This window comes from Dasypus novemcinctus, chromosome 18 (assembly GCF_030445035.2).
Source record: "Dasypus novemcinctus isolate mDasNov1 chromosome 18, mDasNov1.1.hap2, whole genome shotgun sequence".
NCBI lineage: Eukaryota > Metazoa > Chordata > Mammalia > Cingulata > Dasypodidae > Dasypus > Dasypus novemcinctus.
The window spans coordinates 13,800,364-13,861,311 of NC_080690.1; the positions used below are offsets into that span (position 1 = coordinate 13,800,364).

Sequence of the window (60,948 nt, forward strand, 5' to 3'; positions counted from 1 at the left end):
CCCCCGCATAGGGGAGCCCCACGTGCAAGGAGTGCGCCCTGTGAGGAGAGCCGCCCAGCGCGAAAGAAAGTGCAGCCTGCCCAGGAATGGCACCGCCCACACTTCCCAAGCTGCTGATGACAACAGAAGCGGGCAAAGAAACAAAACGTAGCAAATAGACACCAAGAACAGACAACCGGGGGAGGGGGAGAATTAAATAAAATAAATAAATCTTTAAAATAAAAATAAAAAATAAATTTGTTTAAAAAATAAAAATAAAAAAATAAAGTCTATTTTCTCTGATATTAATATAGCTACTCCTGCCTTTTTTTGGTTATTGTTTGCTTGTAAGATTGCTTTCCAGCCATTCACTTTCAACCTCCTTGAATCCCTGGGTCTAAGATGTGTTTCTTGTAGACAGCATATAGATGGGTCATATTTCCTTATCCAATCTTCCAGTCTGAATCTTTTGACAGGTGAGTTTAAAACATTGACATTCAGTGTTATACTTTCAAGGAATTATTTGTTAGCAATATTTTGTTTGGACTTGTGTTTGTCATATTTTGTTTGTTTTTTCCTTCTCTTTTTGTCTTTTTTGTTGCTCTTACACTCTCCTCCATCCCTGCCTCTCCTGTTTTTTTCTTTCTTCCTGCAGAGCTCCCTTTAGTATTTCTTGAAGGGCAGGGTTCTTGTTGGCATACTCTTTTAATTTCTGTTTATCTGTAAATATTTTGAACTCTCCATCATTTTTGAATGCTAGTTTAGCTGGGTAGAGTATTCTTGGTTGGAAATGTTTTTCTTTTAGTACCTTGACTATATCATACCACTGCCTTCTTGCCTCCATTGTTTCAGATGAGAAATCAGCACTTAATCTTATGGAGCCTCCCTTGTATGTGATGGTTCTCTTTTCTCTTGCTGCTTTTAGAATTTTCTCTTTGTCTTGTGCATTGGATAAGTTGACAAGTATATGTCTTGGGGTTGGCCTGTTGGGATTTATGGTGCTTGGGTTGTGTTGGGCTTCCTGGACATGTACATCCGTCTCCTTCAGTAGATTTAGGAAGTCTTCAGCCATTATTTCCTCCAACACCCCTTCTATCCCCTTTCCCTTCTCTTCTCCTTCTGGGATGCCTATAATACATATGTTTGTGTGTTTTGCATTGTCATTCAGGTCCCTAAGTCCTAGCTGGATTTTTTCTTTTTATTGATCAGTTCTACTATCTGTTTGATTTCAGATGTACTGTCTTCCATGTCGCTAATTCTCTCCTCTGCCTCTTCTAATCTGCTGCTATTTACTGAGTGTATTTATTATTTCTTGAACTGTGGTGTTCATCCCCATCATATGTTATCTTTTTGCGTATGTCTGCTATTTCCTCTCCAAGTGTTTTCTTCATATTGTTAATCTCTTCCTTTAATTCTTTAAGTTGGTCTCTAATATATGTTTTCAGATCTTTAATTACTTGTCTGATGTTCTGCTCCCCTTCCTGGTTTTTAGTTTGTTCATTGGATTCAGCCATGTTTTCCTGATTATTGGTTTGGTTTGTAGTTTTTGGTTGCTGTCTGGTCATCATTTTATCTTGACTGGTTTAGTCAGTTCTTTAGCTTCTTTGTCTCGTCTTGGAGATTAATTAGTTGTTGTTCTTGCTTAAGTGTTATGTCTTCTCTTTGTCACTTTGTTCTTCTTACTCTATTTTCTTGTTGCTGGCTAAGTTCACTTTGAAGGAAAATATTAGGGCCAGGGAAAGCAAAATGAGTAAGAAAAGAAAATGTATAAAGTAGTATTGGTAATAAATGTTAACAGAGCAACAATGCAAGATCTAGGAGAATGGATATTAGACTCATGTAAGTTGTGTAGAGTTATAGCAGTAAGTAGAGTACCTATAATGAGACAGCCAACTCAACATGGGGAGGATTATAGTATGAATTAAAAGGCCAGTGTTTTCATGAGAGAGGGAAAGAGAAAAGAAAGACAATAATGTCAAGAGTGAATAAAAGACAGAAAACAGAACAAAGGTATTAGAAATAAAAAGTCAGACACTTTGGGGGTCAAAGAAAGGGAAGTGGAATGTAAGAGAAACAGTAGATGATGGAGGATAGAAAGATGTAGGGGAAAGGGGATAGTGTAGGTGGCCAAAATCAATACACACAGAAAAGAGAAAATGGGGGATGAGGAAACACAGTAAATGTGAAGCGCTCCCTGCAGCACCTATTATGTGAAGAAAATAAAATAAAAGGAAGAAAAAGAGAGAAAAGAGAAGAGAAAAAGGGGGGCATAGAAAAGAGGTGGAAACAAGCAAGAAAAAGAGAAAAAACTAAATAAATGAAAAAGGACCTTGGGGGAAAAAATGGGAGGAAAGACCAGGAGACAATGCAATATTAGCAACCACACCAAAAAAAAAAAAAGAACAATGTGTTTCAAGCTAGGAATCCTCTTCACAGTTAAATAAAACACTTAGGGATCTGTCCTTCGCCCTTTCTCCCTTCCTCATTTATCTCTCTCCCAGGGCAGCAGGAAAGCTGCCAGAGAGGTCTGGTAGGAGATTCAAGTGGGTCCTTGTTGAACCAACTCAACACAGAAACTATGACTCTTTATTTCCAGCATGAGAGCACCTACACCTCACCAGAAACCCCAAATATGCTATTGGAAGCTTGGATAGCACATCCTACAGTCTCTCCCCCTTAGGTGTGCTAGGGGAGGTCTAATTGATTTTCTGACTCCAACTTCTCCCAGACCAAGTTTCCTATCCCAAGACGTTTAGGTAAATTGGGCTTCCTTAGCTGATTCACCTCTCCTTTCTTCCCAAACTCTCCCCATGTCAGCTGGTATACTCCTCCAAGCTCAAGGAGAAAAAAAAAAAAAAAAAACACACAAAACGCAGAGGGTTAGGGTAATCAAGGATCTCAGACGGACCTCAGGGCACGGTGGATTCAAGAATGGGAAGTCTGTGATATTACAGACTCAAGGTGTGTGAGTCTCTGGAGCATGGGTTACCAGGGTTTAGGGGATACAGACCTGGGAACCATGTATACTGTAAACACAGGGTTTGGGAGCACCGCAGCACAACAAAGTTTTCAGGGATCCAGCAGCCAGGCTGCCAGCCCTAATGGGAGGGGTTCCACCTACAACTTCTGACCTCCGTGTCAAAAACCCAAAATTCCACCTCTTGCAAGAGTCTCTTCTATCACTATCTCACCAAATCGACATCCAGACACCTCCTGCCCTGCAAGCACTGGAAACAGCCCAGTCTAGCAGGACTCTGACCCTACTCAGCCACTTCTTTGCAGAAGAGATTATGAGGTGCACTCACTCAGACACCATGTTGCCTCGTCCTCTGCTTTTATATCTTTTATGTTGTTGTTGTTGCCTAAGTGCTTACACAAGTACTCCTGACACAGTGTTAAATAAGAGCAGTGACAGTGGGCATCCTTGTCTTGTTCTCAAATAGAGGAGCAAGTCTCTCAAGAACATAGGCAGTGCCTAATAAAAGAAAGACCAATATGTCAATCCCTCAATGTTATTGCAAATAACTATGAATCTTATTCTTCAAAAATGAGACTTAGTAGTTACCATAGGTCCCAAGGGGAAGAGGAGGGAAGAATAGAATAAATAGAACATAGGGCAATTTGGGAGCATTGGAATTGTTCAGCATGATCTTACAATAATGGATACAGGCCATTTTAAATTTCATCAAAATTTATGAAAGTGTACAATCTAAAATGTAAATCTAATGTAAAACCATTGACCATGGCTAGTAGCAATGTTTCGGTATTTGTTATATCAATTGTAACAAATGTATCATCCACATGTAAATTGTTATTAATAGGGGAGAGCCAGAAAGGGGGGGATGCCGGGTATATGGGAATCCACTATATTCACTATGTGACTTTTCTGTAACCTAAAGCTTCTTTGAAGATAAAGTGGAAAAAAAAAAAAGACACTGGGGAAATATGTGGGAGGAAATGTCACTGTAAATACAAGACAACAAATCTTACAATGATGAAAGAAATAATGTCTAAAATTTTTTTATTTAAACATTTTTTAAATGTTTAAAGATTTATTTATTTATTTGTTTCTCTCCCCTCCTCCCCCCACCCCGGTTGTCTGTTCTGTGTCTATTTGCTGTGTCTTCTTTGTCCACTTCTGTTGTCAGTGGCACGTGAATCTGTTTCTCTTTTTGTTGCATCATCTTGCTGCATCAGTTCTCCATGTGTGCAGCACCATTCTTGGGCAGGCTGCATTTTCTTTCATGCTGGGCGGCTCTCCTTCCGGGGTGCACTCCTTGCACGTGGGGCTCCCCTATGCAGGAGACACCCCTGCATGGCACGGCACTCCTTGCACGCATCAGCACTGCGTATGGGCCAGCTCCACACAGGTCAAGGAGGCCCGGGGTTTGAACCGCGGACCTCCCATGTGGTAGACAGATGCCTTAACCACTGGGACAAGTCCACCTAAACATTTTTTTTTTTTTTTTGTATTTTGTGTGTTATTTTTTAAACTATTGTTATTGTTTCATTTTCTTATTATTTTTATTTGGTTATTTTCTTGGCTTCATCTTTGGAAAGGTTTTGGATCACAGAAAGGTCACAACTGTGGCAGAGGAGGATCGCTGGTCTGGGGTGACAGTGATGGAGGGATGCATGGGAGGGGGTTCATCGGGGGGGTTCCTCTAAGGCATATGAATGTGCTCATATGTTCATGGGGCATTGTCACGGTGGGTAGAGATGCACACAATAACCAAAAGAGGGGACTTTTCAGGAGGGGGGGGCAAGATGGCGGCTGAGTGAACTTCCTGGTTACTAGCTCCTGGGGGGAATCGGCTGGGAGGCGTCGGAGACTCTTTGGGACCGGCTGTTTCGGGATTTTTCCTGGTCCGGAGGTGTCTGGACATCGATTTGGAGGGAAGGTAACAGAGAGGATCCATCTGTGAAATATACACGGAGATCCCAGCTACGTGTGGAGGACTCCCTCCTTGGGTAGGCGGAGCCGAGGCAGCTAGCACCGCGGCGGGTGGCGGGCGGGAGAGCCGAGCCGCGCTGTGCCGCGGCGGGCGGCGGGCGAAGGAGACAAGCCCAGCCGAGCCTAGCCGTGCCGCGGCGGGCTGTGGGTGGGGAAGCCGAGTCCGGCCGAGCCCGGCTGAGCCGCAGTGGGCGGGGGGGCCGAGCCCAGCCACGCCGCGCCAGGCGGCGGGCGGGAAAGCCGAGCTCAGCCGAGCCCAGCCGAGCCGCAGCGGGCAGCGGGCGGCGGGCGGCGGGCGGGGGACCGGAGCCCAGCTGAGCCCAGCCGAGCCTGGCGGCGGGGTTTCTGTTCTTTGTTTTTTTATTTTATTTTATTTTATTTTTTATTTTTTGTTGTTGTTGTTCTTGTTGTTCTTTTTTTTTTTCAATCCTCTCTTTCTTGTCCCCAATATTCTTCTTATACTATTTTACCTTAACAATACAATAGGTCCTACAGGAAATACTTCACATTTGCTGGGTTTCCTCACCCTCCACTGCCTCATTTCTCTGTGAATAGATTTAGCCTATCTACACTATCCCCTTTCTCCTACAAATTGATATCCTCCACCATCTGCTATCTCTCCTATATTCCATCTCCCTTTCTTTGATCCACAAAGTGTCTAACTCTTAATTTCTAATACCTTTGTTTAGTTTTCCATCTGGTATTCGTCCCTGAAACTATTACCTTTCTTTTCTCTTTCCCTCTCTCACGAAAACAATAGCCTCTTAGTACGTACCACATTCCTCCCATATTCAGTCGTCTACCTCATTATAGGTACTTTCCTACTACTATAACTCTACACAATTTACATGATCTAACCTCCATCCTCCCAGAACTCATATTGTTGCTTTGTAAACATATATCACCAATACTACTTCACACTTTTTCCTTCCTTACACAATTGACTTTCCCCAGCACTAATACTTTCCTTTAAAGTGAGCTTAACTAGCAATAAGAAATTGGAATAAGAAGAACAAAGTGACAAAGAGAAGATATAACACTTATGCAAAAACAACAGCTAATTAATCTCCAAGACTAGACAAAGAAGCTAAGGAACTGATTAAACCCATCAAGAAAAAATGTTGACAAGACAGCAACAAAAATCTACAAACCAAACCAGTAATCAGGAAAACATGGCTGAATCCAATCAACAAACTGAAAATCAGGAAGGGGGGCAGGACTTCGCACAAGCAATGAAAGATCTCAGAACATTTATCACCGACAAATTTGATGAAGTAATGAAAGAGGTTAACAGCGTGAAGACAACACTTGGAGGGGAAATTGCAGACATGCGCAAAAAAATAACAGATATGATGGAAATGAACACCACAATTCAAGAAATCAAAAATACACTTGCAGCAAATATCAGCAGACTAGAAGAGGCAGAGCAGAGAATTAGTGATGTGGAAGACAGTGCATTGGAAATCAAACAGATAGTAGAAGTGGTCAATAAAAAGGTAGAAAAAATCCAGATAGGACTTAGGGACCTGAATGATAATGCAAAACGCTCAAACATACGTATTATAGGCATTCCAGAAGGAGAAGAGAAGGGAAAGGGGTCAGAAGGAGTGTTGCAGGAAATAATGAATGAAAACTTCCCAAATCTACTGAAAGAGACAGATGTACATATCCAAGAAGCACAGCGCACTCCACTGGTCATAAACCCCAACAGGCCCACCCCAAGACATATACTTGTCAAATTATCCAATGCTCAAGACAAAGAAAAAATTCTAAAAGCAGCAAGAGAAAAGAAAACCATCACATACAAGGGAAACTCCATAAGATTAAGTGCTGATTTCTCATCTGAAACGATGGAGGCAAGAAGGCAGTGGTATGATATAGTCAAGGTACTAAAGGAAAAAAAATCTCCAACCAAGAATACTCTATCCAGCTAAACTAGCATTCAAAAATGATGGAGAGTTCAAAATATTCACAGATAAACGGAAACTGAAAGAGTATATCAACAAGAAACCTCCCCTTCAAGAAATTCTTAAGGGAATTCTGCAGGAAGAAAGGAAAAAACAGGACAGTCAGAGATGGAGGAGAGTGTAAAAGCAACAAGAAAGACAAAAATAGGAGGGGAAAATAAAATAATACAAACAAAATATAACAAACACAAATCCAACCAAAATATGGCTACCATAAATAACTCTCTAAACGTAATAACACTGAATGTCAACGGATTAAACTCACCTATCAAAAGATTCAGACTGGGACACTGGATAAGGAAATACGACCCATCTATATGCTGCCTACAAGAGACACATCTTAGACCCAGAGACTCATGGAGGTTGAAAGTGAATGGCTGGAAAACAATCATACAAGCAAACAACAACCAAAAAAAGGCAGGAGTAGCTATATTAATATCAGACAAAATAGACTTTAAATGCGAAACAATTGTGAGAGACAAAGAAGGATACTATATTTTAGTGAAAGGGACAATTTGTCAAGAAGATCGAACAATCATAAATATTTATGCTCCTAACAAGGGCGCCTCTAAATATGTGAGGCAAACGCTGGAAAAACTAAGTGAAAGAATAGATGCATCTACAATTATAGTGGGGGATTTTAATACACCACTATCAACTCTGGACAGAACATCTCAAAAGAGAATCACTAAAGAAACAAAACATTTGAACAGTATATTAGAAGAGCTGGATCTAATAGACATATATAGATCATTACACCCAAACACAGCAGGATATACATTTTTCTCAAGCGCACATGGAACATTCTCCAAGATTGACCATATGCTAGGCCACAAAGAAAGGCTTAATGAATTCAGAAAGATCGAAATCATACAAAACAATATCTCTGACCACAGTGGAGTCAAGCTGGAAATTTGCAAGGGACAGAGACCCAGACTTCACACGACAATTTGGAAATTAAACAGCACACTCTTAGAAAAACAGTGGGTCAAAGAGGAAATCTCAAAAGAAATCAATGACTACCTTGAAACAAATGATAATGATAACACAACATACCAAAATTTATGGGATGCAGCAAAAGCGGTACTGAGAGGGATATTTATAGCCATAAATTCATATATCAAAAAAGAAGAAAGAGCAGAAATTGAAGAATTAACTGCACATTTGAAGGAATTAGAAAAACAACAACAAAGTAACCCAACAGGAAGAAGAAGGAAGGAAATAACAAAGATAAGAGCAGAACTAAATGAAATAGAAAATAAGAAAGCACTTGAAAAAATAAACAAGACCAAGAGCTGGTTTTTTTGAGAAGATCAACAAAATTGACAAACCTTTAGCGAGACTAACAAAGAAAAAAAGAGAAAAGATGCAAATACACAAAATAAGAAATGAGAAAGGTGATATCACCACTGACCCCACAGAAATAAAGACTATCAGGGAAACGGACTTTGGCCCAGTGGTTAGGGCGTCCGTCTACCATATGGGAGGTCCGCGGTTCAAACCCCGGTCCTCCTTGAGCCGTGTGGAGCTGGCCATGCGCAGTGCTGATGCGCGCAAGGAGTGCCGTGCCACGCAAGGGTGTCCCCCGCGTGGGGGAGCCCCACTTGCAAGGAGTGCGCCCGTGAGGAAAGCCGCCCAGCGTGAAAAAAGAAAGAGCAGCCTGCCCAGGAATGGCGCCGCCCACACTTCCCATGCCGCTGACGACAACAGAAGCGACAAAGAAGCGACAAAGAAACAAGACGCAGCAAATAGACACCAAGAACAGACAACCAGGGTAGGGGGGGAAATTAAATAAATAAATAAATCTTTAAAAAAAAAAAAAAAAAAAAAGACTATCATAAGAGGATACTTTGAAAAACTATATTCCAACAAAAATGACAATTTAGAGGAAATGGACAAATTCCTAGAAATACATAAGCAGCCCATACTGACGAAAGAAGAAATTGATGATCTTAACAAACCAATCACAAGCAAAGAGATAGAATCAGTCATTAAAAATCTCCCAACTAAGAAGAGCCCAGGGCCAGATGGCTTCACAGGTGAATTCTACAAAACATTCCGGAAAGAACTAACACCAATCCTGTTGAAACTATTCCAAAAAATCGAAACAGAAGGAACACTGCCTAATTCCTTCTATGATGCCAACATTACCCTAGTACCAAAGCCAAACAAAGACACCACAAGAAAGGAAAATTACAGACCAATTTCTCTAATGAACCTAGACGCAAAAATACTTAACAAAATACTTGCTAAGCGTATTCAACAACACATTAAATGAATTATACACCATGACCAAGTGGGATTTATCCCAGGTATGCAAGGATGGTTCAACATAAGAAAATCAATCAATGTAATACACCATATAAACAGATTGAGAGAAAAAAACCACATGATTATATCTATAGATGCAGAAAAGGCATTTGACAAAATACAGCACCCCTTCCTGATAAAAACACTCCAAAAGATCGGAATACAAGGAAACTTTTTGAACATGATAAAGAGTATATATGAAAAACCTAAAGCCAACATTGTTTACAATGGCGAAGTCCTGAAATCCTTCCCTCTAAAATCAGGAACAAGACAAGGATGCCCATTGTCTCCGCTCCTATTTAACATTGTCTTGGAAGTACTGGCTCGAGCACTGAGACAAGAACCAGATATAAAAGGCATTCAAATTGGAAGGGAAGAAGTCAAAATTTCATTATTTGCAGATGACATGATCCTATATATAGAAAACCCTGAGAGATCTTCAACAAAGCTCCTAGAACTCATAAATGAGTTTAGCAAAGTCGCAGGTTATAAGATCAATGCGCAAAAATCAGTAGCATTTCTATACACCAATAATGAGCAAGATCAGGAGGAAATCAAGAAACAAATACCATTCACAATAGTAAATAAAAAAATCAAATACTTAGGAATAAATTTAACTAAAGAGGTAAAAAACTTATACATCGAGAACTATACAAGATTGTTCAAGGAAATCAAAGAAGACCTAAATAAATGGAAGAATATTCCTTGTTCATGGATAGGAAGACTGAATATTATTAAGATGTCTATCCTACCAAAACTGATCTACACATTCAATGCAATCCCAACAAAAATCAACACAGCCTTCTTTAAGGAACTAGAAAAACTAACTATGAAATTTATTTGGAATAAAAAGAGGCCCCGAATAGCCAAAGACATATTGAAAAAGAAAAACGAAATAGGAGGAATCACACTTCCTGACTTCAAAACATACTACAAAGCTACAGTAGTGAAAACAGCATGGTACTGGCATAAGGAGAGACACACAGACCAATGGAATCGAATTGAAAGTTCAGATATAGAACCTCATGTATATAGCCATATAATATTCGATAAAGCCACCAAACCCTCTCAACTGGGAGAGAATGGCCTATTCAACAAATGGTGCCTGGAGAACTGGATAGCCATATGTAGAAGAATGAAAGAGGATTACCATCTCACACCTTATACAAAGATCAACTCAAGATGGATCAAAGACCTAAATATAAGAGCCAAGACCATAAAGACCTTAGAAAGCAGTGTAGGGAAACATCTACAGGACCTTGTAATAGGAAATGGCTTCATGAATATCACACCAAAAGCACGAGCAGCAAAAGAACAAATAGATAAATGGGACTACCTCAAAATTAAAGCCTTCTGCACCTCAAAGGAGTTTGTCAAGAAAGTAAAAAGGGAACCCACACAATGGGAGAAAATATTTGGCAACCATATATCTGATAAGAGACTTATAACTTGCATATATAAAGAACTCATAGATCTTGAAAACAAAAAGATAAACAACCCATTTAAAAAATGGGAAAAAGATTTAAACAGACACTTCTCCAAAGAAGAAATACAAATGGCTAAAAAGCACATGAAAAAATGCTCCAAATCCCTAGCTATCAGGGAAATGCAAATCAAAACTACAATGAGATACCATCTTACTCCCATAAGATTGGCAGCCATGAAAAAAACAGTAGAATACAAATGCTGGAGAGGATGTGAAGAAAGGGGAACACTCATCCATTGCTGGTGGGAATGCAGAAGGATCCAACCATTCTGGAGGACAGTTTGGCAGTTTCTCAAAAAATTATCCATAGATTTGCCATATGACCCAGCAATACCACTGCTGGGTATATACCCATCAGATCTGAAAACAAGGACACAAACCGATATATGTACACCAATGTTCATAGCAGCATTGTTCACCATCGCCAAAAGTTGGAATCAATCCAAAAGTCCATCAACAGATGAGTGGATCAATAAAATGTGGTATATACACACAATGGAATACTACTCAGCTGTAAGAACCAATACACTACAATCGCACGTGATAACATGGATGAACCTTGAGAATCTTATGTTAAGTGAAGCAACCCAGGCATTGAAGGACAAATACTATATGACCTCAATGATATGAAATAAGTTAACTGCCTTAGAGAGCTAGAGTCTGGAAAAGTGGCTTACTGGAAATCGGGGGGTGGAGGAAGGATGTGAGTTAATGTCTGTAGGGGTGGAATCTGTGATGAGCTGGGGGTAAGTATGAGCACAAAGAAGGGACAAAATGGGGGCAAGGGGTTACCTTCGGGTGGGGTTTTCTGGGTTTGAGGGGGGCTGGGGATGGGAAGAGGGGTAATATGGTCCAAGAAATAGGTGGGAGGGAGGGGCAACATACAAACATGGGAGAGTGCCAGAAGTTCGTTGAGAACTAAATGTTGAGTAAAACGTATCAAAGTATAAATAGGAGGGTCACCTGGTTAGGACGCTCAGGGGGTATGGTCTGATGCGGGACGGACTCCGGAGGGAATAGCTGAAGGCTCATTTTGCCAAGGTGGGTTCTACCATTGGGTGGGGTGGACCCATATCCTGGGGAAGACTAATGCCGTCGAATAGAGAGAACTGTATCTCTCGTGAGAAAGGACGGCTCCCAGGGCATTAGATTGGCAGGCGTTGTGGGCCCTAAGGGGAGGGGAAAATGGACGTGCAATGGATAGAACAAAGGTAAATAAGGGGGCAAAAGAGGAGTTATGTGAGATTTCACGAGGATGAATATAAAACAGCTAATATTACACCAAAAACATATAGGGGACGACAGACTAATAATGAAAACCATAAGACAAAACATAGGATAACTAAAAAATTTAGAAAACTGTACAACCTAAAGTATGGACCACATAGTAAGCACAAATGTTACCTTGTTTGAAAACTATAGTTTCGGAATCTGTACATCAGTTTCAGGAAATATGATACGAATAAGTTAAAAGATTATTGCTGTGGAAGGGAAAAGGTTTTATGGTGGATCTGGGGAAATACTGTATATTGTATATATGAATTTTGGTGATCTAAGACTCTTCTGAAGCTGACATTATGTTGGGATTCACTTTACGGGAAGTTTTGGATCACAGAGTGGTTCAACAATGGCAGCGGAGGAATACTGATATGGGATGTTATTGACAGGATATATATGGTTGACAGGGAGTTATACAGGGCATATGCCCAAGGTATATGGTAATGTCTATATATACTCATAGTGGAAACAATTAAAAACAACAGCTGGGGGGGTACTGGGCTCCTGGCCGGGGGGTCACTGTTGTGGGCCCTGGGAGAGCAGCGGCAATCCTCCAGGTGCAACGGCAAGAACCAGGAAGGAAGGAGGGCCCAACAGTGGGCTCTTGATACTAATGGCTACACTTTTGAGCCTATGCACCTGCAATAAGAACAAGGCCTAGAGTAGCATTGTGCCTGGGGGTTTCCTCCTGACAGCCTTCATGTTACTCAAATGTGGCCACTCTCACAGCCAAACTCAGCGTGTAGATGTGATGCATTCCCCCCAGCATGGGACACGACACCCAGGGATGAGCCTCCCTGGCACCGAGGGATCACTACCACATACCAACTGAAGAAGCAACTAGAAAATGACCTTGAATTAAAGATTCAATGCGGAACAGCAGAATATACCTGTCTACATATAATAACATGACTTCGGGAAGCGGTTTGACCTAATGTAAGGGGGAAATGGAAAGGAGAAATGAGATTATAAGGCTGTGAGTCTCTAAAAAAGAGTCTGGAGGTTGTCAGAAGGAATACCCCTATGTACAACTGAACAGAGTCTAAGAGACAGATAAGGTAGATACAACCCCAGGTATTGGTTCTTTTGAGGGATAAAGAGACCCACGGGTTCTATGGTCATGGCAGAAGGGGTTCACTGCCATGACAGATGGCCCTTCTTTGGAGCTGGTGTTTCTGCGTGATGGAAATGGACTCAGAGGGGATCTCTTTTCACAAGACTTGCATGCTACTTTATTGGAATTGTAGTTGGTGCTGGGTTTAAGATATATGTAGGGGATCTGAATCTCTGGACTGATAATATGACACCCAGGCCCAGAGCCTCAACAGACTTCAGCTCCTACACTTTGACTTATTGGACTTACTCCACTCAGCTAACATGGAGTTGAAGAAGGTCAACCACCACAACATGGAGCCTAGAGTGTCTACAACTAGAAGCGGGAAGAGTGCATCCAGTACCCATGTGGAATCTAAGCCCTCACTTGACATAGGTGTGCAATGGACACAACCAATCCAATGTCCACAGAGAAAATGTGGAATGGGTGTGGGAACGGTAGCCATGGGGGCTGCTGGGTGTGGGGAACGGGAGGAAGAGATGAGATGTGGAGGCGTTTTCGGGACGTGGAGTTGTCCTGGATAGTGCTTCACGGACAATTACGGGACACTGTAGATCCCCCCAGGGCCCACTGGATGGAACGTGAGAGAGTCTGGGCTATGATGTGGACGGACCATTGACTATGGGGTGCAGTGATGCTCAGAGATGAACTTACCAGGTGCAATGGATGTATAACGATGATGGGAGAGAGTGTTGCTGTGGGGGGAGTGGGGGCGGGGGCGGTGGGGTTGAATGGGACCTCATATTTTTTTTTAATGTAATTAAAAAATAATAATAATAAATAAATATTTTTTTAAAAAATTATGAGATACACAAGAATATAAGAAAATATAAGCCATCATCAAGCAATAAAATGGTTAACATAACTATAAAAAAAAATAAATAACCAAAAGAATATAGATTCCTAAATCCTGGGGAGTTCTGCTACATTCTCTAATGGGACAGCAAGAACCCCCCGAGTACAGGGGTGGTACCTAGTGAAGGAGGACAGACCATTATGCTGGGCCCTTGATAGTGACAATTGTAGTTATGAACCTTTCCTTGTGAAATTGAAACTTAGCCTAGTATTATATGTTGCCTAAGAATTACCACCTGAGGGCCTCCTTTTTGCTCAAATGTAGCCTCTCTCTAAGCCAAACTCAGCATATAAAAGCATTACCTTCCCTGCCTGCCCCCCACCCCTGGTATGACACATGACTCCCAGGGATGAGCCTCCCAGGCACGGAGGGATTATTACCAAGTGCCAACTAGCAATGTACCTGGAAAAAGACCTTGACCATAAGGGGGAAATGGTAAATACAAATTATGGCTAAGAGATTTCAAAGTGAGTCGGGAGGTCATTCTAGAGGTTACACTTCTGTACATCTCAGCAGGATCTCATTGACTGCCGCAATAAATAGTGTTTCAAATAGCAGGGCTTCTGAGGGCCCTAGAGATATCTAGACACTATAGGCAGGGCAGACAGCTCAGAAGTTGGGTGCTCTGCCAGTGGACATTACCATGGAATTTATGCTCTCCAATGTGACAGAGGTGGACTCATTGTGGTTTCCCTACACATGGCTCTTCTGCCCCTTCTGTTTGAACCTGTAGTTAGTACCAGAGTTGATAGGTGTATGTCCAAGAGACCTAAATCTTTGGGCTTTCCATGTGCCAATTGGGCACTGAATCTCAGCAAAATTGCAACACTTACTCTCCAGTTCATTGGACTCAACCAGGACAACTAACAAGATAATGATAATGGACAACATCCATCCCAAGGAACAGAGAGAGTCTACAACTGCAAGCAAGATAGTTCCATCCATCTGCCCCATGGGATCTAAGCCCCTTCTCAACTAGAGGCAGAGTGGGCATCACCATGCCAGAGTCCTCAGGACTGAAGAATGAACAATGGACTAAAGTAGCCTTATTATTATTCTATTTTACACTTATTGTTATTCTAGCAATGGAAGAACTTGTATCATTGATATAAAGGCTGTGGCCACCAGAGGTTCTGATGGGGGGAGAAGCATAAAATAGGTGTAATATGGGGACATTTTTGGGACATTGGAATTGTCCTGCATGATAATGCAATGGCAGATACAGGCCATTATGTATTTTGTCATAACTTAGAAAATTGCACGGGACAGAGTGTAAACTGTAATGTAAACTTAATCCATGATTAGTGGCAATGCTTCAGTATGTGTTCATCAGTTATAACAAATGTACCATAGTAACGAAGGGTGTTGTTAATGTGGGAAAGTATGGAAGGGGGAGTGAGTGAGGCATATGGGAATCCCCTATATTTTTTATGTAATATTTGTGTAATCTACATTTATGTTAAATAAATAAATAAATATCTTATAACAAGAAAGAAAGGAAAATAACAAGTGTTGGTGAGGATAAGAAGAAAGGGGGGGTGGCAGACTTGGCCCAGTGGTTAGGGCATCTGTCTACCACATGGGAGGTCCGTGGTTCAAACCCTGGGTTGACCTGTGTGGAGCTGGCCCATGCGCAGTGCTGATGAGCGCAAGGAGTGCCGTGCCATGCAGGGGTGTCCCCCTCATAGGGAAGCCCCACGCGCAAGGAGTGTACCCCAGAAGGAGAGCCGCCCAGCACGAAAGAAAGTGCAGCCTACCCAAGAATGGCAAAGCACACACAGAGAGCTGACACAACAAGATGATGCAACAAAAAGAAACACAGATTCCCGTGCTGCTGACAACAACAGAAGCGGACAAAGAAGTCACAGCAAATGGACACAGAGAACAGATAACCGGGGTGGGGGGGGGGGCAGGGAGAGGAGAGAAATAAATAAAAATAAAAATAAATTTAAAAAAAGAAGAAGGGGAACAGTCCTACACTGTTGATGAGAATGTAAAATGGTACAGCCACTGTGGAAAACAGTTTGCCAGTTTCTCACAAAGTTAAATATAGGATTGACCATTCCACCCAGAAATCCAACTTCTAGAGATATAACCAAAAGTACTGAAATAAGGGATTTGAACGGATATTTGCACGCGTTGTTCACAGCAGCATTATTCACAATTGCCAAAAGGTAGAAGCAACCCAAGTTTCCATCAAAGGATGAATAGATAAACTGTGGTATATATACACAGTGGAATTTATTCAGCCATAAAAAGGAATGAAGTTCTGATAAATACAACAATAAGGATCAACATTGAAGACATAATGTTGAGTTAAATAAGCCAGACAGAAAAGAAAAAATTTTGGCAAATATTAGAATTATATGGCATAATTAGAATATGCAAATTCATCAAGTCAGAAATTAGAATTAAAATATACATTACCAGGGGTCAGGATATAAGTAGGGAATGGGGTTCAATGATCAATGGGTGCAGAGTTGGGAGTTCTGGACAAGTTTTAGGAATGGGTAGTAGTGATAATACAACACTGTGAATACAATTAACACCTCTGAATTATATACTTGAAAGTGGTTAAAATGGGAAATTTAATGTTGTATTTACATTACCAGAATATAACTTCTTTTAAAAGCATGAAAAATAAAGTTCTCAGTAACACTAGGTTGGTGCTGGCAATCTGTGTCAAGTATTCTAGTGTTTAGACTAAAGTAATATTTTATGAAGTCTTTTTTTGTCTTTATTTATTTTTTTAATGTTACATTCAAAATATATGAGGTCCCCATATACCCCCACCCCCCTCACCCCACTCCTCCCCCCATAACAACAACCTCCTCCATCATCATGAGACATTCATTGCATTTGGTGAATATATCTCTGAGCACCGCTGCACCTCATGGTCAATGGTCCACATCATAGCCCACACTCTCCCACAGTCCACCCAGTGGGCCATGGGAGGACATACAATGTCCAGTAACTGTCCCTGCAGCACCACCCAGGACAACTCCAAGTTCTGAAAACACCCCCACATCATATCTCTTCCTTCCACTCCCTACCCGCCCCCCCAGCCACCATGACCACTTTCTCCACACCAATGTCACACTTTCTTCGATTAATAATTACAATAGTTCATGAATAGAATATCAGTAAGTCCATTCTAATCCACACTCCATTCCTCCATTCTGTGGACCTTAGAATGGTTGTGTCCACTCCACATCTACATCAAGAGGGGGCTTAGACTCCACATGGATGCTGGATGCAATTCTCCTGCTTTCAGTTGTAGGCACTCTTGGTTCCCTTGTGTGGTGGTCGACCCTCCTCACCTCCATGTTAGCTGAGTGGGGAACAGTGTCCCAGCTCATTAGCAACTTAGCCTTGGCAAATCAACCAGACTATTAGGAGATGCTTCTGGTGGTTTATGCTCACATGCCTATGAAAGAATTCTTAAAAGCATCCTTGGACTGAATAAGAAGAAATATATTTCAGATGTAACTATTTCCATTGCATTTAGGAACAGTAATATTCTTGGGGCTTTGGTATAGACTTTGAACTTCCTCATTAAAATATTAGAAATAAAATATGATTGAGGTGAAAACCACGTTAACATTTTTTCTATCAGCACCCAAACAGTGAGAGATTTTAGAATTTAAAAGAACAAGATTCAGAGATAGGTGGATTGCTCATGTACTTGGAACTCATGAGAACAAGGAACCAGAAGATTATGGAAGAACGAATGATGTTAAAATATCTAATATGGAAAGAAAATGGTAACTTTAAATGATAGTATGATATTTATGGTATTAAGGACAGAATAACTAAGGAAAAACAGTGATTTAGAATTATTATGAGATGTTCTCATGATAAGCATATACATGTCAATGATAGTAACTTTATACATCTATGCTTATTTGTTAATACTTTATGAAATAAGTATTAAACTATATATAATCATATTGCTTAATATATAAATTATACAGGTCATTACAATACAGATGAATAGAATTTTGTCTGAACGAAAACAGTGTATATTTTAATAATATAATACAAATATTTGATAAAATATTAAACCAATTATCTTTTAATGAAATATGTTCTACATTTCTGTTATAATTTATGTAGACAGTATCTGCAATAACTCTAGCCCAAAATATACAGTAAGATTTTTTAGTGTTGTCACTTTCTGAATAACTTTAAAGTGAATATTTAGAAAGGAAACTATTCTTCCTAGCTATTTTAATATCTTTCCATTTTCCACATAATAAATCATTATTCACATTATTGTTATGAAGAAATTTCTGTATTAGTCAGCCAAAAGGGGTGCTGATGTAAAAATACCAGAAATTGGTTGGTTTTTATAAAGGGTATTTATTTGGGGTAGGAGCTTACAGATACCAGGCCATTAAGCATAAATTACTTCCCTCACCAAAGTCTATTTTCACACGTTGGAGCAAGATGGCTGCCAACGTCTGCAAGGGTTCAGGTTTCCTGAGTTCCTCCCTTCCAGGGTCTTGCCTTTCTCTGGATTCAGGGTTCCTTTCTTCCCAGGGTTTACATCTTCCTGGGCTCAGCATTTCCCCCTTCCTGGGGCTGGCTTCTCTTTCATCTGTGAGCTTATTTCCCATGGCTCCAGCTTAAGGCTTCAGCCTCAAACTCCAACATCAAAACTCCAAAATCAAAAACCCTCAAGTTCGTGTTTTGCCATGCCTTTTATCTGTGAGTCCCCAAGGGGTGGGGACTTAACTCCCTAATGACATGACCGAATCAAAGCCATAATCATAACTTAATCACGCCCAGGTACAGACCAGACTACAAACATAATTCAATATCTATTTTTGGAATTCATAACTATATCAAACTGCTATACTCCACCCTCTGAATTCCAAAAAGACATTACTATATTCAAAAAAAACCTTAAATCAGTAACAATGCAAGTACTAAATCATATCATAATCAATTTAAAGAAATACAGTTTGTCTTGGGGCAAAGTCCTGTCTGCTATAGACCTCTGGAATTTACAAAACAATTTATCTGTTTCCAATACACAAATGGACAGACAAAGGATAAACATTTCCATTACAATAAGGAAAAATTGGGAGAGAAACATGAGTCATGGGTCCTCTACAGCTCAGTAAACCTTCAGATATCCTCCATTCGATTTCAGTCTGAGAGTCATTCTTAAGATGATGGTTTCTTCTCCTTGGGGCCTTATGGGAACCCACCCTTTCCAAAGGCTTGCCCAAAGGCCATTTTCTTGGTTCCACCCTCATCAAGCATCTGGGTGTCAACCAAGCTCCAGAGCTCTCCCTCCAAGAGTGTTGGGGTGATTGCCACACCTCACCCAATCTTTGGGTTAGAGAATTAACCCCCCTCGTACAGTGATGTGAAGACAATATTCCCCCTAACCTTTGGCATGCAAGCTCAACCCTGTCAGAGCAACGAGTTGACCACCTGGCCTTCCCTAACCTTTGGGGGACAGGTCCACCCCTCTCAGACCTGTGGGGTTCTGACCTTAACTGCCCTAATTCTTGGGGAATGTGCTCCAGCCTCTCTGTACCCTGGGGCAGCAAAATTCTCCCAGAACGTTGGGCAGGAACATCTACTCTCTTCAACTGCTGGGGCAAATTCACCCTCTCTGTACACGTGGGTAGGGTCCTTCTCTTGGCCCAAGGTGATGTTCTACTTACAGAACTCAGCTTCCATGGTTTCCCTCTTAAAGCTGTTTCTCCTCAATCCCTCTTTCCATGTCCTTTTTATTCCAGGCTCACAGTAGTTTTGTTCATACAGCTCTCTCAAAAACCTTGTTGGTTTAGCATGGAGGAAGCAGGGGTCCAAGCCATCAGACAGTAAAACTTTCCACAAGTCTTTCCTAAATAATTGCATCTTCCATCCTGATTTACAAGTTCCAAGTTGAAGTAAGTCTCCCAATGGAGACTTTCATCTGGGAGCTTGATTTCCAGAGGCTTGGAATATCCAGAATCAGTTCCTGTTTTCTTTGTGCCTAACAGTTCAGCCTTCAGCTTATCTATCTCATCTAGCATTTTACTATACGCTACAAACAGAAACCAAGCCTCATTCTCCATATTTACTTTGGATATTTTTTCAGCTAAATGCCCAGGTTCAAATTCTGCCTTCCATAAAACACCAGGAGTTAATCTTGCTAAGTTCTCCACAACTTTAAAACATGGATTGCTTTTCCTCCAGTTTCCAATAATAGTTTCATCATTTACTTCTAAGGCATCACAAAAATTCTCTTTAGCATCCATATTGTTATCAATAGTCTCTTCAAAGCATTGTAGGTCTTTTCTTTCAAGCATCTCACAATTCCTCCAAAAAATACCCCTTACCCATTTATAAAACTGTTCCAGCATTTTGATAATTACACTCATCAGTACCAAATTCTGTATTGGTCAGCCAAAGGGGTGCTGATGCAAAAGATCAGAAATTGGTTGGTTTTTATGAGGGGTATTTATTTGGGATAGGAACTTACAGATACCAGGTCATAAAGCATAAGTTACTTCCCTCACCAAAATCTATTTTCACATCTTAGAGCAAGATGGCTGCCGATGTCTGTGAGAGTTCAGGCTTCCTGGGTTCCTACCTTCCGGGGTCTTGCTTCTCTCTAGGTTCAAGGTTCCTCTCTTCTCAGGGCTTGCTTCTTCTTGGGCTCAGGGTCCTCTCTTTCTGGGGCTGGTTCTCTTTCCTCTGTGAGCTTACTTCCAGGGCTCTAGCTTAAGGCTTCAGCATCAAACTCCAACATCAAAACTCCAACATCAAAAACCTTCAACTCTGTCCTTTGCCATGCCTTTTATCTGTGAGTTCCCAGGGTGGGGACTCAAAGCCCTAATGACATGGCCCAATCAAAGCCCTAATCATTACTTAATCATGCCCAGGTACAGACCAGACTACAAACATAATCCAATATCTGTTTTTGGAATTCATAACTATATCAAACTGCTACAATTTCCAACATTTGTTAATACTGTGATGGCAAATTTTAAGTGATTCACATGATTAATTACATCCCTTTAATAGACTTCTCTGCTGTAAATCATACTTTTGTGAATATTTAAGTTACCATCAATTAGACAGCTTCGATCTAAAACTTATGATCTCTATCTTAAATTTCATAAAACCATTGCCTGTCAACGTACACATTTCGTTTTACATAATTTTGCCATTTTAACTATTTTGGAAAGTTTCTTTTACATATTCACTTACCCAGGTAGAGTGACACTGTATAATACTTTCCTTAATACCTATCATAAAAATGGAAAAAATAAATCCTACTACATAATCGATATGCTAGCAATTTTATACTGGTTTTATAAACTTGTCTGATGAATTCGTCAGGAGCAGTAAAATAGCCTCAGGCTGGAAAGAAAATTGAACAATAACCATGTCTGACTTAGAGTGAAAACAGAAAGAGAACCTGCTGCGTGCACCTGCACCAGCAGGGGCTACAACAGTCTGAGTCAAGTCTTAACTGATTTGCCTGCCGTGACCTTTGTGTGGAATCCACCCAGTAGAACAATAAATGGGTCCCTGAGGAATTCCTTCCACTTAACTTTGTGCTGGTACAAATAACCCAGTCAGACAATTAGCCCTTTAATTTTTTCATACTTGGTGGCTCTGCCAAAGGGTAGTCATCATTCTGTGTAACATGAGTGAGCACAGCATGAAGACTGCTAGGCAACAGTGCCTGGTTAGAGTCTAAAATATACCTGAGGTTTTTTTCATTTGCCTGGAACATGTGAATCGGCACGTTCTCCCTTGAGGCAGCAAAGTATAGCAACAGAAATTAAGGAACACATTGATAGTTTGCTCTGCTTGCTTGGTTCTTTATGAAATGAGATGTAATTGACTTCTAAAATCAGCCTTTTGCTATAAGATTGTATTAAAATTTGACAATTCTGATTTAATACCAGTAATAGCCAAATCATCTCATGTTCCAACTTATTGCTAGGGTTATCCACTTACATTTTGCAATTATTATTATTATTTTTTTTTTAAGATTTATTTTTATTTATTTAATTCCTCTCTCCTCCCCTCCCCTGGTTGTCTGTTTTCTGTGTCTTTTTGCTGCGTCTTGTTTCTTTGTCCGCTTCTGTTGTCGTCAGCGGCACGGGAAGTGTGGGCGGCGCCATTCCTCGGCAGGCTGCTCCCTCCTTCGCGCTGGGCGGCTCTCTTATGGGTGCACTCCTTGCGCGTGGGGCTCCCCTATGCGGGGGACACCCCTGCGTGGCAGGGCACTCCTTGCGCGCATCAGCACTGCGCATGGGCCAGCTCCACACGGGTCAAGGAGGCCCGGGGCTTGAACCACGGACCTCCCATGTGGTAGACGGACGCCCTAACCACTGGGCCAAAGTCCGTTTCCCACATTTTGCAATTATTAACTCCTTTTCTCGTCATTCTTCTCCTTAAGGAAAATTGAAGCACTCCAGGAGAGGATCTGTGCATTAGAAAGAAGGTATGACCTTCTGGAGGAGAATAAAGTCCAGAGATCCCAAAAACATATAGGAAAAAAATCATTTCATAAGGAAACCTTTCACCCCCATTAGGAAATTTTTTTCAAGGAGAGTCAGCCCACTGAGCTCAGATGAGAAAGAGTTACATGATTGAGCAGGGACTCAAATTTATCAAATGCTAACTCACACAAATGCTATCCCATTTGATCCATGTGACCAATTTATTTACTTTCTTTCATCATGTATGGTTTAAACTTTTATTTTCATAGTAAAATCCAAATCTATTTTCTTCTAAATTAAACTACTTTTTTAAGCACCATCAACATTCCTTCCAAAATGCTTTCCATGATATTTCTATATTTCATATTAGTTTCACTTCCCCCTTGAGAATGTTCCCAAATATGCCATAGGGTGGCACTGTGGCACATGACTGTGGAGTCCCTGTTCCACCTCTCCCACTTCCTGGACCTCTAGCAGTGAGGGAGGCTCAGCATTTCCCAGCCCTAAACCTGTGAGATTTGAGCAGTTTCTGGATGAAATGATTGAAATGTGAGTGGGAGGGTTTGGGTAATGGTGGAGCAGAGTGAGAGAAAGGGGAGAGACAGTGGCATGTGTTCCTGATGGAGCGGAGTATTAGCATCAGAATTCAGGAGGGTCATGGAAGTGAGTGACCCTAAGGACGATGTCCCTGGGCTCCCTGTCTGCCTGGACACTGATCTGTCCTTTGTTGAAGTTCTTGAGGCCGCCACTCCCCGTGTCCCCCTCTTCACGAGTCAGCTCACTGTGAGTCCGTTGTTTTCTGACAGGTTGCTATTTCCCTTCTTATTCTATACTAGACCCAGATTCCAGTGCTGACATCTCCCCGGCCCTGACTTGATGGAGGGCAATTGTCCAGCTCACCTCCTGCCTCTACTTCTGAATGGACTTCTCCTGGGGAGTGAAAGGGGATTTCTTTTCAGCTGTCAGTTACCACAGAGAAAGAAAATGATCAAATGTATTGAATACTGTGTGAAACAGTTAAACAGGAATTTGAAATTGCATTAACTGGTTTTTTGTTGGTTTGTTGTTGTTTTGTTGTTGTTGTTTTATTTTTGGTAGACATCCATTAGAATCTTTTTCATAGATATAACTTTGAGTAGAAATTTGTAGGACAAAAATAGCTATGTGATTAAACTATATTTTCAAAACATTTACTTCTTCTTTTTCTCATCCCCTCCTTCGATTCCTTCTTTCAAGTTTTGCTTACTAAATCAAATTCTGGATTATCTCCCCATGCATAAAATTTTACTCCCTCTAAAATGATGACAGCACATTTCTCTCTGGAATCTTGTGAAATTGAAATTAGCAAATGTGTAGGTTGTCCCCAGAATATAATATGGAGGTTAATACAGGTTGCCAAGTATCTGCTGATGGAAACCATCACCTCAGGGCATTGAAATACCTTTTGTCTGTCATTTCCACAGAAGTTTATTAAAGGAATGGATTATCTCTATTTCTCCTGAGGGAGGCATCACAGCCACTCATAAAGGAGATGAGTCCAAAGTATAGTTAGATATACCATGTGGGTCATAAAAATGTGCAGGGAGTCACGACTTTCCCTAAGAATGTAACATGTATTACCTCTAGGCCTTGCATGTCACGGAGTAAGAGGCAGGCAGCAGGGTTACAAATCAAACCAAGATTAGCTTTTTATAAGTAGGTATGAACTTTTTCTGCCTGTTTGTATGCAAAATGCTCTCTACTATTAAGGAAAAGCTAAGTAAATTGTCATTTTTATCCATAAATAATTGGTTCAGAATACTTTTGGGATTTTTTGAACACCTTCTTGTATTCATTAGACAATTTTCAACTTGTAAGGATAAAAAAACCTCTGCCCCCAAAATGATAAGTGCTTAAATAAGATCAGAGAGAACGCAATCAAATCTTTGAGTAAGTATGGATGTATTTTTAACTGGGCTCTACTCTTTAAGAGCACAGAGAAACAGCAAATAGCTTTACAAAGGAAAGTCAAGACGTGGCCACCAACTTGGCTCTGGCATCTTGGAACCATCACTTTCTTGCTAATCTTTTCTTTCCTCGGCTTTAGAAGCAATGAGTTAGATAATGGTCCTCCAGGGTCTTTAATAGCCCTATAGTTCTGTAGAGTGTGTTCATTTTGCCCTGTTTCTGCCCCTTTATTGGAACGAGAACTCAGCTTCCCCAAGAAGTCTGTAAATGATAACCTAGTTTAGTGCCTTGATGCCAAATGCAGAAGGCATTTCTATATATCACTGTTGAGTTCTTTTCAGTCTCTAGGTGCTAAACTTTTACTACCATTTCAAAGACTTCTCATATAACTCCACAAAAATCACTTTCTCCTTTGTACCTTCAGTTAAAGCTGCAGTATGTTCTCCAGGAAAATAGCAAAATAAACAGTTGAAGTAGTAATAGACAAAAAGAAAATTGCATAGATCAAGCAAATTTCATAACTGCCAACAGGAGAGAACACCCAGAGTTTTATCAATATTATTTCCAGAGATTTCTACTCATGAGTATGTTGCCTTGGTCAGCTCAGCTGCAAAAGCAATATACCAGAAAAGGGTTGGCTTTTACAATGGGGATTTATTGGCTTTCAAGATTACAGTTCTGTGGCTGGGAAAAATGTTCAAATCAAGGGATCAGCAGGCAATGCTTTCTTCCTGAAGACTGGAGGTCAGCAATCCTGGACTCCTCTGTCACATGGCAGACATATGGCAGCATCTGCAGATCTCTCCCTTCTCTCCAGGTTTCCTTGCTGTATAATATAAATAATTATAAACAAATATAAATAGTAAAAGCAAAAATATTTTGCCAAATAATAGGAATAAGCTGTTGATAATATAGTATCTGGGAGAACTTCAAGGTTCTACTGATGAAAAAATATAGGCTCTGGAATGCCTGAGTCAAAATCCTAGCTCTTTCCCTTCTCCCTTCCTAATCACATGATTTTATAAGCTAGAGGTGCTATAAAAGTTGAATTAGATAAAATATGTAAAGCAAGGGAAACGGACTTGGCCCAGTGGTTAGGGCGTCCGTCTACCACATGGGAGGTCCGCGGTTCAAACCCCAGGCCTCCTTGACCCGTACGGAGCTGGCCCATGCGCAGTGCTGATGCGCACAAGGAGTGCTGTGCCACGCTGGGGTGTCCCCCGCGTAGGGGAGCCCCACGCGCAAGGAGTGCGCCCGTAAGGAGAGCCGCCCAGCGCGAAAGAAAGTGCAGCCTGCCCAGGAATGGCACCGCCCACACTTCCCGTGCAGCTGACGACAACAGAAGCGGACAAAGAAACAAGACGCAGCAAATAGACACAAAGAACCGACAACCGGGGGAGGGAGGGAATTAAATAAATAAAAATAAATCTTTAAAAAAAAAATATGTAAAGCAAAATAAAAGTATGAAAATTAAATGTGATAATACACATAAAGGCATGCAGAGGTCAATACATAGCTCTAAGGGAAGATAAATAGTCACTGTTACACAAAAATAATTGTTACAATAACAAAATATTGCTTTTTATGTTTTTGACAAAGACATTGCATAGATCACATCACACATTGGTAAATGAAGAAATTCCATGAAAATCTATTAAGAAAGGACTAAAACTCATGAGTGGATGTTGGGCGGTGAAGTAGGTAATCAGCTCCAGTCTCAAAGAATTTCCTGATTTTGGGTCTATACATATCTGAGTATCCTTATCTGAAAATGGGGATAGAACTTTCTAATGTCCGTTAATACCAAATCAGACAACACAGGTAAAGAAATCTCTGTGCTTGCATTATTTCTCACTGAAAGCATTATGTCTACAATTATACTTTTATCATAGTATAATCACAAACAAGAAGCCAAAAGAAGAGAGGCAGACATCTGGGAGGGTCTCAAATGCAAGTTTCCATTTCCATTCCATGTAGAGTCAGAACATGCCCCCCTCCCTGCCCAGAGATGTACTTTACATTCCTGGAATCTCACTGGGGCTCTCATGCCTCAGGCTCAATAGAAGCAAAGTCCCCATGGTTGAACTCAGTCAGAAGCGCCTTCTCCTCCCAGAGGTCAGGGAGGTTGGCTAAGACCTGGTGCTTGGTCTCTCTGGTGGGGCCACCCCCTGACCTAAAACCACAGGTGTAGCTGTGTGTGTGTGTGTGTGTGTCCACAACCAACTTAGCGTATGTAGCAGAGCAGGTGTGGTCCTGGGCCCACCATGAAGAATAAAAGACACTCTATCATGGGAAATTCCAAAGATTCAGAGGTGGCTTCCCTAGGAACTTAGGCAAAACCAGCCAAGTTTTTTCATTATGGACCAAACACATATTCTATAATTCCATTTAGAATGCCTATTGTAATTCACAATAGGCAAATCTGGACACGCACAGCAGATCAGCAGTTGCCAGGAGGGGGAGGCTGTGACAGGGAATGGGAAGTGGCTATTAGAGGCTACAAAGTTTGTTTTTGTAGTGAGGAATATTTCTGTAGTTAGATAGCAGTTGTTACGGGATTTTGTCAAGGTTCTTGACTATGCTTCAGAAATGAATTTCAAGAGCATGTCAAGTGAGTTAGGCCAGTAATTTATTCAGGCAGGGAGGGACGAGAAATGGGCGAAAATAACAGATCAGGGGTCCCAGGTAGAGAGGAAGGGACTGAAAAGTGGTCGAGTGGGTTGGTTTACAGACTACAGTTCACCATTATAGATTATAAATGCCCATGTTTTATTTGCATGGCCACAAGGCAGAGGAAAAACTGCGAGAGCAGTGCACAGAGGGCATAAACAGGGGTCCACAGGCGAGAAAGTGTGTTCTGGCCTCGCAGCTGCTTTTTGAACTGTTAATTATCCCACTTCTTTGCTAACGGCAGGGGAGGAGTTCCAGCTGTTTGCAATCCCCCATGAGGGCCCAATGATAAAATCCTTGGGGAAAATCCAGGGCTTCTCCTGGCTTCCAGAAGAAGTCTTTGTTCTGCATGGCAGAATCTCGGGGAGGGTCGGGTTCTTGATGTCCACATGGACTGCTTACCAGGTGCCAGATCCGTTCATTGATTCCCTATCTTACTAGCCATAGTGATGATTGTACAGCCTTGTGAATATGCTAAAAACCACGGTATCATACACTTTAAAACAGTGAATTTATGGTATACTAATTATATCTCAATTTTTTAAAGAAAGAAGCCTACATATACTGCTGATCACTAAACCCACAATTCTTTCTCCAGAGACTAAATGCTGATTTCAGCTGCAGAGGTGAAGTCCTTACTTTAACCAGCAGTCACCATGCAACTCCTAAGACAGAAGCAGCTGGCCCAGGACCGGTTGCAAGATGTACAATTTGCCCATGACACTGCCCGTCCAGGGTTCTCAGACCTGGGAGTTCAGAGCAAAGGGACAGTTTGATGACCCTTAGGGGCCTTCTGGGAAGGTGAGACGGTCTTACGGAGGGGCATTCCCAAGCCCCAGAAGGAATTTGGACATCTGTTATGTATTGGATGCTGGACGTCCACCCATCCCATTCCTAACCTGTTCTGTTCTGGATGAATAGAAGAGCTCAGAATGGCTTGGAAAGTCACCAGAGAAAGCTGGAACGCACGGGTGCCTCTTAGCAGAGGATCTCTGGGACAGAAGTTATCAGATGTTCCAGGCATCAAACCTCCTCCCGACTCGCAGCCCTGGTAAAAACCTTTAGGACCCAGTCTCTAGACGGTTTCAGGACAGGAAGCCTCGCCAACTACCCTTAAGACCCCAATGCTACCCACCGGCTGCACAGTTGGTGATCTCCTTAATCTGCTTTAAGAATAGGACACCAGGTTGACCCAGCTCACAAAAGAACCTCGGAGTTCCATGAGATTCCAGGCGTTGTAGAATCGGCAATTCTTGCCCAAAATTAATCTCTACTTTCCCCTCCAGTGACAGAGTCCTAACCTCTTCTTTCAAAAGTTAACATTTTTGTTTTTCCTCCAGAGAACAGTATCCTCTATCTCCTTTCAGAGGCTATACTGTACATAGATATGTAATGACAGGTTTCTATTTCCCTTTTTATTTAAAATTGATAGAGAGCAGTAGGGAGGGATACACAGTTGTGATGGAGATGGAGATATATAAATTTACACAGACCTATGCATATAAATATACACAAAGATATACATATAGCTGTAGATGAAAATGAAGTTTGTATATTCAAATATAGATGCATGTTTGCAATTATCAGATTTGTTTTCATAACATGAAAATCTCTATCCACTTATGTGTTGGAGGTAAGGAGAAATGACTAGTAATACTTTGAGCTGTCAACTCAAGACTACATGAGATTACCTGGAGTTGGGGAAACAGTTTTAAAATGAAGCAAATGGAGTTATTTCAATGCTGTCAGACAGTAGTTATCAGATTCTTTGCAGGTAGATCTGTGCCACTAATGAATGTAGAGCTCATACTAAGAGCAGTAACTTCCACTGAGCACAATGTGATAATCACAATGTGATAATCAATGAGATTTGATTATTCTGAAACTTGTACTTCAGTGTAAAAAGCCTAGAGGAACTCTGACAAATAATGGCCCCATATATACACTGAGAAGGATGTTCTGAGAAAGGGTTTGTACTAGTACAAACCTCGTACCTTTGGGGATAAGCCAGAGCTAGATTTGTGTGTCTGACTTCATGCCAAAATCTTCACCAGGAAAGGGAAAAAATTGTTGAACTTAAAAGAATTGTTCAAACAATGCAAACAAAGTGACACAAGTACTAATTTCTTAAATAGCCTCCCCGCGGCCGGCCGCCCGCCCGCTCGGTATTATGATTCGCGCTGGGTGCGGGGATCCGGCGGGCTGCGAGTCGTCGGCGCCGCGGCCGCTGCGGACGGACGCCCGCCTGCCGGCCGAGGAGAGAGAAGCAACTAACAAAACAGCGATAACACGGATTATTCAGTTTGCAGTTTGCAGGATGTCCATGGCGACATTGAAAATGAATTCCTTATTTTCACCAGATAGTCTTATATGAGAAGATCCATTTCATGCAGTCTAAATAACTCTTTTGTTGGACCAGCATGGCAGGATTCAAGAGAGGGTATGATGGAAAGATTGCTGGATTATATGATCTGGATAAAACCTTGGGTCGAGGTCATTTTGCAGTGGTTAAACTTGCTAGGCATGTCTTTACAGGTGAAAAGGTGGCAGTAAAAGTTATTGACAAGACAAAACTGGACACTCTAGCCACTGGTCATCTTTTCCAGGAAGTGAGATGTATGAAACTAGTGCAGCATCCTAACATCGTACGCCTTTACGAAGTTATTGACACCCAGACCAAACTATATCTTATTCTAGAACTGGGAGATGGAGGAGATATGTTTGATTACATAATGAAGCATGAGGAGGGCCTTAATGAAGACTTGGCCAAGAAGTACTTTGCTCAGATAGTTCATGCTATATCTTATTGCCATAAACTCCATGTAGTTCACAGAGACTTAAAACCAGAGAACGTGGTCTTCTTTGAAAAACAAGGTCTTGTAAAGTTGACAGACTTTGGTTTCAGCAACAAGTTTCAGCCAGGGAAGAAGCTCACCACAAGCTGTGGATCTCTTGCATATTCTGCTCCAGAAATTCTGCTTGGTGATGAGTATGATGCACCTGCAGTAGATATCTGGAGTCTGGGAGTGATCCTTTTCATGTTGGTGTGTGGGCAGCCACCCTTCCAAGAAGCCAACGACAGTGAGACGCTGACCATGATCATGGACTGCAAGTACACAGTGCCAGCCCACGTGTCTAAAGAGTGCAAAGACCTGATCACACGGATGCTGCAGAGAGACCCCAAGAAGAGAGCGTCCTTAGAGGAGATCGAGAGCCACCCCTGGCTTCAGGGCGTGGACCCTTCCCCGGCCACAAAGTACAACATCCCCCTCGTGTCATACAAGAACCTCTCGGAGGAGGAGCACAACAGCATCATCCAGCGCATGGTGCTCGGGGACATAGCCGACCGCGACGCCATCGTCGAAGCCCTGGAAACTAACAGGTACAACCACATCACCGCCACCTACTTCCTGCTCGCTGAGCGGGTCCTGCGCGAAAAGCAAGAGAAGGAGATACAGACCAGGTCTGCAAGCCCTAGCAGCATCAAGGCCCAGTTTAGGCAGTCGTGGCCGACCAAGATCGACGTGCCCCAGGACCTGGAGGACGACCTGGCCACGCCTCTGTCACACGCCCCGGTCCCGCAGTCGCCTGCTCGGGCTGCCGACAGCATCCTCAACGGCCACAGGGGCAAAGGCCTGTGCGACGCGGCCAAGAAGGACGACCTGCCCGAGCTGGCTGGCCCGGCCCTGGCCCCCGTCGCGCCCGCGAGCTCGAAGCCCCCCGCCAGCGGGCGCAAGTGTCTGTTCCGCGTGGAGGAAGATGAAGAGGAGGACGAGGAGGACAAGAGGCCCGTGTCCCTGTCCACACAGGTGGTTCTGCGCCGGAAGCCCTCCGTGACCAACCGCCTGACGTCCAGGAAGAGCGCGCCCGTCCTCAACCAGATCTTCGAGGAGGGCGAGTCCGACGACGAGTTCGACATGGACGAGAACCTGCCGCCCAAGCTGAGCCGGCTGAAGATGAACATCGCCTCGCCGGGCACCGTGCACAAGCGCTACCACCGGCGGAAAAGCCAGGGCCGCGGCTCCAGCTGCAGCAGCTCGGAGACCAGCGACGACGACTCCGAGAGCCGGCGGCGGCTCGATAAGGACAGCGGGTTCACCTACTCGTGGCATCGCCGGGACAGCAGCGAGGGGCCCCCGGGCAGCGAGGGGGACGGCGGGGGCCAGAGCAAGCCGAGCAACGGCAGCGGCGGGGCGGACAAGGCGAGCCCTGGGGAGAACAGCGCCGGCGGGGGCAGCCCCTCCAGCGGCTCCGGGGGCAACCCCAGCACCACATCAGGCACCACGCGCCGCTGCGCCGGGCCCGTCCACTCCATGCAGCTGGCCTCGCGCAGCGCCGGCGAGCTCGTCGAGAGCCTCAAACTCATGAGCCTCTGCCTCGGCTCCCAGCTGCACGGGAGCACCAGGTACATCATCGAGCCGCAGAACGGCGTGTCGTTCCCCAGCGTGAAGATCCAGGAGAAGTCCACGTGGAAGATGTGCATCAGCGCCGCGGGGCCCGCGGGCCAGGGCCCGGCCGCGGGCGGCAGGAAGCTTTTCTCTGACCACATGGCCGCCGCCGCCGCTGACTGGGAGCGCATAAAGAGCAAGAACCTGAAAAACAACGTGCTGCAGCTGCCTCTGTGCGAGAAGACCATCTCTGTGAACATCCAGCGGAGCCCCAAGGAGGGGCTGCTGTGCGCCTCCAGCCAGGCCAGCTGCTGCCACGTCATCTGACGCGCCGCCCGCCCCGCCCGCCCGCGCCGAGCCGGGAGCCCGGCTCCCCCCCGTGCCCCCATCCCCTCTTGTGGCCTCCGGTTTCCAGGTGGGCGCTAGGAGGGATTATTTATTATGTTTTCATTTGTCCGCCTGACGAGGTGACAACGCATGGTCTTTGCATGCTGCTAGACACTTCTTCTCCAGCCGAAAAGTCTATTGTGTAATTTTTACTTTTATAATTTTAATGTGGATGATCAGGATTAAATTTAAATGTATATTTGGAACCTAATATAAATGGAGCACTTAGAAATTTGATGTTTCTGCACTTAACCTAGAGAGAGGAAAAAGGCTTGTTTCCTTGTGGAAAATCTGAACCCCTGCCCGACCTCTGTGACGTGGAGACTCCGTGCGCTGAGGCACATGCTGTGGTGTCCCAGGCAGAACCAAAGCAATAACGCCGCGGGCGGCGGGCCGGGCTGCGCCCCGCTGAGGGCCGCCAACCCGTGCTCTGAGCATCCCACACCTGTTTGTCTTAAGCTGGAGTGTGAAAAACAAAGCTTGGGCTCAAAAATTTAACTAAAAATGTTTTTGTCATAGGTGAGATACAGTACTTCGATGTGTCAGGCAGCTTCCCGTAGTGGTGAATTAATTCCAAGCAGACAATCTTATCTTGTCCTGTGCAGTGAATGATGATGTCTTTCCTTACAGAGAGTCTGTCTGTCTAACAACAGAAAGCTGCTCTGTGTAAAGTCCTTCCCTTGGGGCCGTACCCCAGGGTCTCCTGTAATGGGGAGGCAGGTGTGCTGCAGAGCGGGGTGCGAGGCGGGGCGTGCGCAGGGCTGGCGAGGCAGAGCCCAGGCATGAAATGAAACAGAACTTGGGGTTTTTGGCATATTGAGAACTAGGTTTTCTCTTTTGTTATTTCCATTGTTTTACATCTTTTGGTTAGGTTAGCTATGAAAATTAGGCGGATCAAAAAAATCCACATAAAAGGGTTAAAATTCACACATGCAGAAAAAGTAAAAACACAGAAAGCCTGCTTTGTGTCTTCTTGTTGTTGCTGGAAGCTTTTTTCACTCTGCCTTCCTGCCAAAATAATCATCACGGAACTCGTGCTTTAAACTATTCCTGTACAAAGACGACTACTTTTGACTAGATGGTTGCCTTCGGCGGCATTTTATCTGGCGGGACACCGTGCATCACGGGCGACTGGCTCGGGAAGGGGCCAGGTGGTAAGCTGACGCCGCGCCCCCAGGCCGTAGGAGCAGCGGTGGCAGCCCTGGGGGCGGGCGGCGGCCTCCTGCCGCGCCCCGGAGACCCGCGCTGGCTGGTCGTGCTTTCCTCAAGTACACACGCCAACTCGCTACCTTTAGGACCAGTATCTTACTCAGACTCTGAACTTCACAGTGTACTTACTCAACTAAGAACTCTATGTAACACAATTCACTCTCTAGACCTAGGCTAGATAGGTTTTAAGCTACAGCTCTAGTCCATTGTGATGTTTATAATTGAAAAGCTATGAAAATAGATGTGTGGGTGAAGCCATAGAACATATTTGCTTGAAACTCTTGAGCAGGGATCTTACAAAGGGCCAGAGAGAAGATGTGTGGTTCACGCAGATAGTGGGCGAAACATCTATCTTCAATGCAGGCGCGAAGTTTATAAAGGGCATTGGCAATAAACTCTTTGTTGCAGCTGTTTTCCAAGTAATGTAAATACTTTTTTCTGTGATTATGTATAGCCTTGGAATGGCACCTTTTAACTAACCCCTGTGTGTTTAGTTTTCAAAGGTTTTTTTATATTCGGATGTATATATGGTGCTCACTTTAGATCGGCAGTGTTGGCCATTTATGCTGCATAGCTGCGTTACAGCCTCATTAGTTGTGTACGGCTGGTCGACCCTCTGGGCATACAAATGTTAGTCTGAGTGGCGTCTCACCCATTTGTTCACAAGTGAATGACTGTGCATGTGTTGTGTGTCCTAGTATGTCGTCATATAAAAGGGAGGGAGCGAATAACCATTAACATGAAGATAATGTTGGACCAAACTACTTACTTGCTCTAAACTGTTTCTTGTACCCCTTAACCTGTCTTCAAAAGTTGCACATAGTTACAGTAGTGTATAAATTAAATATTGTGGAAAAAGTTAGTCCTGTATTTTTCTGTATGTGTGTATATATAATTATGTACTTCTGGCAATTCTATCTGTATTTAAAGATGTGACAATCTTGACACCGATTTTAAGAGTAGCCGTGAGATTGAATTGAGTTCTATGAAGTAAGAATTGATGTGTGTTATGAGGGTACAGAATTATCAGCTGATTGGTCAGTTGCTTCCAATGCTGGTTGATTGTCCTCATTGTGTAAACATTGAGAGGTATGTGACAGACGGGGGAAAAAATCCGACTAATAAAGTGACATTGGTGTTCAGCAAAAAAAAAAAAAAAAAAAAAAAAAAAAAAAAAAAATTTCTTAAATAATTTTATTGTACCAAGATTAAGCCATAAATGCCTTCAAACACCGTAACATATTTTTAGAAATTACCACTTCAAAAGAGAGAAGACTGCTTAGAAAGATAATTGTCCCAGAACTTTTAAGTATATAATTTATTTGTAATGAAATAGGGAATTAAATGGCTATACCTATATATATATGAACAACCTAAAAATGTGGAAATATTAAAAATCAGTAGACTGTACTTGTGATTGAATGGTGTTATTCTTATAATTTTCTTGTGATTTTCTGGATATTTTAAATGGACAAAGGAAAAAATACATTCACATGAGAAGAGGGCTAAGTATTATAGATACATCATAATGTGTTTAATCATCCCTTATTGATGAATGCTGAGGTCGCTTCTAGTTCCCAATTCAACCCTCAGAGATGGGGAGTGGGAAAACTCACTTTATTAAACTCACATTATCAAGAAAACTCACATAGCCTGGTATTTTACCTGGCAAACCAATTTCAAGTTTGACCTCCCATCTGGCCAAAAGTCAATGAATGCAGGTATGTTCCCCTGAGACCTGTTCTTTTCACGTATGTCCCATTACAGGTCCTGGATTGTCCAGATTGCTGACAGTGTGATGATCGCAGGGAGGAAGTCATATTTGTCGTGAAAATGCTTTTTACCTCAAGGACTCCGCAAACGTATCCATTGTGTGTTGCTCAAGATACTGCCAGAGGGAAGCAGACTTGGCCCAGTGGATAGGGTATCTGCCTACCACATGGGAGGTCCGCGGTTCAAACCCTGGGCCTCCTTGACCCATGTGGAGCTGGCCCACGTGCAGTGCTAATGTGCACAAGGAGTGCCGTGCCATGCAGGAGTGTTCCCCGTATAGGGGAGCCCCATGCACAAAGAGTGTGCCCCATAAGGGGAGCCGCCCGGCGCGAAATAAAGTGTAGCCTGCCCAAGATGCAGCAAGATGATGCAACAAAAAGAGACACAGATTCCCGGTGCCGCTGATAAGGATAGAAGCGGTCACAGAAGAACACACAGTGAATGGACACAGAGAACAGACAACGGGGGGAGGAGGGGGGAAGGGGGAAGGGGGAGAGAAATAAATTTAAAAAATAAAAATAAAAAACAAAGATGCTGCCAGAGGCAGGATGGAGCTTCCAATGAGTACAGAAGGAAAACGCTGCCCAAAGACAGAGGAAAAACCTCCCTTGGGGTTCCCAGTGGTTCCTTCTTCTTCCTGAATTAATCTTGTTCCCAAAGGTGATGTCCTCATGGTTCATCATTCTCTAAATCAAAGGCTCTACATCAAAGGAAAGGAGGTGTGGATCAGGGTCATGAGACGGACGTTTCCTTCTCCTAAAGCTCAGCCCCTGGTGATACACAGTGTGGAACAGCACTGAAGTTCTCCCTCACTGAGGCATGGTGGGGCCTGGAGGGTCCTAGAGGACCCTCTTCTTGTGCATCAGGATGCAGAGAAGTCTATGCCTTTAACTGGAATCTGAGGATGACAGAGTTGATCTCACACCCTCTGGTTTCTACGTATCGCTAGTGTGGTTGGCGAAGTGGACAAGATGGCTCCTGAGCTAATGGGGCCACAGATCTGCTTCAGGGTCTCCTGCCTGCTGCAGCGTCCCCTCGGGAGGTTCCCACTCTGCAATGAGAGCCAGGCGCCCCTCATCCCACCATCGCAGGATGTGAGCTATGTCGGGCAACTCGGCTTCTTCATGCTCTGGATGAGGCTGAGAAGACTCCTGTAACTGCCATACTTCCTGGCCAGCGTGCTCATTGTGATCCTGGCATTGTCCTTGGTATTGGGGTGAGAAAGGCATCTGTGTAGCTGACATTTCCCTGCCCAGGGACAGTGTCGGGCAGGAGTCAGTCTGCTCTCCTCCCTGAACAGCTTGTGTGGGCTGAGCCTTCATGATACAAGGTCCCTGGCTCCCAGTGACCCCAACCGGCTGCCAAGGAACAAAGGACACATGGGAAGGAGGAAGAGCAGTGAGAAACGTTAGGTTCTTGCAGAAGGAATTCGGGGGAAGAAACCAATGAGAGTTGCCTGGGAGAGTGTACAGGTCGATTTGGTGCAGCTGAAGAGTCAAATCTGTGCTCTCCCTTGGGATATCTCCGAAGGAATTTATGGATTCCCTGTTGCTCTGCCCTGGGTGCTGATCACTTCGGTTCAGAAACCATTTCTAAGTGAGGCAAAGGAAGACAAGGACATCATAAGACATGAGATTCCAGCTGCATCTTGTAATCTGAAAAGCAAAGGGGTTATTTATACAAGGTCTAATTTTGCAGTGATCATGTATTTATATATGTATGTATATGTACACTAACATATATATATATAATTGTATAAGTTTGGTCTTTTCAAATAGATCCATATTATAGATATTATTGATTCCTGGCATGGGATGTATCCTACAGTGATTTACCAGAATTCCAGGGATTTCACTCTATATGTCACTTCTCTGTCCTTTATTATTTAGAATTCTAATTTTCTATTACATTCATTTGATGTTGTAGGACATATTTGGAGATTCACTGCACCTGCTTCAGAAGTCTCCACATTCTCCATAACCACTCATTCCCCAAAATTTTCCCTGTTGTTAATTCCTGTGATCCACATGAAAATCACCTACACCAGGATGGATTTTTGTTCTTCGATATGGAATTTAATAAGTTCATCCATGGGTTCAGTTTATATACATACAAACACATGAACTGAGTTCATGACACATCCAGCAAGCAACCGCAGATGAATTGAAAATCTGGCTGAAAAAAACATGAATTCTTAGACTCTGCCCTTTCCAACAATGATCAGCAAACAAGCTCTCCTGACCAGAGTTACTTTTACTTCTCTTCGCTGATGTGTGCCTAAGAATACATGGCTGATGCAAACGTGCAGAAATACTGTCATAGGGTTATCAACACAAATTAGGTATGTTAGGGTCCATGCTGATCATCCTAGAACATGTTTCATAAGGCATGAGCATTTAACATGTCCTAAACCTCTAGACTCATAAATTAGGTATAAGAAGGTACTCAATGGCAGAGACTCCGTCCATCACTCAAGGACATTTATCAACGTTTATGGATTTTTTTGGTTATTATAAATGGTCAAGGATTGTGCTGGTATCTAATTGAGTGAGGCCAGGAATGCTGAAAAATAGCCTGTGTTACACAGAATGGCCCCTCACAACACTGCCAAGGTGTAGAAAACCAGAAAGGATTCTCAAAATGGGTACTACCTTTCACACATTTCCATTTTTTTGCTGCTAGTGATTCTAAATGGATGACAATTTGGTTTGGAGACTCTTCCTTTTGCAGGAAAGTGAATTAAAATGCCAGGCTTTTCCACCCCATACTTTCTCCCTGCATCACTGTGGTAAAAAAAAAAAAATAGCCCAAGTTTTCCAAAAACACCTCAGGAGGAAAGACCACATACAGGTAGGACATACCTGGTGCCACAGACATAGAACTTACTTGAACTCGTGGTTCTAGAGAGCCTGTTTGTTTAACCAGTTCTTCCCTGGTAGCAATATCAGGGCTTTGGTTCTTCTCAAAGGCTTGACCTGGGGTGATTGTTTGAGATCTCATGGTGGAAGTCTGGGGTCTTCTGGCTTCCTCTGATGGGTATTCTAAAGGAGAACACAGGAGCAAAAGGGAGATTGCAGGCCTGTTTTCACATTCAAAACTACATCAACACAATTAGTGGCGATAAGATTGAATACATTTACTCCTTCCAAATCCCCAATGGGTGACAGAAGAAGGGGAAGCTACAGGCTTAGCTACAGCAGGACCATAAAGTCCAAGGACATCCTTGCTAAGAACCTATCTGCCCCAGTCAAACAGGGGGCAGTGTTTATATTTCTGAACCTAGGATGCCGAGAAGAAGCTGTAATTGGGTCTTAGGCTAAGTATCCCTTGTGGAGAATTTGTGCCAACATATAGAGGCATTTCTACTCTCAGTGGGACCACTGAAGAACTGCATCTGCACTGGTGGTTCTTACCTTGAGGGCAGGGCTGAGGCTTGCCCCGTCCCTGGTTTTGCTCTTTTCCTAAGAAACATCCAGACTCCAGTCTTCTCTGTTTCAGTCTGAAGTTTTTAAACCAACACTAATGGGAATAGAAGATGTGGAAATCAGGTAACTCAATCTATATCATTCCAAACATCAATCTAATGAAACAAAATATCTGTGAGAGAAGGGCAAGGTATTATTAGTCTCAGAATGAAAAATTTAAAAATTAGCTTGGTATTAAGTACAACACCTGATCTGCACTCAACTAAAATCTGCATTTCTTTCATAATCATCCTTGTGGCACACACAGTAAATTTCTCTACTTTAGGAGACACTCTGTGGTCTCCCAAAGGATGTCTTTGTCTTTCTCTCCTCCAGCTGCCCTTAATTATCTCAACATCTTTTCTGGGGCCACATTACCTCTTCATAGAAAATACTAATTCATTAATTCAGTACATATGGAATTGACTTTAGAAAAGAGTTCCTGGGAAGCAGATTTGACTCAATGCATAGAGTGTCCACCTACCACACGGGAGGTCCAGGGTTCAAACCCAGGGCTTCCTGACCTGTATGATGAGCTGGCCCATGCACAGTGCTGATGCAGGCAAGGAGTGCCATACCACACAGGGGTATTCCCCGCGTAAGGGAGCCCCACACACAAGGAGTGCACCCCATAAGGAGAGCCGCCCAGCAGGAAGAAAGTGCAGCTTGCACAGGATTGGTGCTGCACACACAGAGGAGTGGCACCGCACACACAGAGAGTTGACACAGCAAGATGAGGCAACAAAAAGAGACACAGATTCCTGGTGCTGCTGACAAGAATATAAGCAGACACAGAAGAATACACAGTGAATGGACACAGAGAGCAGACAACTGGCAGGGGGGGTGGGGAGTGGGGAGAGAAGGAAAGGGGAGAGAAATAAATTTTAAAAATAAATCTTAAAACAAAAAAAGAATTCCTTTAAATGGGGTAGCAGAATTGGCAATAAAAAAAGCTAGTCTAGCCCTTACCCATATTTCCTCTACTTTTTTCATCCCAGAGCCAGCAACAGATAAGGAAACTGCTAGAGCTCTGTACACCTAGCATTGAAAATATTGTTCATGACAACTAACTGAACTCTTTGCTGTTTGTTATCATTCAAGTCTGAATTCTAACATACCTCCTAATTATTTCTCACTGTGTTCTTGGGCTATAATAATGATGCATGGTAAGACTTACAATCTACATTCAACAGTGTCTGTTGAGCTTCTCACATCCCAAGCATCTTGCTAAAAAGTCATGTCTGTCTTCTCAATAAATTAATCAAAATATTTTCTGATAAAATGTCTTTAACACAGATAGAAACCTGAAACTAACAAATAAATTAGCGACTACTAGAGCAGAGTCAACCCCTTCCTACACTGTTTCCTGACTTCCCTTCCTCACCATCAGTTCAAATGGGCCCTGAGCCTCTCAGGGAGCCATTCACCAGGTTTTCCCACAGGATACACTTTTAATACTGAGATCTGAGTAAACCCTGACTGAAAAAATTCATGAGGAGATAAAATCATCTGAGACTTCCCCAACCTCCCCTCAAAGGGATGCCTTTTAACCAATGGCACATTGGAAAATATAGATTTGATACAAAGTCTGAAATCATTAAATTTCTCTTAAAAATACATCTTTTTACTTTATTCTCACAATTTGAATTGTGTGAAGCCCATAAGAGATTATAGTCTTTGAACTAATCCAGTCTGTTGAGTGTGGAGCCCTTTAACTGCACTGAATTCAGTTAAAGGATCTTAAATTTAGATGACTTGATTAGATTGCTTTAGGGCTTTTGATTGGTCTGCAACAGTTGGGTCTCTGCCTTCTTGCTGGGTCTTCTATTAACTGAGAACACACAGAAAGAAAGAAGTGACACAAAGAAAGGAGCTCTGCCATATTGACCCTGCCATGTAAAAGAGGATTCCAGGTTTGCCTGAGTATTGGTAATTTACATGAAGACTTACTCCCCAATTCCCACATTATACAGTATGCATCACTTTATACAATGTATTCCAGTACCAATGATACTAAAACATTATCATAGAGATCCAGTTTTCCGTACTCACTAAATCTCAAAATATGATTTAATTATCTCCTATCAGGAAAGCATTCCCACACCAGGGAATATACACAGTCAATATATCCACCACAAAAAAGATCTAAAGAGTTCCTGTTTTGATTTTATGTTTAAAATTCTAAAATATAACAGGATAAACAATCTTAGCAAAATGTCTGATATAAAAGAATTCTTTGAGACAGAAAACTACGAGTGCTAGAGAGATAGGAACACTTATTCACTGTTTGTGGAATGTAGAATGGTACAGCCACTGAGGAGGACTGTTTGACAGTTCCTAAGGAAGTTGAAAGTAGACTTGCCACATGACCCAGCAATACCATTACTAGGTATATACCAAGAAGAACTGAGAGCATGACACAAACAGACATCTGCACACTGATGTCCACAGGGGTGTTACTCAGTCTGCCAAGAGATGAGAACAACCCAGGTATCCATCAGCTGATTAGTGGCTAATCAAACAGTGGTGTATACACATGATGGAATATTATGCAGTTGTAAGAAATGAAGTAGTGAGGTGTATAACATGGATAAACCTGGAGAACATCATGCTGAGTGAAGCAAGCCAGGCACAAAAGGCCAAAATATGATACAATTGTGTTATTGTGAAGTGAAAATATTGTGTAATCTCATGGAGTTAATAACTTGAATATGGGTCACCAGAAAATAGAATGAGTTTACAGAATGGAAACTGAAGGTTAACTTGTGCAGAATTGGTAAAAAGGATGTGTGTTAACTTTAGGAAATGAGTAGAAAAGGTAAAAGTACAACATAATGTTTGTAACTAGCAGTTCTATTATATGAATATGACAATGGTTGAAAGGGAAAGTCTAAGGTCACGAATATTACTAAAAGGAAAGCTAAAAATTATGAATAGCATAATAAAACCTCATGTGAAACATGAATAAGGGTAATACTACATATATAAGACTGTTTCTCCTTGAAACTGAACAAACATATTAATGTTACACGATGTTAATATCAGACAAAAAAACATTATGCTAAGTGAAAGAAACCAGACATAAAGTACTATATATTATATGACTATTTAAATAAAATGTAAATAGAAATCAATTTATAAAGATGACGTAAGATTAGTAGTTAGTAGGGTAGGGGAAGGGTAGAGGATTGGGAAGGGACTGCTAAAGGATGTAGAGTTTTTCTTTTTGGAGGAAAACAAATGAAATTGTTCAAAAATTTTCTGTGCTGATGAATTCACAACATAGTGATTATACTAAAGTCACTGATTACATACTTCGGATAGAATGTATGGGATGTGAATATATGTCAATAAAACTGCTTTATAAAAAAGAGAATTCTTTGAAAGTGCTTAGCCCAGCTTTTCCCTTGACCTTGATTATGACAGATAATGAAATAGAAACCTAATGCCTACCTGAATGCTATACTCTGAAACGCCAATTTCTTTGGCAATTTGTTCTCTGGTATACAGCTCAGGGTAAGGGTTTTTATCAAACCATGCTTGGAGGGTATCCTTTTGACTCTTGCTGTAAACCAGCCTGGTTCTCCAGCAATGTCTTTTTACTGTGCCTGATAGAGAGAAAAGGAGAAAAGTAAGAAGCATTTAACTTTATGGAGAATAACCTGGCATAAACATGTTTATTCCCAGGTGAAAGCATGTAGATCCAAGGAGTAATACATATTTTTACTTAAGGGATACAACTGAATACATGCTAACCTGGATACCTACAAGTTTAAATATACGTATTAGAAAAAATGATAATCATTGAAATATCACCAAATCAAGAACTTACAAAAAATGCTTAAAATCTATACAAAGGAAATAGGAAATAATAGATACCAGGAAAGTTAATTAAAATAAATAAAACAAGGAAAACTCATGGAAAAAATAAAAAGTTAAGTCAAATAAACAAGTGTTTGTATTTTCTAATGATCATGTAACTAATATAAATAAATATGAAATATTAATCATTCCAAAAATAAAATATTAGTTATCCCACAAAGACTAGGGACCAACTGAGCAGCTCCCAAAGACATGGGACTTATGAAGACGCAGAGCTGCCCGCTCATTTCTTTTTTTTTTTTTTTCCTTATCATTCTTCATATTTAATTTTGGAATCATAAATGACAATTTTACCATAGGAAAGGGCCTGATATAGAAGTCTTTTCAAAGGGCAATTATTTAATAAAATGTGATTTTTTTCCTCAAAATACGAGTTTTTCTTACAAGAAATGAATATGAATATTCACTATACATTTTTTCTGGAAAAAGTAACATATTACAATCTGAAGTTTACGTATTTCTAGCAATATATTCCAAGCTCTGTAAAGCCATGTAGATAACTCCTTTGACAAAACAAGAAAATACATTAGCAGATTTCTCAGAAGAGTAATATTTCTAGCCACAGCAGAATATTTACAGGCCATCAGATTTAGTTAGTTAGAGTACAGTCCTGGGATTCTTTAAAAACAAAAGTAAGTTAATTCTCAAGAGTAATCTAGTTCATGATGTACTTCAAACAGTATTTCAAAACTTATAGCTATTTATTTTTAAATATATATATATATATAAAATGTTTTTAAAAGATGTTTTAGATTACAGAAAAGTTACATTGAAAATATAGGGTGGTCATTACAATTGAAAAAATATTGAAGCCTTGCTGCTAACCACGGTCTATAGTTTACATTATTGTTTACACTTTGCATTGTACAATTATATAGGTCTTGACAAAACCGCTCATTTCTTATATTCCTTTCTACTTAATCCCTTGGCATGGGGCTCCTGCTACTCTCTTCAATTTGAAATTTAAAGATTGAATTGCAGAACAGACAGCAAAATTCATCCCTCTAATCACATTTATGATTTAAACTCTTATAAGAACTGCAAAATAAACAAGGCATTTGGTATTATAAATAACAGAGCAAAGAAGCTGATGGAATTTACCTCTTGAAGTACTCCTCAAATTCATACTGGATTCCATAGAGACTCAGCGCCACCGAGCAACTCCCCAAAACACAGGGCTTTTGAAGACACAAGGTGGCCCACCCATTTCTTAAATACCTGCCTAGTTACTCCCTTCATTGAATACGTACCACCTTTAGAATGCAAAGTGAAGTAATTCAGAGTAAGGGGAAGTTGAACAAGTGGGTTTCCCATTCAGATTCAGAGTACTTAGGTACTTTGGCTACATCCTTGCACCTTTAAAAACAAGGCTTTGATTCTGTGCTCTCTGGTTTACACCTATATAAACCTTTTCTGTCGATGATGTCCAAGTGCTCTTGTTTCTTAAATATTTTGGCTTAGCCCTAGGTTATTATATTTTATGGAGAGACTTGCCTTACTTGTACTTTTCACAATTTCCTCAGTTCTTCCTGAAACATATTTCGTTCCATCATTGGGATGGTAAAGTTTAGGAGTCGACTTGACTTGGGCTGTGCTACTCAATTAGTGTTTCAAAAAACACTAATCTAGTTGTTGCCCTGAAGATAATTTGTAGGCTTGACTAAATGAAAATATAAGCAATTGATTTTACCTAAAAGAGGTTATCATTGATAATCTGGGTGGGCCTGGTTAAGCAAAAAGCCTTAAGAACAAAGTGCTTTATTTAGCAATTCATGTGTTGGGCAGTATCCCATTCAAAGCTGAAGGGAACCCTGCCCAGGAAAGGGATAGGGGGAGTTCATATTGGATGAACATGGAAACAAGTGAGGAAACATACTTATTGGCTGACTTAAGTTTCCATTTTACCTACGGGTTCTTACAAAGTGGAAACAGATATACATTGATTAGTATGGAATGCTTGTCTCTTCTGATAAACTATCTCGACTGAAGGTAAACTAGTTTTATGGCAAGGGATTCCTTATCTGCAGTTCTGTAGGGTGTGTTCCACTTTCTCAGACAGCCCTTGCAGTTCAACCGTTTTTGGCTTATGGAAAAGTCTTTCTCTGTAAGGGTTCTTCTCCTGGCAACACCCAATGCAATCGCTAATATAATTTTATTTATTTTACCTATAGTCTTACTTAGGTTTTACAACACTGCTACAACTGGTAGCAATCTATTTGTGCCAAAGACGTTTTTTGTTGTTTTGTTTTCTGAAGTCTGTTTATTTAATTTACTCTTTGTATTTACTATATTATGTTAACCAAACTAACTGCAGTAAACTTTACTAAAGCTTATCTGGCTCTTCAATGAACTTCTCAGACTTAGGTTAATTCTGTAAAGGGTAACCTCATACTTAACCCAGCTCTTACCAGTCTTCAGGTCCAGGTTTACACACTTCCAATTAACCCTAACCAATCAGTCATTATCTGTCAATGTCTCAATCTCCCATTAAAAACCCTAAACCCTTATAAGTCAGGGAGAAGATCTAAGGCCTCCTTAACTCCTGCTTCCCTACACAGAACTCTGCAATAAAGCATCTTTCTTTGAAACCCTGGTGTCATAGATTGGCTTATATGGGCATTGGGCAACTGATCTCATTCCACAAGACTTCCCTGAAGAAAAAGAAACCACACCTGTGGACAGGAGCTGCTTCTTGTGCCTGAGAGTTTCAGCCTGTCCTTACAGAGGGACTACCCTACACATTTCATTCTTATCTAGACAGCCCCAAAATTACCAAGGGAAAATCCAGTTGCTATTACCCAATTAAGGTATGGGAGATTATGTCTGGATACAAGAAATCCCTTTCAACATCTCCTAGTATTCTCATGTCCTGTGGTAATGTCAGCAGAAAACTACAACAACCCAATTTAGGCAGCAGGGTTAGCAACTGTAGAGTGGACATGCAGATAAGCAGGTATTCTCCACGGGCCTTCTTCCTAGTGGGTATACCTCAAAAAAACTTGGGTTGGCCTCCCTTGGTCTTGAGGAAACAATCAGCACATCTGTGGCTCCCATTTGAACCACTGTTGTGATGGGCTCACATGAGCATGAGGTGAATGATCATCTAGGATCCAGGTGGAGTGCTTGCGAGTTGATGGTAGCACCTGTAAAATTCCTACACAATTCCTTTTGAGCACATCTTACTTGACACACCAAGTGGTTTAAATTTTGGTTCACCTGGAAATTCAGCATTCAGCCATTAGTCACCTGCACACCTATTCCGTCTGGGGTGGCCAAGAGGAATAAGTTGGAATCCAGTTTGCCAGTTATCCCATAGCAAGTATGAGAGGCCTTTAAGGGAGATCCTTAGGTAAAGAGGAACCATGTAGCAGTTGTAATGGTTATGAATTCCAAAAATAGATATTGGATTAGGCTTCTAATCTGATCTGTACCTGGACATGATTGAGTTATGATTAGGGCATTGAGATAAAAGGCATGGCAAAGAACAGGGTTGAGGGTTTCTGATGTTGGAGTTTTGATGTTGGAGTTTGATGCTGAACACTTAAGCTGGAGCCCCAGGAAGTAAGCTCCCAGAGGAAAGAGAAGCTAGTCCCAGGAAGAAAGAAAACTTGAACCCAGAGAAAAGCAAGCCCCAGGAATGCAGGAATCCAGGAAGCCTGAATCCTCACAGACGTAGGCAGCCATCTTCCTCCAAATAGACTTTGGCGAGGGAAGTAACTTACGCTTTATGGCCTGGTATCTGTAAGCTCCTACCCCAAAAAAATACCCTTTATATAAACCAACCAATTTCTAGTATTTTGCATCAGCACCCCTTAGGCTGACTAATACATGCATCTTGTGACACTACCTGGTGATTGGCTGCCTGAGAGGCACTGGGTCCATGTGAACTGATGGTAAGGAAGCAACGTCTAGGAAACAGTGCAGGAAGAGGTTGGCTCTGCAACTTGCTCACTCATTTATATTCATTAGACTCAGGTATGCAGCTGTGTCAAGGATATCTTATCTGAATATATTTCGATTAATTAATTTTCAGAACAAATAAAACTTTCAGCACAATGCCTGGGATATGAGTGGCTCAATATAATTTGGTTGTCATTAAATTTTTTTTTTTCAAGATATTTTCTTTTTTTTCTTCTTTTTTTTTTTTTAAGAGCAGCTCAATGATTTGGGTGTTGGTTAGTATAATACCAAGAGCCTAAGGAGAAAAATACAAAATGGCCCTTAACACCAATGCCAGTATATGGTTACAACTAAGGATGTTACTAATTCTTTTTTTTTTTAATTTATTTTTATTATTGATTCTGTAAAAATATTACATTAAAAAAATATATATGAGGACCCATTCAACCCCACCACCCCCACCCCACCACTCCCCCCCCCCCCCAGCAACACTCATTCCCATCATCATGACACATCCATTGCATTTGGTAAGTACATCTCTGGGCACCTCTGCACCTCATGGTCAATGGTCCACATCATGGCCCATACTCTCCCCCATTCCATCCAGTGGGCCCTGTGAGGATTTACAATGTCCAGTGATTGCCCCTGAAGCACCATCCAGGGCAGCTCCAAAAAATATGGAACGCTTCACGAATTTGCGTATCATCCTTGCGCAGGGGCCATGCTAATCTTCTCTGTATCGTTCCAATTTTAGTATATGTGCTGCCGAAGTGAGCACTCATTAAATTATAAGTCTTATTGTGGTTATCAAATTATCCAACTAAAACACTCACTTATAATTAGAAAGTGCACTGCAGTTCTGACTCCAGTAAGAAGAAACAAGCAAAGAGTCCAAATGGTCATGCCAGTGACAATACTTGCAAAGCTAATTATATGGGCCTTTTGAAGTTTCCTTAATTATTTCTGACTCTGAGATGAAACAGGAGGAAATACAGATGAGGCTTAACCCAACTCTTTACTAGGGCCAATACTGCCTCCCTATTTAAGGAATCCTTTTCTAAGGTCAGCTCCATTTGTATTGTGAATTATGAAATGGTATTTCTAATGACGAGATGATGGGAGACAAGAAAAGACATTCCAATGGAGAAGGCCACCTAGACAGAAAGAGGACACATGCCTTTGACATAGAGAAAGGGAGAGAATGAGAGGTTTCCTTTGAGAAACATAACATATCCTAAATTGACCCTTATGAAAGGAAAGAGAAAAGAATATTTAAAACTTGCTAGAAAACATAAAATATACATTGGTGAGTATTTGAACTCAGTGAAATAGTTTCCCACAGATAATTTTTGAACGATGGTGTCCCTTTAAGACCAAAGATTCTACATTGCCATAGCATCTTGTGTTTATTTGAATCCTTTGTTTCTTTGGTTTTGGCTTAGGTTTGGTCTGGTATTCCTTAGTGTTTCTGGCTATGCAGGATTTCTGGGATTCAAATACTTGAAATTTTCATAGAAATTTCTCCTGAATGGGGACTCTTCACTCTCGGTGATGAAAAGGTACTTTCTCAGTAGTTCTTGTGATTCTCTTGGTTCAACTATCAGTCCACTGTATTCTTGTTTATCTGGTTTATTTTGTACTTATCTCTACTTCTAACAAAATTTTAATTAGATTACCATTATTCATGAAAAGGTTCACATAAATATTACATTCTTTGGAAGACTAAACTAACTGGACTCTCAACAATAACAATTATATTAATAGTTCTATTAAACAACATGGAAAGAGGTGCATTAAACCTTCCTGGCTTTAATAATCGTGCTTTAAAAAAAAAAAAACACATGCCGTCCAAATATGAATTGCCTTGCATTTTTTATGAGTGACAAAAATAAATTTTGGGTAACTCAGCAATGTTGATGAATGTGGAATTTGACTTTTGCCAAATTTATTTTCAGCAAGTAGATTTTACACAATACATTGGGTTCAGAAGTCATGATGGAACTTGCAGTCCACAGTAAACGACTGCGCTGATACAGTTCATTTCTCTATATATCAAGTATTATAAGGACTGCCTCATTTACTCTTATTATCAAAAATACCACCTGTAAAAATAAGATAATTAATATAAAACCAATAATAAGCAGTTTGATTTCTCTATTTTAGTTGACTTCAAATTCTCATGGAGCTTCTGAACTTTTTGAATCTAGGAAATCTCTTGTTGTAATAAATTCCACTTAAGCATAGCTCAAAGTGATGTTATTCCATGTGTCACTTTTCCCCTGGAAATAGTTATTCACACAAATGATAATAATACATAGAATTTTCTAGGACAAGTAGATGTCTTCAAGCAAACTCAGCTCTAGGTCTGTCCTCCTGCAGATTGAGCATTGGGGTCTGGGGATAGTTACTGAACTTCTGGCACATTTGTTCCCTCACCTGACAAGGAAAGAAAAGGAAGAGATCACTGGTTGATCCTTCCTATTTTAAAAAGACACCGAGCTTTTTGAACAATAGCAATGCCATATGTAAAAGTAATAAAGGCATGTGAGGCTGTAACAGGAGGCCTAAACCCTGGGTCCCCAGCCTCCTGAGCAACTGCTCTTTTGCTCCCCGTCTGGTGAATGTCCTCTGAAGCCCTGAGGACTAGCTTACTGACATGAGGTTTTGTCATTGTTCAAACACAGCATTCATGTAAGCACAGCAATGGCAATTTAAAATGGGCTAGAGGGAAGTGGACTTGGCCCAATGGGTAGGGCGTCTGCTTACCACATGGGAGGTCTGTGGTTCAAACCCCGGGCCTCCTTGACCCGTGGAGCTGGCCCACGCACAGTGCTGATGCACGAAAGGAGTACCCTGCCACGCAGGGGTGTCTCCTGCATAGGGGAGCCCCACGCGCAAGGAGTGCGCCCTGTAAGGAGAATGGCCCAGCGCGATAAGCACAGCCTGCCCAAGAATGGCGCCACACACACGGAGAACTGACACAACAAGATGACGCAACAAAAAGAAACACAGATTCCTGGTGCCACTGATAAGGATAGAAGCGGTCACAGAAGAACATACAGCAAATGGACACAGAGCGCAGACAACTGGGGTGGGGCGAAGGGGAAAGAAATAAATTTAAAAAAATAAAATAAAATGGGCTAGAGATACACTTCCCCGTATTTCAGATATAAACAGCCCACAGTGACCTAATATTAGCAGAAGCATGCTTAGCAACATTGGCAAAATTTCTCTAGCCTGTTCCCTCTTATTTATCTATTTATTTATATAATCTACCTACTGTTCTTGGTACAAGTTTACACTCACGAAACACTTGCCTACTTGAAGTACCTCCATGCTAGACCTCAGTGGTCAGTGCTTGCCTTTTTTTACATTGAATGATGTGTATCATTTCATGAACTAGAGTGGCATGTGGTGTCCCTAAGATTACACCCCATTTAGAGCAGTATTTTTAATAAAGAAATGCATTTCTAATGTGTGAATTTATTTTGAAGATTCCTTGTTATGCAAAAAGTAATGCTCCAAAATGTATTCACCAAATGTAATGAATGTGCCACAATGATGAAAGAGGTTATTGATGTGGAGGAGTGGGGGTGTGAGGTGTGGGGTATACGGGAACCTCTTATATTTTTTAATGTAACATTTTTTGTGATCTATGTTTCTTCAAAAAAATGCAATTAGGGAAGCAGACTTGGCCCAGTGGTTAGGGCGTCCATCTACCACATGGGAGGTCCGTGGTTCAAACCCTGAGCCTCCTTGACCCGTGTGAAGCTGGCCCATGCACAGTGCTGATGGGCACAAGGAGTGCTGTGCCACGCAGGGGTGTCCCCGAGTAGGGGAGCCCCATGTGCAAGGAGCATGCCCCGGAAGGAGAGCTGCCCAGCGCGAAAGAAAGTGCAGCCTGCCCAGGAATGGCGCCGCACACACAGAGAGCTGACACAATAAGATGACACAACAAAAAGAAACACAGATTCCCGTGCCACTGACAACAACAGAAGTGGACAAAGAAGACTCAGCAAATAGATACAGAGAACAGACAACCGGGGCGGGGGGGGGGAGGGGGTAAGGGAGAGAAATAAATAAATAAATCTTTTTTTTTTTTAAATACAATTTAAAAATAAATAAAAAGTAATAGAACTAGTGATTCTTTTTTTTAGGTTCTCATGATTTTAAGGACAAAGGAAGAAATGATCTAAAGAAGGTTAAAAAATAGGTCAGTAGATTCATTGATTATCAATTTTTTTAAGTATTATGTTCTTCCCATAATATGTAAGAAACATACTGTAAAGTCCTAAATCAAAGCACAAAATTAATATTTTATCATTAATAGAGATCACGGGGTACCAGACAAACCTAGGGATTGGTATATAATATTACTTTAAAAGTGTTTTCCTTATTTTTCTCATGATTTAGTCCTTGAAAGTTTTTTCATAATCATATCTGTTGCTTGGGAAATAAAGGAATTTAACTGCTAAATAAAGACTTTGGGTCTTTTTAAAAAAGGAATAATGTTTTATACTAACGACTAGAGCAAAATACAACATTTAAGAGGAAAACTATATTCTATATAAGTTGCTGACTTAAAATTACTTAAAATATTTCTAAGATGGGAAGCAGACTTGGCCCAATGAATAGGGCGTCCGCCTACCACTTGGGAGGTCCACGGTTCAAACCCTGGGCCTCCTTGACCCGTGTGGAGCTGGCCCATGTGCAGTGCTGATGTGCACAAGGAGTGCCGTGCCACATGGGGTATCCCCCACGTACGGGAGCCCCACACACAAGAGTGCGCCCATAAGGAGAGCTGCCCAGCACAAAAAAAAGTACAGCCTGCCCAAGAATGGCACCGCACACACAGAGAGCTGACACAACAAGATGACGCAACAAAGAGAAACACAGATTCCTGGTGCCGTTGATAAAGATAGAAGCGGTCACAGAAGAACACACAGCAAACAGACACAGAGAGCAGAAAACTGGGACGGGGGGAGAAATAAATAAAAAAATAAATCTTTAAAAAAAAATTTCTAAGATATCTTCAATATATTTAGTAATATCTGTTTTCCGCAAATTGAAAAACTAGTGAAAAATTCCTGATAGTTTTTAATCATAAGCACATCCATAAAAATTTCTAAAACCTATTCAGAGATAATTGTTTCAAATTCTTTGGAATAAATGAGGGAAGAAAGCAAGAACATCATGTTTCTGAATATTACCTTGAAATTCTTTATTCTCTTGACTGTTTACTAGGTGCATTTCAAATGGCAGAACATAGAAAGAGAACAGAACCGATCTCACATATAAGGGTTTAATCAGAAGTACTAGAACCTTCATTTGTACATAGCTAAACTACAGTTAAAAAACAGAGAATTACAAGTTTGCCTTAGAACAATTCTTTATTTTTAAACAAGCACCCAGAGCAGCAATTGACTACTTCCCTGTGAAAGAACATTCACTGGGAGTTCTAAGTTCATAACAGTCAAATACTATAAGCACCAACTATTAGAAGTGAATCCTAACTTGAAATAACTACTGTATTTTCTACTGCTTTCTTAAAAAAAAATTTTGGCCTGCAATTTTGTTATCATTGTATCTGTTGTATTAAATATAACCCAGGGAAGCGGACTTGGCTCAACGGATAGAGCGTCTGCCTACCACATGGGAAGTCCACGGTTCAAACTCAGGGCTTCCTTGACCGGTGTGGAGCTGGCTCACACGCAGTGCTGATGTGCACAAGGAGTGCCCTGCCACGCAGGGGTGTACCCCACATAGGGGAGCCCCACGCGCAAGGAGTGCGTACCATAAGGAGAGCTGCCCAGGGCAAGAAAAGTGCAGCCTGCCCAGGAGTGGGGCCACGCACATGGAGAGCTGACACAGCAAGATGACACAACAACAACAACAAAAAGAGACACAGATTCCTGGTGCCACTGACAAGGATACAAGCAGACACAGAGGAACACAGAGCGAATGGACACAGAAAACAGACAACTGGGGCGGGGGGTGGGGGGTTTAAGGCGGAGAGAAATAAATTTTTAAAAATAAATAAATAAACCCCAAAATTCCAGTGCTGGAGAAATAGAGTTGTTGGTTTTCTTGCTCATGTGAGACTCCTGGGTATGTGCTCACGGTCAGGAAGCAGCTTCCTCCCAGTGATGGTTCACGGTCGGAGGCTCCACACATCTTAGGGCTCCAGCGTCATCTGGGGCTGCTGAAGGAGGCACACATGGTGCTGAAGACTCAACTGCTTGTGGACAAATTAACCAGCCTGGAAGGTTGAGTGCCCATCCCATGAGCAAGCCCAGAGCAGCCCCTGGCCTTGCGGGAGATTGGACGTGCAGTCCTTGGCCGGGCAGCTGCCTTCAGCCCTAACTGCCCCCCAGAGGTGAAACTGGATCCCTGCAGCCATCAGCCCTCTCTGCCACTGCCTGGCCAGGCCCCCGGCACACAGTAACTCAAGCCATTTCTGATGGAGCCAACCTTATGTCTAAAGTGAGTGTGGGGCCATAGGCAGTGTGAGTGATGGTCCTTTGAGGAAAGTTTCTGAACCGTGGACCTGAGAAGAAATAGCTGAATTTAAAATCATAAACAACAAACCCAAAACTCTCAATAAGAATGCTAACCTAAAATGTAAATAATGACTTAAGGTATGATTCAGTTTTTGTAGGGGTACTTTTCTGTTTCATATTTTTGTTTTAATCCATCTAAATACTTCACTTAGGTTGTATGTATGTGTGTAATAAGAAAAAGACACATACTAATGTAGTAGTACATGAAAAAATATTTCATCATGAATAATGCCATTAATTGAAGTTGTACAGGTACAATTAAGCTGTTGTACATTTATTATATATTTTTGCATTCTGTCTTCCATGCTTATAGTCACAATAGTAATATTTCCTTTATATACCAGTAACATTCAAAATTTTTTTAAATTAGATAGTTTTGCACTGGTTAAAATGCCTAATGTGGAACCGGAATGCTAAAATGTATCAATAAGATAGTATTATGGCTCTTTTGAAATCAGTTCCCATAATAAAGATAGCTAAAGTCTGGTAGATACAGATTTCTAAAGAGTAAAATCATTCACCAGATGTTGGTAATTGTTTTAATTTTGTGTCTTTTAGGAAGAGAAATTAATAAGGCACATTTTAAAAACCCACAGACAGCTATCATATTTATATTTCTGTGCAAAAAAAAAACATTTCACAGGGATCCACTGTGTTTCACAGCATTTTTATTTTAATCATATTTTATAGTCACAAAACTACAATATATATAAATATTGCCTCACACTCAAATCACATAGAAGTATAGAGAATTTAGAACAAAAACAGAATACCAAGACTTGGGCCACCCCTTGAAATCAGTCATGCTCATTGGATTCTCACTTTGAAAAAAATGTTGGGCTTTCTTGACTCACGGTCCATTTTTATGGCCATATTAGTGTCCACTAAAATTTTAACCTGAATTTTTCTCTCAAGTGTCAGGACAATAAAATAAAACTTAAACACCTCCTTTTGAAGATTGAAGAGTTTTATTATCATGCAGAAGAGATATAGTTCATATGTACCTATTTCCATTGTATTAAATACAGTCAGTATTCTTGGGGCTATTCGCACTTTATTCTCTACTTCTTAACGTAAATATTAAAAAGACAATATGTTTGAGATTAAAGCCTACTTACATTTCTTCCTGCGGCATCCAGCCACTAAGAGGTCACAGATGTTACAACACCAGGATAAAGCTATATGTAAATTGTTCTCATATATGAAATAAGGTAGAAAAGCCACAGAAAAGATCGTGGAAGAATTAAATGATGTGACAGCATCTAATATTATATTTGAAAGGTTACAATAATTACAACATCAATGACAGAATAATTACCCATTATTAACTTTGATTATACCTTATTCTAATGGTAAACATATAAAATAGAGTTGTATGAAAATTATTTCTATATCTGCATTAATTTTATATTCAAATAAAAGGGATAGAAGAGCCATGTGTAGGGAAATATACGTCCTTTTTAGTAGAATCCTTTCACCTAGCATAATGTTTTCATCATTTATCCCTGTTGTAGGATATATCTGTACTTTATTCCATTTTATGCCCAAATAAAATTCCATCCTATGTTTATCCATTCTGTATTAATGGGCATTCTTCCTTTCATTTTCATAACAAATACAGAACCAAAAAAAAAAAAAACTCATACCAATGCAGTTGATAAACTAGTAATCATATATTAGTTGAAAACTTGGTCAAGGACCATGTAGTCTACTGCTGGAAAGATAATGAAAATAGAATCACTCTTGACTTAGAAATGAAAATAGTAATATAATATCTGCTGGCTAAGGTACATACAGCAGCAGAGCCTTAACAAGCTGTGTCAAGTGTTACTGAATTTAAATGCAGTCACCGTTGTTTGGGACCCACTCGGTAAGAGCAATACGTGGATCCCCCAGAGAAACTACTTACCACCTAACTTTGCATTGGTTACCAACAATCCAGCCATATAATTAGTCCTTTTTAAATGGACTTGTTGGCTCTGCCAAGAGAGTTACAATTCTGGAGTGTGTGAATGAGAATAAGATGAAGACCCCAGATGACAGCCCAAGAATTAGAACTTAAAATAGAAGGGGTTTTCCTTTCTATGTCTGGGCCATGTGAGCCACACATTTTTACATGAAGCAGTCTTGATGTTCTACAGAAACTAGACATACATTTTTGTTCACCTTCTTAGAAGTCTACAAAATGAACTCTAGGAAGCAGATTTGGCCCAGTGGATAGGGCGCCTGTCTACCACACGGGAAGTCCACAGTTCAAACCCCTGACCTCCTTGACCCGTGTGGAGCTGGCCCATGTGCAGTGCTGATGCATGCAAGGAGTGTCCCACCACGCAAGGGTGTCCCCCTTGTAGGGGAGCCCCACGCACAAGGAGTGCGCCCCATAAGGAGAGCCGCCCAGAGCGAAAGAAAGTGCAGCCTGCCCAGGAATGGCACCACACACACAGAGAGCTGACACAGCAAGATGACATAACAAAAAGAGACACAGATTCCCATGCCACTGACAACAGCAGAAGCGGACAAAAAGAAGAACACACAGCAAATGGACACAGAGAACAGACAACTGGGGTGGGGGGGGGGAGGGGAGAGAAATAAATAAAATAAATCTTTAAAAAAAAGTGAACTCTAACAGAATTCTATACATTTTTATGTATTTTTTAATGTGATAATTCAGATTTAATAGCACTAATAATTGGAGCCCCATATTTCAGTTCTATGATATCTGGACACAGCTTTAATTACTAACATTGTCCCTTGCCAATCTTCTCTTTAAGGGAAATTGAAAACCTACGGAAGAGACTCTGGGAACTGGATAGGGAGTTTTCCCTCCTTGAGAAGAAAGAAGCCCTCCAATCCTAAACAAATATGGGCAAAAGTTGTGTTATCAAGGTCCACTGTAAGCCATGAGAAGAGATTTCTCAGAAGAGTCAGCACAGTGCCCAGGTGAGAATGACCACATAGTCCACCAGGGACAACCAAAGTGTGACAAATGGCTGTGATTGCACATACACTCACACACACCCTCTCTCCTGTGGATCCAATGGGCACAGGCTCATTTACAGTTTAATCATGCATGGTTTAAGCATATATTTTTAGGTTAAGAGTCAAAGCGATCATGTTCTGAATTGATTCCTTTTGCAGTGCAGTGTATATTTCAAACAAAATGCTTTCATGATAGAAAGTTTTCTTTTCTATCAGTTTTCACTTCCTCATTGGAATGTTCTCAAACCTGCCATAGAGTTGTCACTGTGGCACATGAATATGGAGTCAGGGCTCAGCCTTCTCTATACTTTGTCCCTTTTCAAATCTGACTCTGACAGAGAGGTTTAGCCCTAAAGCTAATGAGGCTGACATTGAAGCCATTTCTGGGACTGAGTTGGATGATGTGGGAATGGGGTGGGGTGGCAGAGAGGGGAGGAAATTGACATCTGTTCCTTATGGAGGGAGATTCCAACATCAGGAGAGCATGGGGAACCAGGGGTTCCTTGGCTCCCTGGACACTGTCTCTGCCCTTTCCTGAAGGTCTTAGAAGCCCCCAACACAAACTCCTCTTTTCCCGAGTAAGCTCACTTAGGTTCCATTGTTTTCTGACAGATTTTTCTTATTCTTCTGTTTCTACCCCAGACCCAGAGTCAAGAACTTGGATCAAAATGGCCCCAGAAGACATGCTGACAATGTTTTAAACTGTACTCCATGGTCTTATTTAAACAATTATTTTTTAAAATTTACACATTTTGTTTTAGTTTGCTAAAAGCTACTTAAAGCAGTATACCAGAAACGGGTTGACTTTTACAATGGGAATTTATTGGGTTGAAAGCTTACAGTCTTAGGCTGTGAAAATGTCCACATTGAGGCATCCTCAGAGATGCTGGCTCACCAAAGGTCAGATACTGGTGATCCTGGACTCCTGCCACAGGCCAAGAAACAATGGTGGCTCTGCTGGAGTCTCTGCTTTCCCCTCCAGGTTTATGTTCTCTGTGAGCTCAACTGTGGATGATCAGGCACATGGCAGGGTTTGCTCCCCTCTCTCTCCTCTCTTGATTCCTCCTTGCTTCAGTTTCTTATTCTGCATGTGCCTCTTCTGTCACCCTATCCGGGGCCTTTTTTTCATTCCAACCTTTTTCCTGTATATCTGTGGCTTTGTACTCCTCAATTCATAAGACTCCAGTAAGAAGTTTAGGACCCACCCTGAGTCCCACAATCTCATCAAAAACCCTTAACTGAAGTGATCTAATCAAAAGGTCCCTTAGCTGAATCAAACCAAAAGGTCCCACATACAATAGGTTTAAATGCACAAGAATGGGTTAGCTTAAGAACATAATTTTCTGGAGTCCACAAAAGACTCAAAACAGCACACAACTCTTTCTGTCTTTGCAATTATATGTAACTGTGTTAAGACAGTAAAATGCATTGAGGTGAGAAGCCTAGTTAGCCAATTTGAAAAACCCCAGGCAAATCCAGAGAAACATCAGAAGATTTGGTTGGAGGAAAGTGGTTTTTCTGGAGTAGGACTTGGGTGATTGGAGATGGGACACGTTCATTTTAAAGAGCCCTGAAGTTACAGGTAAAGAAACTCTGTTCAGGGAAATTTCAGTCTCCATCAAAAGTTCCTCCAGCTAGGTACAAAGGACAAGATGGCAGCAGAGTAAGGAGCTTCACGAGTCAGCTTCAAACAGTTAGTAGCTCATGAATTGGAAGACAAAATATTCTTAAGATGTCCATTCTAACACAAGTTGATATACAGATTCAATGCAATCCTGATAAAAATATCAGCAGCAGTTTTTAAACAAATGGAAAACACAATTACAAAATTTATTTGGAAGGGTAGGAGGCCCTGAATAGCCAGAAACATCTTAAAAAGGAAGAATGATGTTGGAGGGCTCTCTCTTCCAGACTTTGTCATATTAACTAGCCACAGTGGTAAAAACAGCATTGTACTGACATAAAGATAAACATATAGACCAATGGAACTGAACTGAGTGTTCAGAAACAGACCCTCACATCTATGGTCAAACCGCCCAGGTGGCACAGAGCAGTCTATTCAACAAATGGTGCTGGAAGAACTGGATATTCATATCCAAAAGAAAGAAAGAGTACCCTCATCTCACACCTTATACAAAAATTATCTCAAATTGGACCAAAAATTTAAATATAGAATCTACAGCCATAAAGCTCCTAGAAAAAAAGGTATGGAAACATCTTCAAGACCTGGTGATAGTTGGTGGATTCCTAAACTTTACACCAAAAGCACAAGTAACAAAAGAGAACACGGATAAATGGGACCTCCTCAAACTTATACACTTTTGTAATTCAAAGGACTTTGTCAAAAAAGTGAAAAGGCAGCTCACTCAATGGGAGAAAATATTTGGAAACCACATATCCGATAAGGGTTTGATTTCCATTCTATATAAAGAGATCATACAACTAAGCAATGAAAGAGTATTCATATTTAAAAATGGGCAAAAGACTTAGACATTTCTGCAAAAAGGAAATACAAATTCCCAAAAAGCACACGAAAAAATGTTCAGCATCACTAGCGATGAGGAATATGCAAATCAAAATGACAATGAGTGGGCGGCGGACTTGTCCCAGTGGTTAGGGTGTCCATCTACCACATGGGAGGTCCGTGGTTCAAACCCCGGGCCTCCTTGACCCATGTGGAGCTGGCCCATGCGCAGTGCTGATGCTGTGCAATGAGTGCCCTGCCATGCAGGGGTGTCCCCCGTAGGGGAGCCCCACATGCAAGGAGTGCACCCCGTAAGGAGAGCCGCCCAGCATGAAAGAAAGTGCAGCCTGCCCAGGAATGGCGCCGCACACACGGAGGCTGACACAACAAGATGACACAACTAAAAGAAACACAGATTCCCGTGCAGCTGACAACAACAGAAGCAGACAAGAAGACGCGGCAAATAGACACAGAGAACAGACAATGGGGGTCGGGGGGAAAGGGGAGAGAAATAAATCTTTAAAAAAAAATGACAATGAGATATCATCTCACACCACACTTAATGGCCACTTAAAAAAAAAACAGTAAACTGCAAGTGCTGGAAAGGTTGTGGAGAAATAGGAACACTCCTTCATTGTTGGTGGGAATGAAAAATGGTGCAGCCTATATGGAAGACAGTTTGGCAGCTCCTCAGGAAGCTAAATACACAGCCGCCATAGGATCCAGTAATTACTAGTAATATATCCAGAAGAGCTGTAAACTGACACAAGCAGACATTTGCACAGCAAAGTCCAGAGCAGCATTATTCACATTTGCCAACAGAGAGAAACAACCCAAGCATCCATCAACCAATGAATGAATAAATAAAATGTGTTATATACATATGATTGAATACTACGCTTCTGTATGAAGAAATGAAAATGTAATACATATGATAACATGGATGAACCTTTAAGACTATGTTAAATGAAGTAAGTTGTACACAAAAGGAAAAATATTGCATGGTCTCACAAATATGAACTAAATGTGAAGAACCAATACACAGCATTAAAATCTAGAGTATGGGTTATTAGGAGAAAAGAGGAGGGCTAAAAAGGTGTACTGATGCTTCATGTATATAGAAGTTTTAATTAATTTGACTGTAAAAGTGTTAAAGACTTTATGTGCATTTTGTTGTTCAATTGAACAAGTACTTCCCATGGTGTAGGGATGGGCATGGGCCAGAGCTTTGAGCAGTGTTGTCAGTGTTGCAGGGTTCATGTCTCTGCCCTTGGCCATGATGAGTTAGAAGACTAATAATCTAACTTGGATGTCACACACTAAAGTACATGAATAAAGGGCTAGATGAGATTGTTATTCAGGAATGGGCAGTGGTGTGGCTGCTAGGGAGGGTGCAAGGTCAGATGAAAAAGAAGATGGGATGTGACTTAAAACCTGGTAGTAAAGAAAATCAGAAGGTCTGAACACCATTATGTTGGTACTGGCTACCTAAGTTAAGTTCTCAAAGTTTTAGCCTAAAATTATAGTTTCCTGAGATTCATCCATTCTTTAGCATCTCAACCATGGGAGCTTCATCAATATGGTGATGGTGAGACATGGCTGGTGCTTCATGAACATGATACGCAACTGTCTGAAAGACTCCCCAGATTGAATGAGAAGAGTATTTCCTAGGCAAATACTTCCATTGCTGGAGCAATTTGGCATTGTTTATGAATTCCAAAAATAGTTATTGGGTTATGTTTGTAAACTGGTCTGTCAGAGGTATCACTTTTAATTGATTAAATTATGATTAGGACTTTGATTGGGTCATGTCAATAGGGTATTAAGTCCCTGCCCCTTGATGAGCAGGGACTCACAGAGAAAAGACATGGCAAAGGACAGAGTTGGGAGTTTTGAGCTGGAGCCGAGGAAGTAAACACACAGGAGAAAAACACAAAGAAATAGAGATGGTTTCTTAGACATGGCAGAAGCCTGGGAGAGAGAAACAGAGACATCTGCCTGATAGTCTACAGCTGGCATTATGGAGAGAGCAGCAGCTAAGCCCAGAGAGAAACAGAGCCCCAGGAAGATAGGAACCCAAGAAGCCTGAACTCTTGGCAAACATCGGCAGCCATCTTGCCACTACACATGGCAATAGACTTTGGTGAAGACCTCATAACTGTAAACTTCTACCCCAAATAAATATCCTTTATAAAAGCCAACAGATTTCTGGTACTTTACATCAGCACTCCTTTGGCTTACTAATACAACTGCATTTAGTAAAATTAACATTCTTAAGTCTTTACATATTGTACTTGAAATTTTTAACTTAGATATTAAAAATAACATGATTAAAATGTACCTATTGCTTAGAAGTCATACCTCAAGTCACTGGCATTGATACACTCAGTGACTGTGAGAACCAAAGTAGGTGTTTGGTTGCTCTGTCCCACTCCTGTATCTGAGGATACAACTTATGAACCACATTAATTAATCAAGGCCAATTAAGCTCAACCTCCGTGAGGCCAAAACTCTAGCAAATTGGGCTGTGGCTGAATCACTTTGAATAAAGGATCAGTGAGGACCAATTGAGACCTTGCCTCCGTGACCTGTCTCTGTTGAGAGGTGGGATCCTTTTCCCACCACTTGAAGACAGGTGGGTTTGGAGACCACTGGGACCGATATAATAGGAGAAAAGATACCTGGTGCTTCTACCTAGAACTTTAGAAACTGACTTCTCCCGCTTTCTGTCCCTTGAAAAACTCTCTTTGGGACACCTGATCTCTGTGAAGGAGGTCTGACCACCCTGAAACCACCATGTGCAGGCATCAGGTTAGCCTGGCATCCCTTCTGGACTTCCCTTCTAAGGCAACAGAAAGTGAATGAAGCCATCCTGGATGCTGAAACCAGCCCGGGCATAACGGGAGCACCATCAAGTGA

The 60,948-nt window shown here is 41.5% G+C and overlaps 2 protein-coding genes, 1 long non-coding RNA gene and 1 other non-coding gene across 4 annotated transcripts; 2 read left to right on the top strand and 2 right to left on the bottom strand.

The window, feature by feature from the left end:
* The first annotated feature begins 29,164 nt into the window (after positions 1 to 29,164).
* On the top strand, positions 29,165 to 33,869 carry LOC101416082 (SNF-related serine/threonine-protein kinase). Its single transcript, XM_058279683.2, has one exon. The coding sequence runs from the start codon at positions 29,444 to 29,446 to the stop codon at positions 31,736 to 31,738; it is 2,295 nt and encodes a 764-aa protein (XP_058135666.1). The 5' UTR covers positions 29,165 to 29,443; the 3' UTR covers positions 31,739 to 33,869.
* A 1,894-nt stretch (positions 33,870 to 35,763) lies between these two features.
* DUXB (double homeobox B) lies at positions 35,764 to 43,252 on the bottom strand. Its single transcript, XM_058279528.1, has 5 exons — positions 43,228 to 43,252; positions 41,698 to 41,852; positions 38,194 to 38,299; positions 37,667 to 37,821; positions 35,764 to 36,372 (listed from the first exon to the last, which is right to left on the bottom strand). The coding sequence occupies exons 1-5, from the start codon at positions 43,250 to 43,252 to the stop codon at positions 35,764 to 35,766; spliced, it is 1,050 nt and encodes a 349-aa protein (XP_058135511.1).
* Positions 43,253 to 46,697: 3,445 nt separating this feature from the next.
* Positions 46,698 to 46,804, bottom strand: LOC111767197 (U6 spliceosomal RNA). Its single transcript, XR_002799082.1, has one exon. It is a non-coding gene; the product is annotated as a U6 spliceosomal RNA (small nuclear RNA).
* A 676-nt stretch (positions 46,805 to 47,480) lies between these two features.
* Positions 47,481 to 56,311, top strand: LOC131274242 (uncharacterized). The gene is made up of 3 exons (XR_009181451.2): positions 47,481 to 47,585; positions 55,358 to 55,526; positions 56,208 to 56,311. It is a non-coding gene; the product is annotated as an uncharacterized lncRNA (long non-coding RNA).
* Positions 56,312 to 60,948: the final 4,637 nt, after the last annotated feature.

Coding starts and splice junctions, on each gene's coding strand:
- LOC101416082 (XM_058279683.2), top strand. CDS start 29,444: ATGGCAGGATTCAAGAGAGGGTATGATGGAAAGATTGCTGGATTATAT.
- DUXB (XM_058279528.1), bottom strand. CDS start 43,252: ATGAATTTGAGGAGTACTTCAAGAG. Junction 41,853..43,227: donor TTTGAGGAGTACTTCAAGAG/GTAAATTCCATC, acceptor TCTCTCTATCAG/GCACAGTAAAAAGACATTGC. Junction 36,373..37,666: donor CTCTAGAACCACGAGTTCAA/GTAAGTTCTATG, acceptor TGCCTCACTTAG/AAATGGTTTCTGAACCGAAG.